At 36.3% G+C, this 60,948-nt stretch overlaps 1 protein-coding gene across 1 annotated transcript; it reads right to left on the bottom strand.

Annotated features, from left to right (window-relative positions):
* Positions 1-9,155: 9,155 nt before the first annotated feature.
* On the bottom strand, positions 9,156-16,985 carry LOC113200837 (uncharacterized protein C2orf78-like). The gene is made up of 3 exons (XM_077791745.1): positions 16,889-16,985; positions 11,974-12,735; positions 9,156-11,065 (listed from the first exon to the last, which is right to left on the bottom strand). The coding sequence occupies exons 1-3, from the start codon at positions 16,983-16,985 to the stop codon at positions 9,156-9,158; spliced, it is 2,769 nt and encodes a 922-aa protein (XP_077647871.1).
* Positions 16,986-60,948: the final 43,963 nt, after the last annotated feature.

Below are 60,948 nucleotides of genomic sequence, written 5' to 3'. Positions count from 1 at the left end.
TGGCACAGTACTTGGCACGTAGTTAATAATGAATACATTTGTTTGTTTTCAATACTTTCTGTGACCTTGAAGAAATGCCAGCCAACATGCATTTTTTTTTCTTTACAGGGGACCTGTTCACATAATTACTCAAATATATTAATTGTCTGAATTCTGCTTACTCATTTTGCAAAATCAAAACATAGAAAACGAGTTCAATAAAAAGAAAGGGCATTAGGAGAAGCAGTCAAAGTTTATCTAGCAGGAAGGACTACTCTCTTATATATCAAAAATTGTGGGAAAAATCATCGCCTTGCTCTAATTACAGCTCCTTTTGAAAGTTAGGGAGGTCATAGGCTGTTCTATGAAAGGTGCATATCTGAATTTGGAAGTCAGTCCACAAAGTTTCTATCTAGAAAGCAGAAAAGATCACACTTCCCTCACTCTAGAGAGACACTTCCTCCCTGCTGTGAAATTCTTTGTTTTCTATCACATCATGCTGGCTGGGAAGATAATACTTGTGATTGCTCCTGTATTTATTTCCCCTGCAAATTGCTGCCAGGACACTCTGGTTCTGTGCAGTGAATCATTATTTTGTCACATCACAAATATCTGTAGCACCTAGCTGATTTCACTTAAAATAAAAAGAATGAGAAGAAAAAAGAAAGAAAGAAAGAAAAAAAGCCTAAACCTTAAACCAAGCATTAAATGTCCCTGGAATTCCTGCAGTAGGCAAGATATTCTTTTTACGAAGGGAAACAGAGCCATAGTCTGCAGTGCAGCATTGGCTGATTTCCTGATTTGCTTAGGATAATTTTAAAGGAATTTCTGCTCTTGCTGTGCATTTAAGTGTGAATGACAAAGAATGGGAGAGCAGCTGTGCTGATTACCACCTTCCTTGGGCCTGAGCGCTTTGGGAAGTTGGGCACTAAACTAACATCAATGTTCTAGTTACAAAAGATGCTAAATACATTAAATTTCCCTCTGCTAAATCCCATGATGATAATTAGTATGGGATATGCTGATATTTTAAAGTTCCTTATCTTTATAAAACTCTTCCACCTATAATATGCTATCTGATTTTCATGTCCTTCTCGCTTTATATCAGGTGAAAATACTGTGACTCAGAGAAGTGAAGCAACTTGCCCATATTCACAAAGCCAGGAAAGAAAGAGGAACAGCTCAGAACCCCAAATCCTGTTTCTGAAGTTGGAACTTTTGTCACGAAAGCTGTCCTATCTTCAGCAAGAGCTCTGCAAACAAATAGGCTTATGTATACAGGCTTCTGCCAAATTATGATATAGTCTTGTGACTACAGTAGGCACTCTTCTTTCTTCCTCGAATCCAGGATCTTCAAGGTACCACACAGACTTGTCCATGCTGACTTACTGTGTCCAACACCTGCTCTTTTGTGCTTTATCTTCTGGAATGATGAACAGGTTCTTGTTTAGCTCTGCATTTATCTATGAAGAGGGGCTAGATTAAAGATGGTTAGTGGCTTAGTACATTTCCCATCCCAGTGTGTGCATTTCTTTTATAATAGGACCTAACTCTTTTTAAAAAAATAATTTTAATTAGTTATAAATGACAATAGAATGCATCTATGCACTTTGATATACATAGAAGGGATATAACTTCTCATTTTTCTGAGTGTACATGTTGCAGAATCATATTGGTCATGTAGTTACATATATACATACACTAATAATGTCTGTTTCATTCTACTATCTTGCCTATCCTCACATCGCCTCCTCTTCCTTCCCATCACTTCCCTCTACCTAATCTAAGGTAATGCTATTCTTTCCTAGTGCCCCCCCCACCTTTTTGTGTATTAGCATCTGCGAATTAGAGAAAACATTTGGCCTTTGGTTTTGTGGGATTGGCTCATTTCACTTAGCATGATATTCTCCAACTCCAACCATTTACTGGTAAATGTCATAATTTACTCTTCTTTAAATCTGAGTAATATTCCATTGAATATATATACCACATTTCTTTATCCACTCATCTATAGGGACATCTAGGTTGGTTCCACAGTCTAGCGATTGTGATTTGAGCTGTTATAAAAATTGATGTGATTGCATCACTATAGTATGCTGATTTTAAGTCCTTTGGGTATAAATCAAGGAGTGGCATAGCTGGGTCAAATGGTGGTTCCATTCTCAATTTTCTGAGGAATCTCCATACTGCTTTACAGAGTGGTTGCAACAATTTGCTGTCCCACCAGCAATGTATGAGTATAACATTTTCACCAACATTTATTGTTGCCTGTTTAAGTGTGTATGCTTTAACCTAGTATGATGGGTGTTGGTAGAGCACATGATCTATTTAAGTTCTTGGCTGGTCATGTTGGCTCATGTAATAAGTTAATTCTTGGTGAGCATGATTTATTATTTTCTTTCTCCATCCCTCTTCTGCTCTTCCCATCACATCAACCGAATGCAAAGCATTGTAGAATGGTTCACAGGAAACTGATCAAGGAGTATTGATCCTGATTCAACCATTTGTTAGCCTTGTGAATGTGTTGGAATTCGTTTCTCCCTAGATTTTGGTTTCTTCACTGATAAAAATAGAAGATTTAGCTAAGGAAGTCAGAGCTTCCCCCCCTCCGTCCCGTTGACAGTAAACCCCTAATTTTAAGGTAATATAACGTAGGTCCTTTGTACATGAAATAGATAAACAAGATGCTCTGATAATGTGAAAGAGAGACAACGAGAGAACCCATGTAATGTATGGAGATTCCTGGGAAAGCTGGGAATGGAACCACCATTCGACCCAGCTGTTGCCCTTCTCTGACTATTCCCTGAAGACCTTAAAAGAGCGTACTACAGAGATACTGCCACATCGATGTTCATAGCAGCACAATTCACAATTGCTAGACTGTGGAACCAACCCAGATGCCCTTCAATAGATGAATGGATAAAAAAAATGTGGCATTTATACACCATGGAATATTACGCAGCACTAAAAAATGACAAAATCATGGAATTTGCAGGGAAATGGATGGCACTAGAGCAGATTATGCTTAGTGAAGCTAGCCAATCCCTAAAAAACAAATACCAAATGTCTTCTTTGATATAATGAGAACAACTAATCTCCTTTTCAATAATTCCAAAAATTTACTATTCTGGGAGGATTCAAAATGATGGAATAGAGGAAAGCTGCACTTCCAAGTTCCATGTTCCAAGGTTCGGGATTCAAGCAGCAGGAGTACTACTTCTCAATGAGGTAAGTAAAAGGAATTTACTGAAATTCAACATCAGATAGAGTCTCTTAGAGACTCATGAATTTAGGTGTCTTGAACAAAGAGCAAAGAGTATATTAAGCCAGCACCACTACCACTGCTTCACTGTGGAAGGAAGGGATAACAGAGAGAGAGAAACAACAGAAAAATTTGTCATAGGAAAACTTGCAGATCTGAAAAGTAGCATAAACTTAGCCTATTCAGAAGTTGCACAGAAAACTGACATTTGAAAGATGGTCTGTATTTCTCTATTGGCAAGTGGAGAGCTGAGGTGGAAGCCATCTTGAGGGGGTTACTCTGCAATTGCTGCAGCAGAAACATGGGAGATCATAGCCCACATTGCCTTAGTGTCCTGGCAAGTGCTTACTATGAGTTCTAGGACGTACCTGGAAAAATATAAGTTAAACAGGCAGAAAGAAGATTGAATCCAGGGGGATTCAAGTCAGAAAAATGGAGGGAAGTGAAATTCACTTTCCCTTTGAGTCCTGCAGGTTATGTGACCAGTTGAAGCACATTAGGAAACTGAAAAGGAAAGTGTGAATAAGCTCAGGGACTAATCTTTGAAAGACCTTATTCATGGGCAGCAGGAAGACATCCTGCTGATGGAGGATTGGCTTCCCTGTAGAATTCTTGGGAGGCTGCTGAGATCCAGACTCCCAGAGGAGATCAGCAAATTTCTGGCTCTAGGAGTACGTTGATCTAAACTCTACAGAGCAGATATCAACAAAGCCCCCAAGTTCTGAAGACTTAAGATTCCGCCATCAAAACTGCCTTTATAGAATTTTGCAGCAGCCACAACCTGGGAGTGCATCTATCCAGTTGTTCAAATAAACTCCAATTGATAGTACTTTCCATTCTATCCTATCTTATACTGCTGAGAAGGGAAACTGAGAGCTATTTCAACCAGTTTCAAATTTAGGTCACTCCAGCTAGCAACTCAGTGAGCAATACAGAAAGAGGAAGGGGTTAACAACTCCAGCTCTTTCTCTGTTTTTCTTAATACATAGCTCAAGAAGAAATAGAAAGGAGGACAGTCAGGCATAGGCAGTGATCATCCATTCTTGCTGACTATATTGAGCACTTCAGTGGAGACAATTCTTTAATTTTTCCATCAAGAATTTTTTTTTGTTGTTCTTTCTGTGCTGATTGTGTGTGTGTGTGTGTGTGTGTGTGTATACATACATACATCTCGAGGAGGTCACGTATGTATCTGTACACATAGATATCTATACACATATATACACACACATATAATATATATGATTAATATACATATTTCTTTTTCTCTCATTTTTATCATTTTTAATGATAGTTATTTTTCCTTGTCTTTTGAAGGTTAAGGGTTTTTTTTGTTGTTGTTGTTTAGTTTGGTTTTATACCTCTCTCCCCCTCCCCCTTTCTCTCTTCTCTCTTTCTTTACTTTTTTATTTTTTTAATTTTTTTTTCCTGTTCTTCAATTGCCCCCTGCACTGGTCCTCTGAGGCTTTGCTATAGACCCATCTGAACTTTCAAAATGGGAAAGGATTTGTATATAAAATAGGTGAGTCTTTTACTGGAGTTATATGCTAATAACTATGCTTTTCTTCATCTTAGTTACCTATTTCTGATATTGCAAGGCTTTGAGTATGTACCCTTACTCTGTCTTTTGTGTCTTTTTCTCTCCTTCCCTTCTCCCATTATCTTTCCTTTTTAAAAACACTCATATATTGATGGGGAGGGAGGTGGCTATAAAGGAGAGAACAGTAGACTGGGTGTTGGCGCATGCCTATAATCCTAGTGGCTCGAGAGGCTGAGGCAGAAGGATGGCGAGTTCAAAGCCAGCCTCAGCAAAAGCAAGGTGCTAAGCAACTCACTGAGACCCTGTCTCTAAATAAAATACAAGATAAGGCTGGGGATGTGACTCAGTGGTAGAGTGCCCCTGAGTTCCATCCCTGTACCCCTTTGCCAAAAAAGGAGAGAGCAGAAGATGCATGTTTTCACCCACATTCTTATTCATCCATTTAGCAGACATTTATTATGTTTGTTTGAGATGTTGTGGTCAAGCACTAAAGACATTGTAAGATCCTGCTCATGCTCTTTGTGTTTGTAGGATGCAGGAGATATGAATTAATCAACTCAAAACAAGGTAAAATTGACAAGAGATCTATGTGTGCCTCAGAAAAAGTGCTGAGATAGTCCAACAGTGAAAAATGAAAGAAATGGCTAAAGGATAGAGGCAAAATGAGAGATTCCCCCATAAATTAGTGGTAGCGAAGATTTGTGCAAACCCTAAATAATTGAAGGCATCAATTCCATGTTCATGATAATCTCTGAATTATGAGTCATATCTTAAAATATATTAATAGAAAGGGCAATGTGTGTTTAGTTCCAATGAGACTGCTTATCTGAAAATCTAACCATCACATCTTTAATGTTTCTCCTTGTTCTTTGGAGTATTCTCACATGGCCTTTTCTCTCATATTATCTAAATTGGTCATCTCAATTGATCAGGTTTATCAAATAGTAGCTAATCTCTCACACAGAGACCTCCTTCATTTCATTATAGCCTGATAAATTTTCCTCTTCATGGATCTAGACCTATAAGTGAAATTTTATAGCACAAAGGTCTGATATCATTTTAATTAACTCAGCTAAGCCTTCCTATTACACCCAGGAGCAGGAGTTTGCAGGTTAATGTAGTATTCTTAATTACAATGATGAGGCCTGATAAAAATTCTGATATAGTAAGAAGTTAGTAGCCCACATTCTTAATTAAGAATTAAGGTTTCTGCTTACTGAACTCAAGATCCATTAAGAACACTGCTAGACACAATGTTTATCACCAGATAGAGAATAAGTCTCTCTATTTCCAGATAGGGGTAAACTTTAACTCTTGAAACTGGAATGGTTTCAGTTCCAGAGGAAGACTCTAGACCTGTGCTGAAGCCACCATGGGAAGGAAAGCAAATTGGAGATTACATTTCTTACACATTTAGAAAGTAGATAAAAAGAGAAGAAAAAGATACATTTGGGTAGGAGGCCATGTCCAGATTCCCCAGCTGTTCAGCAGACTATTCCATCTTCTTGTGTCCAAATGTCCCTCCCCCATGAACCCTGAGGCTGTTGTTTTGACTTCTCATTCAAAATATCAAATGAGCAAGCACAGACACTGAGTGCCATGTTAGTTGGAGGGGACTCACCATTTGCCTCAGAGTCTTAACTAGTTTGAGGGAAATGGCACTCTGTTTCAGGAAACTGAAAATTGCAAGGTCCTAAATTTAAAATAATTGTTAAAATTATGTTCAAAACTAGCTAAAAGACATTAGAACAAAACAGTGCAAAATATGACAGAACATGAGAGGAGAAAGGAAAATTACTATTTCATGGATATAGAGTTTCTGTATGGAATGGTGAAAAGTTTTGGAGATGGATAGTGGATAATGCTTGAACAACATTGTGAATCCACTTAATGCTATGGAATTATCCACTTAAAAATGGTTGAAATGGTGAGTTTTATGTTATATAAGTTGTTCCACAATGAAAAAGAACAACATAAATGGAAATTAGATGAGATGGTAGAACTCAAATACTAAAAGGGCACAGAGTGTGAATGAATATAATAGATAATACCTAAAAAAAGTAAACAAGAATTTTTAAAATAAAAATGAAGATGGTAAAAAAAAAAAAGATTCCAGAGAAATAGTAAATATAAAAGGCAAGAAAGCCAGGCAAATTATACAAAGAATAATGCAAATACACAGGAATTTAGTGTGCCCTAAATGTGAAATTTCAAATCAGTGGGGCAGATTATTCAATATATTGTGGCACATACTACATTTTGGGGTTAAGTAAATAATTTATCTGGAAGGATCCAAAAAGTGGCAAAAGCAGATGTCTTCTAAGGAATTTGAAAATGTAAAGTACTACTCTTTCCATGGTGATAATCCGCTGCCTCCATCATCATCTTGCCCCACTTCATTCCTTTCCTAGTCTCCCTCACCCTCTGCCAGGGCAGCTGCATCCCAAGACGCTGGTCTAGTCAAGAGCCTGTGTATCGCACCCCATATTGGGCTGCTGGGTCCTGCAGCTGCGCACTCTTTGCTCACATTGGCGGGGGGATGGAAGCCAAGAACTAATTTTTCTCGTGAGCTTCAGTTGAAGACAATGGTCCATGAAGGTGGCACGCGCAGGAATCTATGGGGACCTGACAGGCCTCTCAGTTTAGTATTTACACCCCTTTTGAAATGTGATCTGTGTACTGGGCTGCCTGAGGACTTGAGGCCATAGACCTCAGGTTGAGGCCTTGCTTCTCTGCATATATTTTTTTTTTCAAAATATTTTTTAGTTTTAGGTGGACACAATATATTTTATTTTTATGTGGTGCTGAGAATCGAACCCAGTGCCTCACACATGCTAGGTGAGCGTGCTACCATTTGAGCCACATCCTCAGCCCTCTCTGCATACATTTTGATCCTGGACACTATATCATTAGTAATGTGGCACAGTGATAACTGGCCTTATGTGCTTGAAAGTTAATTCAAGTAGTGCATCTATACTGCCGGTGCATGGGTGTTGAGTGAATGATGCTTTATTCCAGGCCATGTCTGGGTGGGCCTCATGCTGCTGCAGTTCACTGGGCTAGGTCCCAGATCATCAGCTGCCCTCAGGATAACTGTGAACCCTTGCCACGCCCTTGGTAAATTTCCCCATGTTTTGTGTTCACCTTTCCCAGCTATAATCTTAGGTGACCCAAACATGTCGGAGATGTGGCCTAAATCATTTTCTAAAATGCCTTTCAGGTAGGTCATAGACCTAGGCCATTCTCCATGAGAGTTTATTGATTTTTGCATTTCTTCTTATCAACCCACCCATCTTCTGCCATTTTCAACATATTTCAGGTTTTATGCTTTTAACCCTAACCTCAACCATTGTGTCTTCATACAATACTTCAGCCATTTCACCTATTCCTGATTCTTCCAGTAAGTTCATAAATCTCTCTTCTTTTTGCCTTCCTAGTGCTAGATCATATTCCTTCTTCTTCCCCCAATTCCTCTCCTTTATACCCTTGTTATTCTGTCCAACTTTCAGTTCCTTCTCATTCAGGCTTTGATCCTCACCTCTACACCAAAGAAGACCACAATTAACAGCAATTCAAAATTCAAAGTCCTCTTTATTACTTATTTTTAATCAATTTTATTACATTTTTAATTCAATGCTATTACATTTTTAATTCAATGCTATTACATTTTTAAAAATATATTAAAATGAATAAATTTTTATCTATGTGGAAAAACATTTGATACCCAAGAGATAGTAGGAGACCTCCTTATAATCTATGAACCAATTTCTAATGTATTTCTTTATTCAATCTTATTGTTTTGAAAATATGTCCGAATGAATAAATTTGTACTTACCTATATCTACATATATGTGGAAAACTATGTGGTGCTCCAGTGGTACCAGAAGGCCTCTTTATTACTTATCTGTTAAACAATTCTTTTACATTTCTTCGTTCAACTTTACTAAGTGTCAAAAATTCACTGATAAGTGAATAAATTTGTATCCATCTATATATATGTGTGGAAAACTATTTGGTGTTCAAATGGTATCTGAAATCCTGTTTATTACTTACCCATTAATCAATTCTATTTATTTATTCAACTTTGTTACATTCTGAAATTATGTCAGAATGAATGAATGCATATCTATGTATGTATGTATATATGTAGAACACTATTTGGTACCTATGTGGTACCAGAAGGCCTCTTTATTATCCATGAATTCTCAGTGGTACCAGAAGGCTTATTACTTATATATTAGTAAACTTTATTATATTTCTTTATTTAATTTTATTAAAATTTGAAAACATATGAGAATAAATAATCTGTCTATCTATCTATATGTGTAAAACTTTGGTACCTAAATGGCACCATCAATCTAATGAGCCCTTATATTATATATAACCATAGTAGCGAGAAATCTCCATCTCTCTTTCCCTCTCAATGAAATACTGAACTTTCCCCACAGCAGTGTACTTGGCAGCATTCTCACGCTCTTGTTGAGCCTTCTTCTTCATGGCTTCCCGCTCTGGCCTCTGCTCTTCCGTGATGGGCGTTGACATTACTGGCTCAGGAACATTGGGTTTCCTCCATGGAATTGGTTGTAAGGCGAAGTCTTGGAGTAGATACTGGTTTTGAGGCTTGAATGGTAGTGGTTGGGGCTTGGTCACTACAGTGGAAGCAGGGTCCCGCTGGAGAGAAGTACAAGATGATGTTTTGTAGGGTGCAGGCCTAGAAGCAGCAGATGGAGGGACACTAGGCTGGGTAGAAGTGGTAAAACTTGACTGAATTGCACTGTTTAAAACTGGCTGAGCTGGCTTGGCTGGACGCATCCAAGATGGGTTGGCAGTAGCTGGTTGGGATTGGTTGACTGCCTTGGGTTGAGCCAAGCTAGTAGAACTAGGCTGAGCAGGGTTTGCCACATTGGGTTTTCGTGAGGCCAGAGACTGTGGCCTCCGATAGACAGGTCGAGGTTGAGGTTTCTCTGGGGTAAGAAAAGGCAGAGGTACCAATTTAACCTTCCCAGGTGGTGGAAGCTCATACTGGGAAGAAGATGGACACCCTTTTTCAGCACCGACATCTGGTTTCTGGGATTTAACTTGTGTTTTCTCAGGATCTTTAACCTCCAGCCATGGTTTCATAGCTGGGCATGGACGGGGGTCTTTGGTACTGCCTGAGTTGCCCAGGGCCCGGGAGGAAGAGATCCCAGTTTTCTTATCATTCTTCTTCCCCAGTGCGTGGAAAACCTGCACCGACTCCAGCATGTGCATGCCGAGACAGCTCCGAGGCTTTTTAAAGTTTTCTTGGCAAAGCTCAGGTTGGTTCCTCTTCCGCTTTGTCTTAGGAGCAGTAGGCTTCTCTTCTGCCTTGAGCGTCTTGCCTGCCTGCTTCCTCTCTTCGGCTTTCTTGGAGCTGTTTTCTCTGCTCCTTTTGTTTTTTTCCTGCCGGTGGCCCTTAGCTCTGCTGTTCCTATTGGATGCGGCTTTCTGAAGTTTGCCATTGGAGTGCTGGGTGGTGTGCACAGGAGACCTATTATTGTCTGCATCACTGCAAGTAACTTCTTCTCCCTCTAATGGGCACTCTGGGTTCCTTGACTGGATTTTGGCCTGAGGAGTTCCATCAGGAGGCTCCGAGGCTTTATGTTTTTTCTTCCTCACTGGATCTCCAGGACCCTCTTTGATGTTTGAGTTTTCTTGCCCCTGATTCATCATAATGGCTCCGATATCATTAGATTGTATTATTGTGGGACTTTCAGGTGGATCAAGATCTTTCAAGCAACTGAAGAGCTCAGGAAGGTGAATATCGTCCACCAGTGCAGCGAGGTCTGGAAAATCACTGCTGAAGTCAATCTCATTTTCAAGTGTCCCCTGGTCCTGAAGACTCAGGCTGTGGTTTTCCAGATTGATATTTTCACAATGTGGCATCTCCTCTTGGTCCAGAGGACCAATGGAGGCCAGAAGCTGGTGGATATCAGGAATTTCTAATGGAAGTAGTGGAGGATCCTGGTTTTCTATTGCAAGCTGGTAGGCATCCAGAGGCTTTGAAAGCATGGTGTTAATTTCGTCCAAATTCTTACTCTCCATTTGCTCTTCTCTTGGAGTGGGAGGCAGTGTCAAGAAATCAGAAGAACTCTGGAGTGGAGTTATTGATATGTCCCCAAGTTCAGTTGGTGGATTACTCTCAAGTATTTGGATATTTCTGCTGCTGCAGGAGTTGGGGATTTCTGGAGGTGGAGGCAGACAAAATGTCTGACTTGGAGGTTGCAATCCCAAGGAAGCCTCCATCCCTAGGGAAGTTTCCATTACTACAAAGGAATCAAGGAAGATGGTAAGTAGGATGCTCCCCCTACAGGGCAACACGTTAATCAGGGAACCGCCAATTGTGGAGAAGGCATTTCTAGTAGCTCTTCCTAAGCACCATGGACAGGTCTCCATTGGGAGGTAGGTGGTGACTCTTAGTTACTGGTGACCACTTGGGGCTGGCAGCATTGTCATGCCAGCATGGCTCAGTGGTATAGCACTTGCCTACTCCATTGGAAACCCATAAAAATGTTTTATGAAGTCTACAATTCTCCTATAAGGTCCTCTCAACTCTCTATATTCTCCCCAAGAGTTTAAGACACCTGAACTATATGAAATATATGTGGAAGAACAGATTTTTAAGACATCTGCTTTGGAAGGATTTCTGAATACAAAGTTTAAATCTTGGAGTAAATTAAGGAAAAATTAAACTGTTCTGAAGTATCTTCCTAAGACACTCAGCAAGATCAGGGAAATAAATTTATATTGTGTTGTTGTAGACGGACTGATCTGTCAAGGCAGTGAGAAGTAGCCTCCTTCAGTGTGCTCCTGGCAGTCTCCTAAATGCATGGTGGATGGCCATTACAGTGTCCTGAATTCTCATCCCTTTCTTAAAATATATTTGTTAAATGTTGATGGACCTTTATTTTATTCATTCATTTATATGCAGTGCTGAGACTTGAACCCAGTGCCTCATGCATGCTAAGCAAGTGCTCTACCACTGAGCCACAACCCCAGCCCCTGCACTCTCATCTTACAGAGTCTGAAAATACAGAGTGCTGAACAAGGAGAGTGGTTAAAGTCTCAGGATTTACATTCTATGAATCTGTGGACCCACAGCTACCAGCTGAAAACTGGACCCTCCTTTTGAATGCTGTTCTTATTCATTCCCCTTTTTGCTGTTTATACTCACCTTGACTATTTGTTTCTGTGATAGGCTGAGCAGACACAGAGTAATAGATCCCCGGGGTAGAGACTGATGGTAGGACATTTGTGGGCTGAACCTCCTTCAGCACCATCACCATTTCTGGTTGAGGGGCAGTGGCACTACCTCCTGCATATGGCACAGAGCCATAGGATTGCAGGCTGGGGCCAAGTTCTCCAGAGAACAGAGTCCCCAGAGTGTTTTGATCATAGTAATAGACCTGGCTTCCTTCTTGGTAGGGAAGTGACAGGCTCTGTCCCTGATTTGGAATCTGAAATGGTGTTGTCTGGACAAGCCTGGCAGACAGTGATGGATACACGGGGACCATGGCATTGGCATCTGAAGTTTTATCATATTGGGCTGTCATAGACATGGAGGAACCTGCTGTGTTCTGATCAATGACAGTCAGAGTAAAGTCCCCAAGTGAAGATGACTTCTTTTCAGTACCTCCTGTGACATTCCACTCAAAAATGCTTGGATAGGAGGCAGGTGCTATGGGGATCTGGTTATGACCAGTAACCCCAGACACCATGGCTGTGCTAGAATGCTGATAAAGGTAGGCACTGCCCATGAGTGGCTGGAAGGAGGTGCCAGAGGTTGAGGGCAGTAGCCATGCTGAAGTGGCAGCTGGAGCAGAGACTCTGGAGAAGTCGCAGACATTTCCTGTCAGAGAAGCTGAATTGCTCACCACAGGAAGAGAGAGCTGCAGAGAATTTGCAGTTCCAAGTAAAGAAGAATTTTGGAAATTTCCTGTAGGAAGCAAGAGGTTGATAAAAAAAAAATGATGAGACAGATTCTTACAATATTTGAGGAACAATATTATCTTAAGATTGTGGCCGTCAGGAAGGCTCTAATCATTGAAATACCACAAATCAAACCATTTTGGATGGTTACAAGTCTTGCAAGTTTGGTACTCTTCTAATCAACTGTCTTTTCTCTCAAATTGGGCACAGAAGACCCACGTGGTCTTCTTCAAACATTGTTTCCTAAAAGCATCCTTCTTCCTGCCCTGTCTTTCCTTTGAGTCTGTACTAGTATGAACTCATGAATATGCCCTAGAACTGAAGCATTTTAGAACTAAAAGAACATCTAACATTATCAGCTTTCAAGTGAGTAAACTGTGGGTCAGAGAGGTAAAATTGACTTGTTCAATATCAGTAACAAGTTATAGAAAATTATTCCCCTTCCAGGACTCTGTGCTCTAGACAAAGACCATAAATCAGGAGAAATAGAATTTGATTTTTCCCCATTCAGAGAAAACAGTACTGGTATCATCACTGTTATCTTCAATGTCTCATTTGCTTGTGCCGATCACATGACATTTCCTAGAGTTTAGTTGTAACATCCAGATGGTAACTTAAAGGGTCATTCTTTACCCTATGGATGCCTGGCTTCGGATCCTACATCAAAATGACTACCTGAGAGTAAGTTCTCAAGAAATGCTTCTTGGAAGAAAAAAGTTATTTAAACTTTCTCACTTTAGGTTAGTCATTTGTAAAGGTGGTTATAATACTAACAGTGATAATTCATCCATGAATAAAAGTGATATATTACATAAGACTTATATGGAGGAAGTTCTGAAAAGATAGAAAGAAAATATGAGAAACAGCACAGAACTAAAAATAATACATAGACACTAATAAAAATCTGGATATGTAACAAATATCAAAGCATAGCAAATTTACTAATAAATGAAGTTTTGTTATCATACATACCATGTGATGAAAGTGAATGTTTCTACTTTATTTTAATGAATACTGTTAGCCAAAACACTGCCCACAATTGAAGGTGATTTTGAATTAATTTCTAACCAGTGCATATAGACAAAGAAACTACTTCAACAAAAAGTGTGTAATAAGCAACAAAATTAAGTAAATGTGAATATATAAGTAGCCACAATTTATGTAGGTAAATATTTCAATAAAAAGTATGATGGAGCCAGGGGCAGTGGCACAGACTGTAATCTCAGCTACTCAGGAGGCTGAAGCAGGAGAATAGCAAGTTAGAGGATGGCCTTGGCAATTAACAAAACTCTTCATCAAAATAAATGTTAAAAGAGCTGGGGGCATGACTCAGTGGTAAAGTGTCCCTAGGATGTGTCCCTGATACTGCATAAAACCAACACCAAAACCAATCCTGCTACATGCAAGAGCAAAAACGAAAGCAAAAACCCACTATGAAGCTAGGCATGGTGGGGTGGGTCTGTGGTCCCAGCACTCAGGAGGCTAAGGGAGTGGTATTGCTGGAGCCCAGGAATTCAAAGCCACCCTGGGCAATTTAGCAAGATCCTGCCTCAGAAACTAAACAAAATGTGCTGGGGATATAGCTTGTGGTAGCATGCTTGCATAGTATGTGTGAGACCCTGTGTTCAATCCCCAGAAATGGAAAGAAAGACGAAAGAAAGAAAGAAAGAAAGAAAGAAAGAAAGAAAGAAAGAAAGAAAGAAAGAAAGAAAGAAAGAAAGAAAGTTTGTAAAATATAGAGAACAAAGCAAGATGTGTAAAGTAATTTTATCACTGTACTTCTTCATCTTCTTCTAAATGTTACCCACACCAAATAAAAGATATTAATCTCACTAGGCATATATTTCAATTACTATAAAAACATTTTCTGATAAACATTTAAGTTATAAAAAAGCAGGGGAAAAAACCTTTGAAACATCATGAAAGTTATATTTTTCCTCAAAACCTAGTTTATAATCTTTTTTATCAGGAAAGTGTTCTCCCTAAAGTCTGACACAACCATCACTACTAAAATATAATCATACAATTAAAACCATTTTGGGGGGGGGCTGGGGTTGTGGCTCAGGGGTAGAGCGCTTGCCTAGCATGTGTGAGGCACTGGGTTCGATCCTCAGCACCACATAAAAATAAATAAATGAAAAAACAAAGACATTGTGTCCATGTACAACTAACAAAATTTAAAAAAAACAAAATTTTTTTTTGATGTTTACTGTTATGTGGGATTGAATCTAGGGCTTTGCACTTGCTAAGCATGCACTCTGCCACTGACCTACACCCACAGCCCAAAATAATTCTTTGAAATGTAGAAAAACTGAGAAGACTGCACAAAATTATTTTAGGTAAATTTAGAATTAGAAATGTGGAGATTGACTTTTTAAAAAGTTTGTTTTAATTAGTTATACATGACAGTAGAATAAATATTTATGCACTTTGATGTATCATACATGGATAGAATATAATTTCTCCTTTTTCTGAGTGTACATGTTACAGAATCATACTGGTCACATGATCAGATATATACATAAAGTAATAATATCTGTTTCATTCTACTAATTTCCTATCCCCACATCTCCTCCCCTCCCTTCCCATCACTTTCCTCTACCTAATCTAAGGTAATGCTATTCTTCCCTAGTGCCCCTCCCCGCCACCTTATTGTGGATTAGATTCCACATTTAAAGAAAACATTTGGCCTTTGGTTTTGTGGGGTTGGATTATTTCGCTTAGCATGATAATTCTCCAACTCCAACCATTTACTGGCAAATGCCATAATTTTTCTCTTATTTAAAGTTGAGTAATATTCCATTGAATACATATACCACATTTTCTTTATCCATTCATCTATTGAGGGACAACTAGGTTGGTTCCATAGTTTAGCTATTGTGAATTGAGCTGGTATAAACATTGACATGATTGCAATACTGTAGTATGTGATTTCAAGTATCACATAGGCCTTTCTTTTTGGTCTTAGGTTTAAAAACCATTAATGACTATTTGTATTTACTCTCTTTTACAAAGAAAGCTATTGTGAAGATGAAAAACAGTTTCCACTTGAAAACTACCTATCCACACAAAGGACTGTGTCTTTCTGATGCAGGGTAGGGCCACATAATTTAAAAATAAATCCATGTAGTTTAAAAATAGAACATGGCAAATGCCCTTTCCACAGCCCTGTCTATAACCACTTTCATTAGCATGTTTGTAGGAAGAATCATTTCTAAAACATACTTCAAAAATGTTCATATTCAAACTGTTAATCTCATCTGTTTTCAAAGAGGCCACAGAAAAACCCTAAACAACTAAATATGATTTTCTGATAAACTGATTTTTTCTAGATACCCTAATTCTAGTCTTAGTTTCTTTGCTAGTCCATTAATCTAAATACTCTCTAAACCAGCCTCATTTTGTCTAATGCTGGGAAGATTTCAGTCTTTGCTATCTTTGTTGTTTTAAAATCTTTGGTTCTCTTCCACATTCCATTCCAACCGACCTCTTTTTTTCTTGAGAACATCTCCATGCTCTTCATCTCTTTTATTTTCACATTTCTTCTCCCTCATTTTCATATTTTCTTCCCTGCTACACACACCAAGTTCCTGTTTTCCTGTGTGTAATAGTCTCAAACTTACTTCCCCTAAAATATCTGCCTCCTTACAGCCCTGTCCTCCCAATTCCCCTCTCCCTATTTTTCTTTTCACCTAGTTTAAACAGCAAAATCCAAAATATGTGAATGTCCCTTTTTCAACAGCACTGAAATTTAAAATACTGAAGTGGAAATATCGGTGGAAGGAGAGTGTTACAGAGGAAACCTCTTGGTACGTAGTGCTAGTTTTCTATATTGCCTAGGATTTCTTTCTAGAAACGAACACACTCCTGAAATATGATTTCATTCTCCATACATATGCCCCTCAAGACTCAATATGAGAAAAGAAATGGACCAGAGAGAGCATGGGCAGTCTGTTATCCTCAGATAGCAGAGGAGGAAACAGATTTTGTGAGAGAGTAAATGATGGTCCAGTCCTATAACTAGTACATGTCAAAGTCAAAGCTGAAATTAGTTCTCCAGATTTCTAGTTTCATCCCTTCCCCTATTATTCTAAGCGAATTTGACTCCATTTAGACAGTGAACGTTCTAAGGAAAAACTTTTAAAGTTTCTTTCTTTTACCTGACATGGTCAGAGAAGAGGTCACATCAATTGCAGATACAAAGGATGAGGAGACCACCCCAGAGGATGTCTGGGTAACTGAGCCTCGAGAATGCATGTTTCCCCCGTATGGAGGTCACTGGTCAATGTTCGCTATTCACTGGCAACTGGTCACTTGTGAATTTGTTTACAACTCCATGGAAACCCTAAGATTCTATCAGGTGGCAGTAGGTTTGGTGGGAGAATGATGTCACAAAAGAGGCAGTTTAAAGGGATAAGGTAGTCAATAGGGAGGTCAGATTCCCAACCACAAGGTGGGATTGGGTGGAGAAAAATAACAACAGAGTTGATTTTTATAAGTTGATTTTTTAAAGTACGATTTTTAATAGTACCTATATGGCCCAGCTCTGGGGAGGGAAAATCCTGCAAGAGGGACATGATAGGCCCAACTTCCCCAGGCTCTTGTGTTAGAGAGATCATCCCAGTGTTCCTTGTTGATGTTCATTAAAAAATGTTTATATGCTATATATTTCACATTATAATAAGTAATAGTATGCACATAGTTATATATTACACGTACAGTTGCTATCCCTGGGGATGAAAGAAAGACATCTAAGTTGACCAACTATAGGTGTTCTGGAGCCATGGAAGTTGAAGTTGATGTGATTAGTGAACTTACTGAAGCTTTCAAGGATGAAAGAAAGGGCTTAAAAACCTTTTTTTTTTTTTTTTTTGGTTGTAGATGAATATAATACATTTATTTTTTATTTTTTATGTGGTGATGAGGATTGAACCCCGTGCCTCACACATGCTAGTTGTTCTGTTAGACTTCTGTTTGAATCTTGGGCTTTCCACATTCTTTGTCTGCCAAGCTTGGGTGGAAGCCAGGAGAATAGTTAGAAGACAACATTAGGAGAATTTAGGGAAAGTGAAGGTTAAAAAAAAAAATAAGAGGTTAGCATGGATTGGATTTTTTTTTTTTTATTTTTAGTTTTTGTCAGAAACAAGTCAACACATTTTGGTCTCATTTTGTGTTAATAAAACAGGCAACTCAATTTTGAGCAGGAGATGTGGCGGGGGTCCTGGGAATTTAAACCAGGGACCCCTTACCATTGAGTCCCATCCCCAGTCCTTTGTATTTTTTAATTTTATTTTGAGACAGGGTATCTCCCTAAGTTGCTGAGGGCCTTTCTAAATTGCTGATGCTGGTCTTGAACTTGTGATCCTCCAGCCTCAGCCACTTGAGTCGCTGGGATTACAGGCATGTGCCAATGCACCCGATCAATACATACACATTTTTAAAATGTATCTAGCTAGAAAAAGTCCAGAAACTGTCATGAATTCCATATAATGAATTTAAAAATCTTAAATATAGTTTTCTTATTTTATGTCCTATTATTTCATTTTTGCCACTCATTAGTGTGTTTGTAGTCTATGGATGGCTCTTCAAGGCTCTGGATTTTCGCTCACTTTTTCTTTGTCATATTTTAAAGGAATCCAACATTGTAAGAAATATTTCATGTTTTTCTATTGATGATTGTTTATGTTGAAGTATCATGAATTAACCTGATGGATTTGTGAAGAAAATTAAAGAAAGGCATGTGGAAAAAGCATTGTTGTATGTTGTCCACTCAAGGAACAGGTGTGTTCAGCCCAACCTGATCTAGATTGTTTTCACTTTTGATTCCCTGGAGAGTGTTTATTTCACTAACTTCTCTTATAGTGTGATAAAGAACTGACTTGTAATATATATATGGACTGAGTTGGAATGGGGGGAGTAAATCTATTGTCTTATTAATTTTACTTGTTGGTAAACTTTTTTAAAAAAAATTTATTAGTTTTCAATGAACCTTTATTTTATTTATTCATTTTGATACAGTGCTGAGAATTGAACTCAATGCCTCACACATGCTAAGCAAGTGCTTTACCACTGAGCTATAACCCCAGCTCACTGGTAAGCTTTTAAGGATGTCTGGATAAATCTATCTGGGATCTTTTGTAGAGACAGTGAATAGATAGTGTATCATACAAAATTTCAAGAGCCCATAGAAGGACAAGCTCATATATAGGAAAAATAGCTTGTATAGAAAGCTCATATATAAAGATAAATATTGCATTTATATTTATCTTTATTTATATTTTTATATATAAATTTATTCATTTATATCTTTATTTATATTAATATTTTTAAATTTTTCCCATCTCTTTCAGTGCTTATTACGAAATAGGATATTTTGGTGGTTTTGTGGGAAAATGCTTTGCTGAAAAGGAATTGTGGAAAGTATGGCAATGTATAGATATGGCTTGGACTATGTAAACTTTTTCAAGTTCTTTTTTCCTTGTTAGCTTAGTTTCATATCTCAGATAGCTTACTTCTATTATACCAGTATGTAATATGAGACTAACAACATATACTAAGTGTCAGCAAACCAGATCATTCCCTATGTTCTCATGAGAATCAAGGGAATCTATAGCTACTACAGGTTAAGGATGTAAGCACAAAATGACAAAGATGAATGTAGAACTCATGAATTCAGCAAAGCCTTTATTCAACAGTGGAGTGGAGTCAAGTATCAGGTGGGCACACTTTCTGGTTAGAATATGGCCACTGATTACAAGAGGGGTGTGGGTTTCCATAGGTTACAGACTGGGAGGTGACTTAGCCATTGAAGACTTAAGAAGACATGAGCATTCAGCAAAAAGATTGCAAAAATTAGAAATTTGTTTCTACTGGGCAGTGTTTTTGCAGGGCAAGAATGGAGGGTGCATTGTACTGTCACTGATAAAGGATATATTGGGAAAGGATCAATGCTTGCCCTTTTCCAGGGATTGTCTTGTCATTGGGTGATGTTTGCTTCCTTCCCAGGGATTGTCTTGTCACTGGGAAAGGATGTATTGAGAAAAAATCAGGGTTATCAATGTTTTTCCTTCTTTCCCCCTCCCTCTTGCCAGGCCACAGTTTTGGGGGTTTTCATTTCCATATCTGACATTCCAGATTGAAAGGGGATGATGAATTGGGGTGCTAATTTAAGATCTGGTTGCTTTCTCCTGAGAAAGGATGAAGTAAGGGGACCCCTCCTTTCAGAGTTCTGGAAGAGAACATGACGACCTTTTTGGCTGAGGCCTAAGATGGCTAGGTTTGGGAAGAGCCATGGGGCTCTTCTAACAAGTTATAGAAAATTATTCCCTTTCCAGGACTCTGTGCTCTAGACAAAGACCATAAATCAGGAGAAATAGAATTTGATTTTTCCCCATTCAGAGAAAACAGTACTGGTATCATCACTGTTATCTTCAGTGTCTCATTTGCTTGTGCCGATCACATGACATTTCCTAGAGTTTAGTTGTAACATCCAGATGGTAACTTAAGGGGTCATTCTTTACCCTATGGATGCCTGGCTTCGGATCCTACATCAAAATGACTACCTGAGAGTAAGTTCTCAAGAAATGCTTCTTGGAAGAAAAAGTTATTTAAACGTTCTCACTTTAGGTTAGTCATTTGTAAAGGTGGTTATAATACTAACAGTGATAATTCATCCATGAATAAAAGTGATATATTACATAAGACTTATATGGAGGAAGTTCTGAAAAGATAGAAAGAAAATATGAGAAACAGCACAGAACTAAAAATAATACATAGACACTAATAAAAATCTGGATATGTAACAAATATCAAAGCATAGCAAATTTACTAATAAATGAAGTTTTGTTATCATACATACCATGTGATGAAAGTGAATGTTTCTACTTTATTTTAATGAATACTGTTAGCCAAAACACTGCCCACAATTGAAGGTGATTTTGAATTAATTTCTAACCAGTGCATATAGACAAAGAAACTACTTCAACAAAAAGTGTGTAATAAGCAACAAAATTAAGTAAATGTGAATATATAAGTAGCCACAATTTATGTAGGTAAATATTTCAATAAAAAGTATGATGGAGCCAGGGGCAGTGGCACAGACTGTAATCTCAGCTACTCAGGAGGCTGAAGCAGGAGAATAGCAAGATAGAGGATGGCCTTGGCAATTAACAAAACTCTTCATCAAAATAAATTTTAAAAGGGCTGGGGGCATGACTCAGTGGTAAAGTGTCCCTAGGATGAGTCCCTGATACTGCATAAAACCAACACCAAAACCAATCCTGCTACATGCAAGAGCAAAAACGAAAGCAAAAACCCACTGTGAAGCTAGGCATGGTGGGGTGGGTCTGTGGTCCCAGCACTCAGGAGGCTAAGGGAGTGGTATTGCTGGAGCCCAGGAATTCAAAGCCACCCTGGGCAATTTAGCAAGATCCTGCCTCAGAAACTAAACAAAATGTGCTGGGGATATAGCTTGTGGTAGCATGCTTGCATAGTATGTGTGAGACCCTGTGTTCAATCCCCAGAAATGGAAAGAAAGACGAAAGAAAGAAAGAAAGAAAGAAAGAAAGAAAGAAAGAAAGAAAGAAAGACAGACAGACAGAAAGAAAGAAAGAAAGAAAGAAAGAAAGAAAGGAAGGAAGGAAGGAAGGAAGGAAGGAAGGAAGGAAGGAAGGAAGGAAGGAAGGAAGGAAGGAGGGAAGTTTGTAAAATATAGAGAACAAAACGAGATGTGTAAAGTAATTTTATCACTGTACTTCTTCATCTTCTTCTAAATGTTACCCACACCAAATAAAAGATATTAATCTCACTAGGCATATATTTCAATTACTATAAAAACATTTTCTGATAAACATTTAAGTTATAAAAAAGCAGGGAAAAAAACCTTTAAAACATCATGAAAGTTATATTTTTCCTCAAAACTTGGTTTATAATCTTTTTTATCAGGAAAGTGTTCTCCCTAAAGTCTGACACAACCATCACTACTACAATATAATCATACAATTAAAACAATTTTGGGGGGGGGCTGGGGTTGTGGCTCAGGGGTAGAGCGCTTGCCTAGCATGTGTGAGGCACTGGGTTCCATCCTCAGCACCACATAAAAATAAATAAATGAAAAAACAAAGACATTGTGTACATGTACAACTAACAAAATTAAAAAAAACAAAAATTTTTTTTTGATGTTTACTGTTATGTGGGATTGAATCTAGGGCTTTGCACTTGCTAAGCATGCACTCTGCCACTGACCTACACCCACAGCCCAAAATAATTCTTTGAAATGTAGAAAAACTGAGAAGACTGCACAAAATTATTTTAGGTAAATTTAGAATTAGAAATGTGGAGATTGACTTTTTAAAAAGTTTGTTTTAATTAGTTATACATGACAGTAGAATAAATATTTATGCACTTTGATGTATCATACATGGATAGAATATAATTTCTCCTTTTTCTGAGTGTACATGTTACAGAATCATACTGGTCACATGATCAGATATATACATAAAGTAATAATATCTGTTTCATTCTACTAATTTCCTATCCCCACATCTCCTCCTCTCCCTTCCCATCACTTTCCTCTACCTAATCTAAGGTAATGCTATTCTTCCCTAGTGCCCCTCCCCGCCACCTTATTGTGGATTAGATTCCACATTTAAAGAAAACATTTGGCCTTTGGTTTTGTGGGGTTGGATTATTTCGCTTAGCATGATAATTCTCCAACTCCAACCATTTACTGGCAAATGCCATAATTTTTCTCTTATTTAAAGTTGAGTAATATTCCATTGAATACATATACCACATTTTCTTTATCCATTCATCTATTGAGGGACAACTAGGTTGGTTCCATAGTTTAGCTATTGTGAATTGAGCTGGTATAAACATTGACATGATTGCAATACTGTAGTATGTGATTTCAAGTATCACATAGGCCTTTCTTTTTGGTCTTAGGTTTAAAAACCATTAATGACTATTTGTATTTACTCTTTTTTAGAAAGAAAACTATTGTGAAGATGAAAAACAGTTTCCACTTGAAAACTACCTATCCACACAAAGGACTGTGTCTTTCTGATGCAGGGTAGGGCCACATAATTTAAAAATAAATCCATGTAGTTTAAAAATAGAACATGGCAAATGCCCTTTCCACAGCCCTGTGTATAACCACTTTCATTAGCATGTTTGTAGGAAGAATCATTTCTAAAACATACTTCAAAAATGTTCATGTTCAAACTGTTAATCTCATCTGTTTTCAAAGAGGTCACAGAAAAACCCTAAACAACTAAATATGATTTTCTGATAAACTGGTTTTTTCTAGATACCCTAATTCTAGTCTTAGTTTCTTTGCTAGTCCATTAATCTAAATATTCTCTAAACCAGCCTCATTTTGTCTAACACTGGGAAGATTTCAGTCTTTGCTATCTTTGTTGTTTTAAAATCTTTGGTTCTCTTCCACATTCCATTCCAACCGACCTCTTTTTTTCTTGAGAACATCTCCATGCTCTTCATCTCTTTTATTTTCACATTTCTTCTCCCTCATTTTCATATTTTCTTCCCTGCTACACACACCAAGTTCCTGTTTTCCTGTGTGTAATAGTCTCAAACTTACTTCCCCTAAAATATCTGCCTCCTTACAGCCCTGTCCTCCCAATTCCCCTCTCCCTATTTTTCTTTTCACCTAGTTTAAACAGCAAAATCCAAAATATGTGAATGTCCCTTTTTCAACAGCACTGAAATTTAAAATACTGAAGTGGAAATATCGGTGGAAGGAGAGTGTTACAGAGGAAACCTCTTGGTACGTAGTGCTAGTTTTCTATATTGCCTAGGATTTCTTTCTAGAAACGAACACACTCCTGAAATATGATTTCATTCTCCATACATATGCCCCTCAAGACTCAATATGAGAAAAGAAATGGACCAGAGAGAGCATGGGCAGTCTGTTATCCTCAGATAGCAGAGGAGGAAACAGATTTTGTGAGAGAGTAAATGATGGTCCAGTCCTATAACTAGTACATGTCAAAGTCAAAGCTGAAATTAGTTCTCCAGATTTCTAGTTTCATCCCTTCCCCTATTATTCTAAGCGAATTTGACTCCATTTAGACAGTGAACGTTCTAAGGAAAAACTTTTAAAGTTTCTTTCTTTTACCTGACATGGTCAGAGAAGAGGTCACATCAATTGCAGATACAAAGGATGAGGAGACCACCCCAGAGGATGTCTGGGTAACTGAGCCTCGAGAATGCATGTTTCCCCCGTATGGAGGTCACTGGTCAATGTTCGCTATTCACTGGCAACTGGTCACTTGTGAATTTGTTTACAACTCCATGGAAACCCTAAGATTCTATCAGGTGGCAGTAGGTTTGGTGGGAGAATGATGTCACAAAAGAGGCAGTTTAAAGGGATAAGGTAGTCAATAGGGAGGTCAGATTCCCAACCACAAGGTGGGATTGGGTGGAGAAAAATAACAACAGAGTTGATTTTTATAAGTTGATTTTTTAAAGTACGATTTTTAATAGTACCTATATGGCCCAGCTCTGGGGAGGGAAAATCCTGCAAGAGGGACATGATAGGCCCAACTTCCCCAGGCTCTTGTGTTAGAGAGATCATCCCAGTGTTCCTTGTTGATGTTCATTAAAAAATGTTTATATGCTATATATTTCACATTATAATAAGTAATAGTATGCACATAGTTATATATTACACGTACAGTTGCTATCCCTGGGGATGAAAGAAAGACATCTAAGTTGACCAACTATAGGTGTTCTGGAGCCATGGAAGTTGAAGTTGATGTGATTAGTGAACTTACTGAAGCTTTCAAGGATGAAAGAAAGGGCTTAAAAACCTTTTTTTTTTTTTTTTTGGTTGTAGATGAATATAATACATTTATTTTTTATTTTTTATGTGGTGATGAGGATTGAACCCCGTGCCTCACACATGCTAGTTGTTCTGTTAGACTTCTGTTTGAATCTTGGGCTTTCCACATTCTTTGTCTGCCAAGCTTGGGTGGAAGCCAGGAGAATAGTTAGAAGACAACATTAGGAGAATTTAGGGAAAGTGAAGGTTAAAAAAAAAAATAAGAGGTTAGCATGGATTGGATTTTTTTTTTTTTATTTTTAGTTTTTGTCAGAAACAAGTCAACACATTTTGGTCTCATTTTGTGTTAATAAAACAGGCAACTCAATTTTGAGCAGGAGATGTGGCGGGGGTCCTGGGAATTTAAACCAGGGACCCCTTACCATTGAGTCCCATCCCCAGTCCTTTGTATTTTTTAATTTTATTTTGAGACAGGGTATCTCCCTAAGTTGCTGAGGGCCTTTCTAAATTGCTGATGCTGGTCTTGAACTTGTGATCCTCCAGCCTCAGCCACTTGAGTCGCTGGGATTACAGGCATGTGCCAATACACCCGGATCAATACATACATATTTTTAAAATGTATCTAGCTAGAAAAAGTCCAGAAACTGTCATGAATTCCATATAATGAATTTAAAAATCTTAAATATAGTTTTCTTATTTTATGTCCTATTATTTCATTTTTGCCACTCATTAGTGTGTTTGTAGTCTATGGATGGCTCTTTAAGGCTCTGGATTTTCAATATTTTTTCAATATTTTTCCTTCTTTCCCCCTCCCTCTTCCCAGGCCACAGTTTTGGGGGTTTTCATTTCCATATCTGACATTCCAGACTGAAAGGGGATGATGAATTGGGGTGCTAATTTAAGATGTTTGCTTTCTGCTGAGAAAGGATGAAGTAGAGGGACCCTCTCCTTTCAGAGTTTTGGAAGAGAACATGAGGACCTTTGTGGCTGAGGCTTAAGACGGCTATGTTTGGGAAGAGCCATTGGGCTTAGGCAAAGTCCTTCTTTTGTGGTTTCAGAAAGTTAGACTGTGTTCTGGAGGTGGCTTGAGCCAGGCAGGTCACTTCATTAAGAAATTGTTTCTGTAAAAAATTAAGAAGAAAGATGATTATAAGAAAGGTGAAGATAAACTGATTTTCTAGGAAAACAATTTTTAGCAGGTAATATAGTTGGGAACCCTGTTTTCCTTAATCAAGAGCCTCATATCCCATTCAAACTCAGAGTAGGCACACTTTTCATGATTTCAGGAGTTTGTGTCCTTTGGAGAATTGTAAGCATGAATAACTTTATAACCATATTTTCCTGATGGTTTAATAATTTCCATCCTGCTTGACAGACTGTGCAGAACAAGAACAGAGATCAAATTAATAATTTAAGTGTAGCTGGTAGCCCAGCTATATGTGTAGAAAAGTATTTAAGAGGGTTAAGGGAAGAAATCCCTTCAGCTAAACTGCCCCGAATTTTTTCATTATGAAAAGTAGGTGTTTTTTTGCATCAGCCATGTCCAGAACCTGAGACTAATTTTAACACATCCAAAAAAGCATCATGCAAAGGATCAGGTCCCATTAGGTGATTATGTACATTTTGCCATTTCATATCAGTGTCATTATAAGGAACTATAGGAACAAAAAATTGTATAATAATGACACTGAAGTCTCTGAGCCCATGGTAAATCTTGTACTTGTTCTCATACCCAAATAATAGAATTTTTTAGTTGTTGAATTTCACTCAAAATGTCCCGGTCAATATGTGCTTGCATTTGTCAGGTCTCAGTAAAATTCTTATGGAATTTTTGAAGGTAATGAATATTTGGACCTGCTGATGCAATGCCACTGCTGTAGTGGAGGCAGAGGTGATGATGCCAGCCAAAACAATGGTACCAGCTCTCAGCCACCAGATCAATTGTTCAGCATGGTGTTTCAGGTGCTGTGGTAGTAGTTCCTGCATGAATGCTATTGAAGGGTCTCCTGCCATGGTTCTTTTAATTTCATAGGGAGCCAGGTGGCTACTGGACTTTTGAGATTCATAACAGTTTGTAACACATCAGAACTTTGCCTTATAGTTAACTGACACATTGTTGTAGCATACAGTTTTCACATTTAACATAATATATAATATATATTATATTGTATTTGAATGGGTCCAGACAATAAAACATAGGGATTAAATACATGTGGTATGGGGTGGAATTCCTTATTAAAGGACGTGTTAACATTTTTCAACTTATTACATTGAGAATCACCATTCCAAATTGGAAAAGTCTCCTCTGAGTCAGACCTGTTTTCCATATAGTGTTCTAAATTCACCCAAATCCATTCTCATGGCAGGAGGTGATAATTCTCCCTTAGACCAGTACCTACTGGAGTTGGAATGTAAAACAGATTTATTAACAAAATATAAATTGTCCCTATAAAGTAATTTTTATCCCAAAGCTCTAGATTCAGCATCAATCAGTTTCTCAGGAGAACCCCAATCTATAACAAGTTTTCCTGCAACAGAACGATTCTGAGGATGAGGTGTTACACATTCAGACCATTGTAACAATTTTTTTTAAGGATCCTAGTATCTTTGGTAAGAACATATGGATCTCCTTAATGAGGAATTAGCATTAACTTCCTGCCATGCAGGTGAGCCTCTGCCCAAGAGGAAAATAAGCCTGGCCTCTTGATCCTGCTTTTTAGGGACATATGTAAGCCAAGTTCAAGGCCCAATATGGTAATAATATGAGTTATTGAGAGAAATGAAAAGTGGGGTTCAGGAGGATAATCCCAAATAATTGAATAAAAGTTGTTGGAAAGACCTGGTAGTCAACAAAGGACCAGGCAAAGAGTCTGTGAAATTAAGGTAGATTGAAGGGGGAAGATCAATCCATGTTACTGGGCAAGCAATGGCAGGCTGTGGAATAAGGGCCCAATAAGTCTCTGTGCCTCTACCCAGGCTTGCAGTTGTGCATATTATGAAATACAGCAAGAAGAACCTGTTGAGAGGAATAATGAATTGACCCTTTTTCTCAATTTCCCCCCAGTTATCTCTGTTGTTTTCTTGACCTGCCCCAGGGCATGGAGTGTGCCTTCCAGGCTCAAGGCATTAACATTTTTGCCTACAGAGATGGGATTCTCACTGAATACATCAGCCACTTTTTGTCTCAGCAGTTTCCAGTCCAGCATGGCTGTTTGTGAAGTTAAAAAAGATATGTGGAAAATACAAACAGAAGAAAGAAGTTTAGGTGGGGGTCAGGTCAATGAATGCCCCTTGAAGCCATAGATCCTAAATGAGATCTAATGTTTGAAGAGAGGCCATAGAGAAGCCATAGATCCCAAATGAGGTCTAATGTTTGAAAGATGAATGAGGAGTAAATATGATTAATTTGTCTCCGAGTGATGTTAAGAAAAGGTAGAAGAATGTCTGAGAAAGTGGCATTAAGAATTCTGGGCTGGGAGGTGGGTAATTCGTAGTTGGGTAAGGCCTGTGAGAAGAGAATGATAAAAGGCAATTAGCAGGAACAAATTTTAAATTGCTTAAATGGATCCGGGTGGGGTGTCCTTCTAGTTTGGCTGTGGTGGGGGTGGTCAGAATCACCTTAAAAGGGCCCTTCCATTTTTCTTGTAAAGGAACTACTGGTTGGAAAGGGCAGAAGTAAACTAAGTCTCCCATGGGAATTGGAGGCAGGGGTCCCTGAAGATTGGGGCTGAGGAAGATGAATGTTGGCATTCAGAGGGCAGCCACCAAGTGAGCTAGGAGCCGTTTTCGGACATCAGGAGAAATGATAGGTGATTGAGGTTGAACAGTATGGGGACCAAGGGGTCTCCCATAAAGAAGTTCAAATGGGCTGATCATAAGAGAATTTGGGGGCAGTGCTCAGATCCTGAGAAGGACCAAAGGGAGGAGCTTAACCAATCCAAGTGAGTGTCTGTAGATATTGATTAAAGTTGCCACTAAGGTCCTATTTGTTCTTTCAACCTTTACTGAGGACTGTAGATGATAGAGAATGTGGAAGTTCCATTTTATTTTATTTTTTATGGATTTTCTTTAAAAAAAATAACTGAGATCAGAATGCATTGCAATTCTTATTACATGTATACAGCATAATTTTTCATATCTCTGGTTGTATATAAAGTATGTTGACACCAATTCGTGTCTTCATATATGCACTTTGGATAATGATGTCTGTCACATTTCACCATCCTTGCTAATCCCCTGCCCCCTCCCTTTCCCTCCCACCCCTCTGCCCTATCTAGAATTCATCTATTCCTTCCATGCTCCCTCTCCCTACTCCACTATGAAACAGCCTCCTTATATCAGAGAAAACATTTGGCATTTGTTTTTTAGGATTGGCTAACTTAGCATTATTTTCTCCAACACCATCCATTTACCTGCAAATGCCATGATTTAGTTCTCTTTTATTGCTGAGTAAAATTCTATTGTTATACATGTCACATTTTTGTATCCATTTACCCACTGAAGTGCATCTAGGTTGGCTCCACAGTTTAGCTATTGTGAATTGTGCTGCTATAAACATTAATGTGGCTGTGTCCCTGTAGTATGTTCTTTTCAGTATAGTCGGAGGAGAGGGATAGCTGGGTCAAATGGTGGTTCCGTTCCCAGATTTCTAAGGACTCTCCATACTGCTTTCCATATTGGCTGCACCAATTTGCAGTCCCACCAGCAATATATGAGTGCACCTTTTCCCCTACATCCTTGCCAACACTTAATGTTGTTATGTCTTCATAATAGCTGCCATTCTCACTGGAGTGAGATGATATCTTAGGGTAGTTTTGATTTGTATTTCTCTAATTGCTAGAGATGATGAACATTTTTTCATATATTTGTTGATTGATTGTATATTCTCTTTTGAGAAGTGTCTGTTCAGGTCTTTGGCCCATTTGTTGATTGAGTTATTTGTTATTTTGGTGCTTAGCTTTTTGAGTTCTTTATATACTCTAGAGATTAGTCTAGGCCCAAATTTTCATCATGTGGAATTAGGCCCCAACTTCCTTAATAAAACTCCTATAGTGCAAAAATTAAAACCAAGAATCAATAAATGGGATGGAATCAAACTAAAGAGTTTCTTCTCAGCAAAAGAAACAATTTGTGAAGTGAACAGAGAGCTTACATCCTGAAACCAAATTTTTACCCCTCACACATCAGAAGTTCCATTTTATATTTAAAAGCTAGTCAGTTCTTGGGGAATAGAGTAAGTAAACTTGGGGTCAATATTGGACTGGAAGAAAGGCAGGTAAACCAAAGCATGAAATTATTTCTCAGGAAAATACGGTTGCAATGGTAGAAGCCCTCTTATTGTTAGTTGGAAAGGCTTCAACCCAGTCAGTAAAGGTGTCTACTAAGTGTTAGCACAAAAAGAACTGGGCTGGATGCAAACTCCACAGATCAGCATTGCCTTTATTCAGAAATGGAATTCCACCTCCAATGGACCCACTCTGCTGGTGGAAAATGAGCCACTAAACAATGAAGGGGACTGGGCTTATATGGGTTCTACTGAGAGGTGACTTATTTAATGAGCATGTTAGCTTGGATACTCAGGAATTTGGGGTCTGTTTTACTGGGTGAAATGGGAGGGAGTCTGGGATCAGTGGTAAGTCTCTGGGATTTATCTTACTATGCCAGGTGGAGGGCCTAGGGTCATTGGTTTGTAACTGGAAAAGGATTTGTTTATGGAAGCATAAATGCTTTGTCCTCTTCACAGGGGCTACTTTTCTAGGTTTGATAGATACCTTCTCCCCAGGGTTTTTTTTTATCACTGAGGAAGAATGAATTGAGAAAGGATCAGTGCCCTCAATGTTTGCCTCTCTCTCTTACTCCTCTTTTTCCAGGACTATTTTTGGGGTTTGTCATTTTTCCATATCTAATAACCTCTTCTGTATTTGAGAGATGGGATAGAGGAGTGCAATTTCTCACTCTTGGTGCCGCTTTTGGGTCAGACAATTATTGGCTTTGCAAAGCTGTCCTGTGCATTGTAGAATGTTTCTGAGAACCTATTGTCTTCTCATTAGATGCATGCAATACTCTCACCCACTATCACAATAAAAAAAAAATATCTCCAGACATTACCAAATGTTCCCCAGGGGACAAAAGTGCTCCTTACTGAGAACTACTAATATGAGGTGCAAGTGTAAGCACAAAGGAGCTTTAAGTGTGTTCCTGGTTAGGGAACTGAAAATGTAAGTAGAAAGAACAGAGGCAGGAAGTCCTGAGATCAACAGGCACTTCTTTATTCAGCAGAGCAGTCAATCAAACACCAGAGAGGCTCATCTTCAGGGCAGAAAACGACCTTGGTAAATGTGAGTCTGAGTTTTAAGAACTTCCTTTACAGTGTGACAGGAAGGTAGTTCCTGGGGTTTATTAGGGTCAGTTTATTCATTAGGGTGGGACAGAAGGGGAAGTAGGGAAGTTCCTGGGTTTATTTTATTGGGGTCAGCTGATCCATTAGGGTGGGGAGTCAGGTGCCAGTCAAGTGCAAGTTTTTTGTGTTCTCCCATTTTCCCTTCCTGCTTTCCCTAGGGCTGAGGTCTGGGCCTTTAAATAGAAAAGTTCCAATGTACCACCAACAAGGTAGGTGGGGGAGCAGCTCTAGATAGGGGAAATGTCCTGGGGCATATTTTCCACATCCTTCAATGAGTGTGTGATTCTGGGATTAGACTTCTTAGTCTAAGCTCAGGTTGCTCACCCTAGAGCATGTGACTTTAGGCACTTTATTTGCACTCTTGGTTTCCACATATGTAGGATCACATCATTGCACCTGCCACATAGCATTGTGAGAGTCCAATGATGCCTGATGCTCAGTAAACAGTCAATAAATATTAACTGCTATTGCTATTAGTGGTTTTATCCACATGATCTAAAGCCAGAAATACATTTTTAAGAGAACAGAAAAATGCATGACCATTAAAGGATTTTTAAAAAGACAATAAGTAGGTTTACTAAGGTATCCCTAGACTTTGATGGTGGAGGTAAGTCCTGGTATGATGCATCCCTTTTCCTAATTCTCTGGCAAGATATCTGGATGGGTTTGACCCTACATAATAGTTATGTCCTCGAAGAGAAATAGTACGACTTTCATTTTTCTAAAAGATTTCTGGAAATCTCCTGCTTCTTTCCCTCAGAATGCATTTTAACACATTGATTGCTTTATCGGATCAAAAATAAGAAATCCCAGTCATTTTTAAGTATTCATGTTATGGAGTAATGAGTACCAGGGACTTTGGTGAGAGGTGAAGAAGGGGGCCAAGGATATAATAAGATAAGTGGAGAATGAAGGACAGCTTGAGGCTAGGCCTGGGCAGTGCATCTGACCCTGTCATTTGTGCTTTAAGGAAAAAAAAAATGAGTCAAGACTTAAATCCCAAGGGATTTAAGGAATCTAGGAGAGACTTGGTAAAGAAAGAAAAAAAATGCTGATATGGATCCATGTATGACCCTCGTGGACCTATCACAGAGTGGTCATAATTAGCTACTGCTATGTTGATAGAATCCATGGCCAGGTCCTTACCTGGCATCTTTCCAGACGTGAGAGAAAATTGTTTCAGTGAGAGTGATAGATAGTTCTTCCTTCAAGTATTATGATAGCATTTTTATTAGTTTCTTTAAAAGGTAGCCTGAGCCGTCAATTTTCACATACTGCCATCTCTTAAGAAATGTGGGACTAAAGTCCCTTTAAAGCATAAAGATATCTAAGTTGCACTATTCAGTCTCACAATCAGAATTCTTTCCCCCACTTGGCCAGGTGATAGAATCAACCTTCAGATATCTTATGCCCCTCCCATGCCATTTTGGATTAGGGATTGAGTATTCCTGGCATTCTCCTACACTTTTTTTTTCTGGGTAACTATTGCGCTTTTTTTTTTTTTTATAACTAATCCTTTTTATCTTAGCATTGGTGATACTATGTGACTCTTCAGAGATTCCTGGTGGGTGCTTTTTCAAGTTGGCTGTCTGTTTGCACAGCTAGACTTCTATTCCTTTCTCCTCTGCTCCTGGTACCACTATACATGCATAATGGTTAAGGAGAGAGGCTTGTATCTTGTGCATATAATTCAATTAGATTTCATGCTAAAGCTATGTTCTTAACTTCTTGCAGGAGAAAAGTAGAACCAAAAGAATAAACATACTAATGAGAATTATCTTATATTACAAAGGCAGTATTATCTCCTGCATTGATTCCAGGTAAAGTTAGTGGTGTTCAACAATTACAGATTTTAAAAGCATGATAATTTTCCTATTGATATGGAACAACAGCAGTCAACCTAGGTCCTGATCCTTGTTTTTCATGTGAAAATGGAGAAAGAAAGAAAATTACAGAGAGCAAACAATCCTAAATCATGTTCTTAACAATGTAAAGATTTCATGAATGTCTTCCCATAGGACTAAATTTGAATTTCTTGATTCAAATGCCTGCTAAAAATGAAGTGAGCATTATGAAAAAGTAAAGCAATAACTATGCTTGTGAATACATGTGTGTATATATATTTTTCTATTTTTATTTTTTAAAAGGGATTTGATTTATTTAGTAGTTTCCAAAAAGATTCCTAATATTGCCAGAGGTGACCTGGTGTGGAGAATTGGAGGAGGAGGAAAATGTGCCGACTCTTTATGCCCTACCAGTTCCACAGAACTACTCTACTTTTGTTTCCTTCAAATATAGGATGATTTAAATAAACTTATATATTAATATGGATGTATATAGCAGATTTATGACTTTATTTATAACTAGGATAATTGTGGATATTTCTATGAAAGATTCCGTATTAGCTATAACCCTGAGGAGTGGGGTGAGTATATTTTAGTGTCCAATATACTGGTTGAGTCAAGAAGGCTCAAAATGAGATGCCAGCACAGAAGGAGATGGACACAGGCAGTGAGGGAGGATGGGGACTCCCAGCCAGCTGAACAAGTGAGCCAAATGCTTCCCAGGGATCTGTGGGAAGGATACAGATCTCTTCCTGCTCCATGGGATGGCCAGCACCAGTTAGAATTTAAAATGCTTAGTTTCCTGATACTTCATCCTAAGATTTACCCCAACAGGATATATTTCTAAAAGCTCTTAACTGAGTGCAAAATGTATTTTCTAAAATGTCCATGTTTTTCCTGGTACAAAGATCTATGCCCTAGCTAGAATAAGTGACATGCCCAGGGTAGGTCACGAAGCTAGAGATAAGATGAAGATTCCCTAATTTCTTATTGATGATTATTTTTTTTCTACTTCAGTGATTCAAAACATCTTGGGAAGCTGGTGAGTTCTGATTTCCGATGCACTGTCACAAGGTGGCCTGAGCACAAACCATCAAGTAGCAGAGCTGTTTCAGATGAGGCTGGGCTGGGGAGGGGACTCTTACCCCAACCTACATGATTCCTCCTTTACTTTCTCTTATCTCCACCTGGAGGTTCCCCATCAATCATAACTGAAAAATGACTGTTGTTGGCATAGTACTGACGATTTGGAGTTCTAAGTTTTCCCGATAGTCCTTTTTTTCCATCTTAAGTAGGTAATAATGGAAGGACTAAATATACTACACTTACTACCCTGAGACCAGGAAGGGAAAAAAATTGAAAATATTTCAGCTTTTATCTTGCCTTATTAGGTGAAATTAAAATGGTATGATATGTACTTATAGGTTAATGCCCTATTAGGTGAATAATTTATTGCTTACATAATTGGAAATTGATTATTTACTCAATTGATTGAGTAAATAATCAATTCCCAATTATGTAAGCAATAAATATACTGCCTTTGTAATATAAGATAAATTCTCATTAATATGTTATTAGTAGTGGTTATCTTCTTTTATGACATGACCATGCTTTCCTAAACATTCCTCTATAAAGCAAACATAAAATCCATTTATATATTATGGGAACTCAAAATATCTAATCTAATTTGTTGAAAGATCATATATAACATCACTTTGATTTTTTACAGAACTGATTAAATCACAATTATGCTATCACGTTAACAAAAAGATATTCATTCTTCCAATAGCCTCCTCTCCTCCCTCCTTACCTCAAAGTAACACCCTTCTGTTGCATTATTGCACAAACATGGTTTTAATGAACTTTTACTTACACCATATTATCTAATTTAATGTAGGATAATAGTAGGCAAAATATGTATTATTATTCTTTTTTAGCAAATTAGAAAAATTGAGGTTAACAGAAGTCAAGACTTGCCAAAAGATCAGAAAAGTCAAAACTAGAGTAATGGTGACAATGTCCTATTTTTTCATTCCCCTGTTCCACCATGGGCACCATTCATATCACAAACAAGAAAATCAACCTCCATTATAGGGGAAGGGGACACCTCCAAAAGACTCTCTCTCCATTCAGGAGGTTGCCTGAGTCTATTCAAAAACAACATTGAACCTTTAAAACCTGTGTTCCCTAACACAATTCTGACACTCAAAAAGGGTGAAAAGTTTCCAGTTCAGCAAGTGCTAAGAGCTATTTGCCATCAGTATAGATCAGTTAGCCTAGCAAACACTCACTTTAACAAGTGCTACTGAGAAACTGCAGTGTGTGCAGAACAGGGCTTAAAAAGGAATCAGGAAAAAAAATGTAAAAGTGACTATTTTTCTTTTCTGAAAATAGAACCCATGCAGACAATCAACATTTTGTTTTACACCAACTATACCCAAAGAAAGCCCAAATATAATAAAATGATGAATATTACCATTGAAACTACATTAATTGAGCTATACCCCCAACTTCCCCCATCCCTACAAAATCCAGCAAAACAAGGGACTCAGAATGATAGAAAATGGAGAGAGTGGGAAAGGAATTTAATAATTGCTTAGGGTATGAGTTTCAGTATTTATTTATTTATTTTAAAAAAAACATGCTTTTTGTGTAAAGAAGATGATTCCTTTTTTCAATGTGATTAAAAATCTGTCCAGGACATTGGTAGAGCACCCCTGTCTCACAGAGACTTCAGTCAGCATGATCAGTGTCTCAGCAGACTGGCAACAACTGTAGGAATTTAGTGATTTAAGAAATGGGGAGGAGTGGGAAATGCTGGTGTTCTTTGGAGAAACCTTGCTGTGTTCTGAATTCTTAATTTTAGGTCTGGTATCTTTGTCTTTGGATAACAGCTCTTATTGAGATAGCATTCTGGGGGATTCTCCAACATTGGCATTTTTAAAAATTAAAAATTTAGTAACTTATACATAAAAACATAAAAATTATACACAGTTATGATGTAGCATATGTTATTTTGGTATATGTATACATTGCAAATTGTTTAAATCAGGTTAAACGTATCTGTTTCCTCAAATACACAGCATTTGTTCATAGCAGAATCTTTCAATATTCTTTTTCCTAGGTATTTGAAATGTACAGTGTATTGGGTTTTAAGGTAAGCCAGACTTTGTTTTTCTCACTTCAGGCTTATCATCATCTACAGCAAAATCATTTTCATGTTTGTGATGTGAATTATTCATTAGTATAACTACATCGCATGCTGATATTAGAAAAAAGGATTGAAATAACCCCAGATAAGATGAGAAATGGTGAGAGACGGTGGGGAGAAGAAAGATTTACTTGCACTGCCTTTAAGGACATTTTCAGAAAATGTAGACAATTTATTGCTTTGCTGATTCTATGCAGGAAAAAGATAGACACATCTATTACTCTTTGTTTTCACACTCATAATTTCCATATCTGTAACTAGGCCATAAATGAGAAGAAATAAAATAAATCAAATTATCATTGATAAGTTTATCAACTTAAGGCAGTGTGACTTCCTAGAGTTAAAAATTGTTCATTTATATTTTTAAAATGTACTATTATTGTTACACTTTGCAGTGATGGGGACTGAAGCCAGGGCCTTGGTCATACTAGGAAAGTACTCTATCCTGAGTTGTATCCCTAGACAGGAAAAATATGTTTTCTTTTAAGCAGAAAATATTTGTTTTATCAGTCTTTGAAAAAATGTGTAGTTCCAGAGGCTCATTAGAATTATCACAGTTTGTTGTTTTAAGTTTAATTTTCCAAAGTAGGCTGATTTGTTTTAATTCATCCAATGATTGAAATATTCTCTCTGGATATTCTTCCTTTATGTTTACATCAGTGTATAGCACTGTGTTGGAAAAACAAGCTTTGCTGGTATTGATAGTGTGGCTCAAGATAAGTCAGGAATAATTATTATACTCCAAGCAAAAGAACATTCTCTCTAGTCCATATATTTTTCTAACTGAAAATTTACTAAGTATTCTAAAATTCTCTCAACTGGTTTAGAAAACACACTGAAAATTCTCAAATGTAGAATAGGTAGATGCAGCTGTGAATGAACTCAAGAGGTTATAGTGCAACAACTGGGCAGAAACAGTGGACCTAGTTTCAGTAATCAAGTCCATACTTTCACGGGGCATGTCTGGCCTTGCCTTGGGCCACATCCTACGCCTTGTGCTGGGTCATGTTGATACTGCTAAGGTTATGCTTACGGTCTGCCAGGTCTGCTAAGGTTTGTGGTGAAGACGTTTTTAATAGCCTCATTCTGTGTCTTAAGACTGTGAATGGAAAAACACAAAGTTGGAATTTTGGACAGAGAAAATCATTGGGAAAGCTAGAATTAAAATAATCAACATGGGAGTCCAGAGTGAACAAAGAGCTGGTAGAGGTAAGTGGTTTGAGGAAGGTAGTATAGATTAAACAGCTTTTTAAGCAGATAATTATTAAATACCTACTGCTGTCAAGAAATAGATTATTTATTCTGATGTGGTCTCAAGGTTATATAAGTGGAGGTAATAGCAAGAACAGTTATTAAGGCATTTAACAAGAAGGGAAGACACAGAGCTCAAATTGCAGACTGTTGAGGGCCATATGTGTTCTTTTAATCTGTTAAAATCTTCTCCTTATATCTTTGACTCAATATTTTAAGTCAAATCAGACAATTCTCAACCAGTGATGTTCAACTTCTCTCAAAGATGCAAGCAAATCATGCTTTCACAAGAGTCTTATGGATTTCATTTTAGCATTCTTAGTCTTGTTCATTTTCCTCATAATTAGATTAAAGATAGAATCATATTTTTCACATGAAATATCAAAAAAATGGCTATAATGTGCAGGATGTTTTGCTAAAGGGAATTCTCTATTATTCTGAAACTCAGGAGTGTGTATGTATGTATATATACATGGAGAATCTAAGCAAGCACCCTATTTCTATTCATGTAGAATCTAAGCAAGCACCCTTCACTCTCTCAATTCTTCGGCTGAGACCATTTTATTCCCCTGGTCAATTCCTTGCCTTGAGACATGAAGTTTGTTTTGTATCCTCATTATTAATTTATGGAGCAGTAAATGCCACCACCCCCATCTAGCAGGAGGCAGTATCACTGAAGGATGAGACTTGGAATCAAATTGGTTTTTGGAAAATCATAGTCAATGCATAATTAGTATACACAGCTCAGGTGTGGATTCTATCACATCTGAAGTTCTAAAACATGAAGTGCTCTGTTCTTTACAGAACTAGGGAGAAGGAGTAGAGGCATGCCAAAGGGCATCATCTTAATTTTTAAATGTGTTTGGTTGAAAAACTTTCCTTCTGCCTGGGGCTTTGCTAGGAACAGCTAAGACTCTCTGAGGATATGAACAAAAGCCCTACCAAACAGAGAGAGTGAAAATGAGAGCAGGGAGGGACCCTGGGGCTGAACTTGTTGAAACCTTAGGATAACTCACAGGATCAAGAGGTCTAAAAAAGAAGGCAGAGAAAAAAAAATACAAAAGATAAAGGTTTTGGGCAAATTACAGAAACCTATTTTTTTGGCTATTTTGTTGGCTGATGAAGGCCCTATATTAATCATTGTTGTTGTTACATTTGATAAAGTACTATCTTTAGCCTGCTGATAAGTATCATTAATGTAGTTCATGCCTAGTGGGAATGAAACCCATCATTTTCTTAAAATGCTGAAAGACAGGCAGTTTTGGTAAAAGAGGAAATTCTGTATTGTCTATTAGCAATGCTACCAATTCAAATTGGGCATGAAATAACTGAGACTCACTGGTATAAGTGGATAATTTAGTGGTAATAATTTGAATTCAAAGTGCCTAGATTTGAATCCTGGCATTCCTAGATGTGAGAATTTGGGCAAGTTAATTATCTCTCTAATATTTTGTTTCCCCATTTTTAAAATGAAAATAATGACAGCACCTGAGTCATAGTGTTGTTTTTTTTTTAAATAGAAATGCTATATGCATGTGCAAATATGGCATAATGAATCCAAATATTATGTATAATTATAATACACCAATAAAAATAATTCTAAAAGTAGAATGATATGATATTTAAAAATATTTTTTTAAAAAAATGGAATGGAACTCAGTTAAAACACTTATTACATTACCTGATACATAGTAAATGAGTTACAAGTGTTACTTATTATTATTAATTAATTTCTCAATCAATTCAATAGTGAATTCTAGTAAACATTTTAATCAGATAGGAATGGAAGTGAACAACTACCAAGGCTGTGTACCTGTTAAGGCACAATCTGTGAGCAAAATGCATCTATGTAGGTCTAGGTAAAATGCACAAGCCTGGTCTCCTTCATAGATTGGGAACTCTACCCTACATCCTACTTGATTAGAATTCTGAATAGAACCTGACACTGTTCCCAGGGATTCAAGTTCTCTCTAACTTAGCTTCTTTGCATCCACTGAAACAGTGCTGTGAATAGACCTCTCTACAAGACTACACTGGTGATTGGTGATATGAATCCTACAGGCCAGAGTTTTAGATTTTGAATATCATTCAGAATACATATGAACATCTCCCAAGCATTAGTCCACAAAACACTAGTTCTGGGAAATGCTGATGGATATCCTTTTGTCATTATGTCTGGAAGGACTTCCTTTTACTTCCTCTTGGAGAAATACATTTTTGCATTAGCATATTAAAAGCTATGAGATGATTTCCTTTTAAAAACGTTCTTGCTTAATTATGTTAATATCTGAATTTTAGATTTATTTAACTCTATAACATTTTTAAGATTGGAACTCTTAGGTTAGGTCTGTGAAATGGTGTTGTAAGGAATACGGTTTAGAAAAATGCTAGCCTAATCCTGAGTCATTGGAAATTCAAACACCTCCTGGGGTGACCCTTTGACCTTCAGGTGAACCATTTGGTGTCACCTTCTTTTCTACCATTTTCTGTGACCTAGTTTTCTAAAATTCTTTTCACCATCCGCTAATCTCATGCCATAGATCATGATCTAATGGCTTTGGCTTATTAGGGTTTTATATTTCCTAGTCTAATGACTCCTCTCCTAGGTATTCTTTTGGCAGGAATATAATTTTTTTTAAATTTCTTTAGGTATATATTTCTGTTATTCAGGTTTCTAGGGCAATTTATACTTGGTACAAGACATGTATTCATTTTCTGGCTTTAGAAAATATTTCTAGTATGGCAATTAAAGGCACTTCATGTAAATTTGAACATAACTATCATCTCTTAATATTAGATGGAAAGTATGAAGCAGGCCCTTGAGCTATATACTGCTGATATTTTATGACATGTCAACAAGATAACTTGTTTGTGTTCCTATCCATAATGGATTGTTTCATCTTAAAACTCTGATTAAATTAGTTGTGCTCATTTGTATTCAACTACATCTTTCAACTTGGCAACTCTCAGTAGCAGTGGCATTTACCCCTACATGCACTAAAGTCAAGTATCTTTCTAAACTTCTGGTTTTGCAAGGTTATGGTATAGTACCTCTACAGAATTTTAGAGCAAAAAGGTCACTCACAACTGCCTAGCTTCCCTATGCCTTGGATATTTTTCTAGTTTATTGCTAGGTATGTTCTCTTTATGACATTATTTCTTCCACTGTCTCTCTAAGCATTTCCTTGATTTTATCAAAATTTCTTCTGTCTCAATTAACAAAATCCCCTATGACTGTGCTTCCATATTCTGAGATACTACATTGGGACACAGCTAAAGTTTGTGCCTTATCAGATATCCCTCTCAGTTGTGTATTCACCAGGTAGTCAATGGTCAACATATGTTAGTTGACTGAGAGAATGGATTATTGTTGGGCCCAATTGCCTGGAAAACCCTTGGTCCCCAAATTGGGAACCCTCCACTTCCATCTGTGCAACATTCCTTACTTCCTCTTCATTGTCTTTATCAAACAGATACCTTATCCCCATCAAAAAGGGTTGAGAAGGAAGTGGTTTATAGTAGATACTGAATAATAGGTCAATTCGAATGAAGAAAAGGAGGAAGTATTTCCCAGTGATGATCCTGGCTAGCCTAGAGAGTACAAAGGCTGATGAGCATGGGATGTGGTCAAGGAAATGCAGAATCTGAAAGGGAAAAGGGATAATTAAATAAAAATCCATGGCTAGACACATAGATCATTAGAGAGACCCATCCTTGCATTTTATTTTTATCTGTCATAGCTGGAATAAGGCGAATCATAACTACATTGTTATAAATGGGAGAGAGATCTTAGGAAATAGATGAGGAACAGAGGCAAAGAGTTAGTGAGGTGTAAGGAAAAATTGAGACGAGGAAGATAAGAGAAAGTTGACCCCTTTGTTGCCTCCTGTAAGGAGTTGAACAGTAGGGAAAGAAAACAAGAAGAGATGAGAATACTCAGAGAACATCAGTGAATTGGAAAGATAGCATTGAGAAGAATAAAAGTGTTGACTTTAGATCATTCAGAGGCAGGTCTGATCAAAGAGATGTCATTTACTGGTGTGTGACCCAGAGGAAGTTACTAGACTTGTTCAAATTCGCTTTTTCATTAATAAGACAGGGTAACAGCAGTGACTGCTGGAAGTGGAGGGATGAAAGGTAATAAACTGTTGTTGTAAGGCTGCATTAGAGCTAACATGTGGGCCCTTGTTCTGTGCAAGATCAAGCACTTTACCTGTAGACCTTCATTTAATCCTTGCCCCCACCATAAGGAAAAGGTCCTATAATTATCCTCATTTATAGAAGAATAAACTAAAGTTTGGACAGGTTAAATAAGCTGCCTGGAAAACACAGATGTTAAGTAATAAAGCTGGAATTTAAATCCAGTCTGTTCAACTCAATTGCAAATGTTCTCAACCGCTAAACCATATTGCATTGTTTATTTGTGGAAGAATCTACAAGAATAGGTTAAGAACAAGGAAATTGACCTTAAAAAAATCTCAGAGAAGTAAAACCTGATCACAGAAGGATTTGAGTAACATCCAGAGATCATTCAGTACCTTGAAAGATAAAGGAGGAGAAAGCATGTGTCCTTACAGAGAAGGAAGAACATAGTCCAAAGTCATCCTCCAAAAAAAATAACATTAATTTGGAATCTCAAATTAAACATAAGAATAAAAAAATAGGCTTTTTACTTTGTATCTAGTTAGTAGAGACACATAGATAGAGATAATCCCTGGCATGAAGATAAACCTAAAGAATAAGAGCAGGGTTGCCCAGAACAGTACATGGACATATAATTATGCATTAAAAGTGATTTCTTTGGACAATATGGGTAAATTCATAAATGATGATGATGATACTTTCATGTGTGTATGCTTATCTCCAAACAAACCAAGTTATATATAATTCCTACATCTTTTTTATATTTCATACCCCAATAATGTGGTTAAAATAAATAAATGTATGGGAAGAAAACTTATTTCTATGACCATGGAACTACAGAATTACATTCTAGAATGATAGGATGATACAAGTCTCTTTTGGTGGGTACACACCTGAAAAGAAATTTTAAAATAATTCAAATATACTTCTTTTAAAAATGATGTTGTTTATGGAGTTCTTGAGTGGATAGAATGAGACAATGTCTGCAAAGTGATTATTTGACACTTTGTGTCCATTCTTCTGTAATCATCAGCTGCTTGTCTCCACACCTGCCCATTAAAGGGAAGGGAGGTCTACTTTGAAGGGAATGAGATCAACGATAGAAATTACAGTTTTGAGGTTTAGAACCAATGGATTCATTTGGGATGAAACCAAAAGATATTTGATGTATTTAAAAGATCTTAGATTAAAATCTCAAAGCTCAGGCCAGAATTGGATTTATTTTTGGAAATATGCCAAACACAAAGGAGCAAGAAGCTTAGGAGAACTTTGTGATGATTTTCTAATAAGTTTTGGTTAATTTATCAAAACCAAAAATGAAGCAAACAAACTGTGTACATAATTAATTTTGGTACTAATATAAGGAAAATGTTTTCTGAGAAGTTAAATCAGTTCCATCATTTGATCTGGTCGCCGCTGGGAGAATTTTGTACAAAAGCACCCATGAGCTTTATAAAAATGGCTTATTATGTTCACAGCTTCTGACTAGGTTAAACCAGTTCTGGCTTACCCAAAGTTCTCAGTAGTTTAGAGTAATTCAGGCCATTAAATGGCCATTCAGGCCTATTTAAATCAATCAAAACTACTTAAACCAAGTGAATACATTTTTTTGTTGTTGTTGTTTCAAACTATTTGTGAAACCACAGAATGAACTTAAAACTTTTCTGCCAGTTTTAAATTTCTATTCAGATTATATTACTTCCATTTGAGTAAAAACTAGTTATAACTTGGTCCCATCCTGTTCAAACTGGAGTCGATCCATTTGAAAGGACTTTTCCTGGTTTATATCAGAATTCTTAGAAGAACTACTAACTGGAAAGGCAGTCTAAGGATTTGTTAAAATAAATGGTCTTCTGTACCAGTACCAATTGCAGTATTAAAAAAAAAACAATCAAGTCAACGGGGCTTTCAGAAGTAGGTGAGGAAAATGAAGAATATGGACTCAAATGGCCACAGGAATAAACAGAAAACAAACCAAGTGGTCCAAAGGAAAACACTTGAGAGATGCAGCTTCTGATAAATGAATGTGGCATGGCAGGAGAGCTTCAAAGGAAAGAGCCACATCAGAGACAAGCTAAGAAACCAGGGGAGGCCAAGCCATGCAGTAATGAAGGGGGCAGAAGTTAACAAATGAAACTGTCATTATGTTGTATCACATTTTAGATTTTATATTATGTTGTATCGTAAATCTTCCATGAATACTCACAAAACACAGAAATACAAGTAACCAAAGCAGGATAGAAAAGAGCAGAAGGAGTAAAGAAGTGAAGCTAAAAGAAAGACACTATTGTAAGATTCAGGATCTACATTAATTCATAAATGTGGTTAAATCACAGAATATTGGGATTTATAACACAATGTCATTTAAATACTAGGGACTACAGATATATCCTAAAGCACTTTCAGATATAAAAGAATGTATATAATATCCAGGTACAAAATAGCAATCATTATATGTCTCATTTGTAAAAATTAAGTAAGTTTTCACTGGGAAAATGTCAGAAGATTGGATTTTGTTTCTGTGAGTAAATGTGGGTATTTGAAATAACTAAGTAAAATAGTTAATTATGGAAAGCTAAAACTTCAACAGAGTAATTTCTTTGAATCATGGTTTAACATTTAAACAGATAATAAATTTACCATGATTTTAACATTATACAACATATACATGTATCAAAACATAATATGGTACCCCATAAGGATATACAATTTTTATGTGCCAATTTTATAAAGACAAAAATGGGGTGAGTAAACAAAGTATTTAAATTATAATTATAGATAAGTTGTAGGAATGGTGGAAAAAGCTCCGTAAACTCAACAAGCCAAAACAGACTTTTACCTGTCTGAGATTTTATTAGCAGGACCATAGTGACAAGTCACAGAAGAGAAGGGTAGGGGAGAGAGAGAGAGAGAGAGAGAGAGAGGAGAGAGAAGAGAGAGGGAAGAGGGAAGAGGGGAGAGGGGAGAGGGGAGAGGGGAGAGGGGAGAGGGGAGAGAGAGAGCTTTCTAACAGGGTGTTGATATTTATGGGCTCAACACGGGATGAGGAGGAGCAGGGCGAGTGGGCTGTTACTTCTTTATTGGCCAGGAGTTCCAGCCACTTCAGGGATTGGAAGTGCACCATTCAAAGTTCAAGCTATTCACAGGGATTGGAGGTAGGTGATGGTTTGCACACCTTTCAGTCATGGACCTTCGCTCCTGCAAGAGAAGTGCTCCTGGTGCCATCTTTACCAACACAACTATCTTGGAAATTTTAGCTAAAGAAAACTCAAGGCTCAAAATCAAGAAGGCTCAAAAATGGAGAGAAGTGAGACTGGCTAGAAACTTTAGGACCCAAGTAATTACATGGCAACAAGGTACTAGTTTTTCTTTTTCGGTTGTTTTTAACTGCACCCACTTTTCCAAAATATTTTCACTTTTCCATGGACTCTTTGCTTTAGTGGTGTTTGGTTATATGGTATTTTCAGTGTAAGAGGAATGACCTTACATTTCACCCTATTTTTCTGACTTCATGTAAAGACTATTATTCCTCCATTCCTAGAGTCTGCCCCAAAGTCAATACATTATTCCAGCATTTGGGAAACTTTTTTTATAAAAGGACAGAGAGCAAATATTTTAGGCTTGGATAGCTGTGTAGGGTCTCTATCCCTTTTTATTCATCTTCATCTTTGTCTTTAAAATTTTTTTTAAATGATCCTTAGGTATAAGCCTTAAAAAAACAGTTTGTGGTTGAATTTGGATTTGTCATGTGAACTGCAAGTGGTCACCCCAATCTAGAATAATTCAGGAAGCAAATCAGTATTTTTTTCTTTGTGAGTTAAGTAATACATAAATAGGTTTAATTAGCTAGCTGGACCTTTTGTCCCCTTTTAAAACAATAACAAAAAAGCATATTTATGATAGTAAAATTCGTCTCCATCTTAATGGGTAATCTCATTTATATCAATACAACTTGTTTTGAGTAGTTGGTGGTATTTTTTTATTTAATTTTATTGGTTATTTTAGCTTTACATGACAGTAGAATTCATTTTGACATAGTTGTACAAGTATGGACTATATCTTATTCTAATTAGGGCCCTATTCTTATGGCATTTGCAAGTAAATGGATGGTTCTGGAGCCTATCAAGCTGACTGAAACAAGCCCATCTCAAAAAGCCAAAGGTAAATGTTTTTGCTGGTATGTGGAAGCTAAACATTAGAAGCAGGGAGGGGAAAATACTTATTGAGTAGATTAGACAAAGGGGAACAAAGGGAGGGGAGGGTGATAGGAAAAGGAAAGAATGTGTAATAAATCTGAAAAAAATTTTTCTATGTAAATATAAGACCACACCTTAGTGAATCCCACCATTGTGCATATCCATATGAATGAGGTTCTAATTAAAATAAGGTACTAGTTTGTTTGTTTTTTCATTTCACTTTAACCCAGACATAGAGCTAAAGAAGCCAACAACTCAGTAATACTAACCAACACCCCCTGCTCCCACAAAAGCAACAAACAAAACCCCAACAAAAGCAGGTTGCCTAGCCAATGACTAGGAAAGAGGCAGTGTAGCAAGACAGAAATTTGGGGACGATAACTATTCTACTTCAACCAAATAAAACAGAAAAAGTGTGATCCCACCCCAACTCATACTAGGTGGAATGGGGAGCCTAGATTTCATCTCTAATGATTCTTCAATGAGGCGATCAAACATTGCCACCAGAATGAAGACAGAATAGGTCAAGCAGGAAACTAGAACTTCATCCCTACAAATGCTACTATGGACCCCCCAACCTACAAGATCAATGGAGACCAGCTGGGGAGTCTGAACTATCCCTCCTGGCTTGAAGGCATTATGGGAGGATTGTCAGAATCATCAAGTAGTTAAGAAGGTCACTTACCACCTGGAACTCAATTTGAGTTGCTTCTGTCTAAATAAATGCATTGAAGTTTATAATAGAATTATGCCTGAAAGACACCAGATACTCCATACATGCTCATTTCCTTCCCATATTTGTGATTAAATTCACATTTTTTATGGTGCTGGGGATTGAACCCAGGGTCTTTCTTGTACAAGGCAAGCACTCTACCAACTGAGCTATATCTCTAGCCCAAATTCATGTTTTAAGTCTCAATATATTGTTTGTTTCTTTTCACTATTTGAGTAAAGTTGTATAAGGTTGGTAAATGGCATAGATTGAGTTAAATTCATGCTTGTTTAGATTTCTTCTTGTGTGTATGAGGTTGTATTAAAATTGTCTGTGGCATATACTAGGCATTTAATATAGTCCTATATTCCTGCATACATGAATAATGCAGATCTAGTACCTAATGTAGACACTGAGTACCAGCTTATTTTACCCCTGTAAGTGATTAATGTTATGTTATAAGAATGTCTGATACAGTGGGTGATCTAGGAATGCTTTTTTATTTCTTTATCTCAAAGTAATGTTACATTAGAATAGGGCCTGGCCTAAACACATTGCTCAAATCTTCCTTCACCTATGGATGAGTAATGTTGTTTTAGACCAGGACTTGATATATACCAAGTGTATAACTTATACTTATTTTTTTCTGTCTGTATGAGTACTGTTATACTATAATAGTACTCAGAATAAATAACATACTCAATAAATGCTCAATTTTTGTCAGTAGTGTTACGGTGGAAATAGTACTACACATAAAGAAGTTCAATATATTCTTATTTCCTTCCAACTTTCTGAGAGTAAATTTGTATTACAATATTATATTTTAGGTATTATGTGTCCAAAACCAAATCTCAGTCCTTTGCTGAGACATAAGTAAAAATAAACTTAGAACTGTCTGGGGTATACTAAACCCTTGTTACATGTTTATTTATTTTCCCTATATGTGAGCAAAATTATCCTATCATAGAGTTTTACCTATATAAAGTGCTCCATGCAGGGTTCTTTTTCTTCCTCTTTATGTGGATGTGCTATAATTGAATAGTTTCAGTTATATTTTAGGTGCTAATGCAAGGATGTTTCTTCCCATCATGTGTGAGTGATGTTAGAGATGTGTGCCCGGCACATACTTGGAGCTCAATGCATCCCTGTTTCCTTACCTCATGTGTTAGTGAAGTTGAAGTAGATCAGTGTCTGAAATGTATAAGGTGCTTTACAATTCTTTATGTGTGTGTGGATGAATCTGTACTAGAATAGAACTTGGCATACAATAAATTCTCCAAACATGCTTTTCTCCATCCACATAGTGATAGTGTACTAAAATATTGTCTGGCATGTTTCTGCTCCACACATGCTAATTTTTTTGTCTTAAAAATTAGGACAAAAATTATGGTGTACTAAAATCATACCTTGCATATGCTAGGTTTCTATTGAATGTTTGCATCTTTCCCCTAGGTTTTACAATAGACTAACACCTGAAGTATACCAAACAATCATGCTCATATCCTCTCCTATGTGAGAATAATATTACACTAAAGTACTATCTGCAATATATTAGTTAAGTATGTATTGTGGTTTAGATAGGAGCTGTCCCCCAAAAGCTCATGTGTGAGATAATGCAAGAATTTTCAGAGGTGAAATGATTATGAGGACTGTAACTGGGCAGTAAACATAAGCATAACCATTAACTGGAAGAGGTAAGTCACTGGGGTGTGTCTTTGGGGTTTATATTGTGTCCCTGAAGAGCAGAGTTTGCTCTCTGCTTCCTGATACCATTTCCTGAGCTGCTTTCTCAGCCGTGCCCTTCTGCCATGATATTCTGCCTCACCTTGGGCCCAGAGCTATGGAGTTCACTGACTATAGTCTGAACCTCTGAAACAGTAAATAAGTTATTCTTGTTAGGTCTTTTGGTCCTAAGACAGAAAAGTTGACTAAAACAGTACAATTCTTTCTTTTCCAGTATGTGTGAGTAATGTTGTATTCTGAGGGTCTGGCAATCTTGTGAACTCGGAGCATGCTTGTTTTCTTTATTTACATGTAAGTAAGAATGCTCAAGAACATGTCCAGCCATATTATGTACTACATACATGCTCTTTCCATTCCACATGAGTGAGATTGCTCAAAATTATTATTTTGCATAGGAAGTATTCTTAATGGGCACTTGCTTCCTATTTATGTGTAAGTAAAATTGTACCTCTCATGTTGTGTTTGTTAGTTTAAGTATGACTTGCCCCCCCAAAAAAATGTGTGGGATGATGCAGGGATGTTCAAATGTGAAATATTAAGTTACAAAATCTATATCCCAACCAGTGGATTAACCCATTTGATGCATTAACAATTTGAAAGGACTGTAGTAGGTGGTAACCATAGGCAGGTAGCATGTGGGCTGGAGATAGTAGGTCACTAAGGGTATTCCTTGAGGTTGTTATTTTGTCCCTGTTACCTCATTTATTGTATATGATTCTTGGCTCTCATGAGCTGAGCAGCTTTCCTCCTCTATGCCCTTCTTCCATATCTATGTTATCTCAGGCCCAGAACAATGGAGCTGACCAACCTTGGATTGAAAACTCTGAAACTATGAGTCAAAATAAAGCTTTCCTCCTTTAAGTTGTTCTTGTCAGGTATGTTGGACAACAGTGATGAAAAGCTGACTAACATTGTGATCAGTGTAATATTCTTCCCTTCCTCTTACATTAGTAATACTCTGCTAGAATATAACCTGACAAGTACCAGGTGGATATGGCTTACCTTAGGTCCTAATGCAAGCATATATTCTTCTTTCTATGTAAGAATAAGTTTGTACTAGGAAACTGCCTGGCATACACTAGCACTTAAAAATCATTATTTTCTTTCTAATAATTATGAGTTATATTGCATTATAATATAGTGCTTGACAATACCAGATGCTCCAAGTATGCTTATTTTTTTCTCCTACGAGTGAATAAAAACTAGAATAAGAAGATAAACATTAGGGACCTAATGTGTACTGATATCATTTCATTGACTTATGTTTGATGTTACAATATAAAAGGGGTACTTTGCAATTAATACCTATTGATTTTCTTTTCCAATCTGAGAGTAAACATTAACTAGACTAGTATCTTACATATAGAGAGTCACTTACTGCCAATGCATTCTTTCCCTGTGTGTGAATAAAGTTATTGAATAAGCTTTTGAATATACTGGCTGTTCACTGCATGACAGCTTCCTTTCTACTATGTGTGAGAAATATTGCAAAGATAATATGTGGTCTATACCAAGCACTGGATGCACACTTGCTTGTTCCCTTTTTATGTGAGAAATGTGCTATGAGAAAGTATGGCTAATACTAGTTGCTCCATACTGGTAATTATATTCCCATCTAAGTAAGATTGTGAGGTATATACCAAGTTATCAATGGTCTGCACTATGCATGAGTAAAGATACTAGACTACAATGTACCAGGTAGCACTGGTTCATTTCATACTTGCTTAATTTCCCCATATGTGTGTCTATTTGTGCTAAAAGAGTGTATGGCATTCCCTAGGCAATCAATGTATTTGTGCTTCCTTCTTCCTACAAATGAATAAACTAGTATTGTAACAGTACCTTATGAATGCTCAAGGTATGCTGGTACTCTTTTAGTGAGTCACATAGTACTAGAATTGTGCTTGGAAAACACCTGGTGCTCAATTCAATTATTTCCTGCTACTTGGGGTGAGTAACTTTGTTCTAGAATGGGATCTGGTATACACTAAATACTAAATACAAGCTTGTCTCTTTACCTATGTTTGAGTACAATTGTATTCCAATAGTACTTGAGACATAATAGAGTACATACTCTATGTACACTGAATTCCTCCTTATTAATATGAATGATGATACAGTAGGATAGTAGCAGGTATTTATTAGAGGTTCAGTGCTTATTTAAATTTTTCCAATTATAGGAAAGTAAATATGTATTACAAAAGTACTTGCTATGTTCCAGGCACTTAAAACAAATCTGTAATCTTTGCTGATATGTAGGTATTGGTGAATAAAATATTTTCTGATATATATGAAGTGATTAATGCATGCTTGCTTAACTATCCTTTGTATGCATAATATTATTCTAGCATATAGTTTAGATGTATTGAGCATGTGTTTGTTTCTTCATATGTGTGAGGATGTTGTACTGAATAATATCAAGAATATATAAGACACTGTGTAAGTAAGAATTTTTTTCTACAGAAATAAACAGAATGAATCTAAAACACACACACACATACACTATATATGTATATATGTATATACATGTATATATGTATACATATGTATATATGTGTGTATATATATGTATATATATAAAGCTTTCTTTCCATGTATGTGTGAGTAATGATGCAGTATTTTCATGATTGAATAATAGTATCTGTCAGAGACCTGATACTTCATGCAGACCTATTTTTTCCCCATAAATGTGAACAAAGTTGAGAGAGAATTGTAGGTCTCACAACTTGTTTTCCTCCGAGATTTTTTCTATGTTTGAATAAGATTGTAGTAGAATAGTGTTCGGCATGCACTAAAAACTCATGCTCATTTTCTTTCTTTGTACGGTGATACTTAAGCAGTAGTTGGGAAAGTAGCAACTTAACGGATGATTCCTTCTTTATCTTCTTTGGTGGTATTGCAGTAGAAGAGTGCTTAATATTTACTCCAATAATATCTGGCATATACTAAGTACTCGGTGGCTATTTTTCATGTGAGAAGTGCTGTATTGGAAATGTGACTAGTATGTACTAGCTGCTCATATATACCTGTTTTATTTCCACCTATGTGTTAGTGGTTTTGTAGAATTCTGCTATCATGTGTTATTTGTTCTCTATATCCTTCTTTTCTTTGCATATGGAATGTTTTATGTAAGATCTGACATTTACTAGATGCCTACTGTATCATGTCATTCTGCTATGTATCAGTAAGTGTGTAACTAATAGAATCATTTTATATATTCTAGGACTCAACCCATTATGACTTAATTCCACTATGTGCAAGCAATTCCACTATGCGTAAGCAATATTATTCTTGAATAACACTTGGATTAAACTAGATAAACCATATAAGCTCATCATCTTCTTCTGTGTGAGTAATATTGTACTAGAATAGTCCATGGATGATATTATGTGTGTCTTTGTCCTTTCACACACGTGTGAATAATGTTATAATGCAATAGAACCTGTCATCTGTTAGGAGAACAGTGGATGCATTTTTTTTCCCCAATGTGTGATTCATGTTGTGCTAGAGTTTCCTGGCTTATACAAGATTGTATTTCTCCTACTATGTATGTCTAATGTGGGTAATAGAATACATTTCAGATATGATCATCATAAAACTTTATTTTCAAATCAGAAAGGAGGTAAACATTTGTGTGAGTAATGTTGTACCCAGTGTGATCTTGTTTCCTTTCTATATGAGCTAGTGATGGTTCACTATAATCATATTTGACATATGGGAGGCACCAGATACATGCTTGCTTCCTACCCACTATGTGTGAGTTATGTTAGATATAATAAGTGATTAACATATACTAGATGCTCAAGTGTTTCTTTCCTTTTATTTATATGCATGAGTAAATTTGTACTAGAGCAGTCCCTGACCTGCCTGGTTATATCTGTTGTTCCAGGTATGCTAGTTTTTTTTCTCTGTGTTAGAATATTATTTGACTAGATTAGTGCCTGGTATATATTAGATAGTTAATGTATGCTTACTTTTCCCCCTAATGTGTTGAGCAATGAAGTATTATAACAGTGTCAAACACATATAACAGGCTCCATTCATACTTGCTCCTTTCTCCTATATGTGAGTAAATTTGTATTAAAATACTCCCTGTCTCATAAAAAAACACATAGGAAAGATTGCTTCTTTTATTCTGCTGTTTACCTTTTTACCCAGTACTGCTCCTGACATTTTTTAGACAATCTATAGAAATTATTTTCTTCCCTGTGTGTGTAAGTAGTTGTGCTAGAATAGCGCTTGGCATATTTTAGGCACTTCAGTAGTCTTATTCCCTTTATCCTAGGATAAAGCAAATTGTACTAGAAATGCTGGCTGTCGTAAACAGGTAGCTGACACATGCTTGTGACTTTTCTTCCAATTAGAGGAAGTATTGTATGTTAATGGTAATACCAGATATTCCAGGCATGCCCATTTGCTCCTCCTGGAGGAAATAAGATGGCACAAGAATATTAACCTGAGTATACTGGTGGTTTGTTTCCATTCCCTGTGTGAGAGTGATGTGCTGTAATATCACCAGGCATATACTAAATGATTAAAGCATTCTCATTTCTCCTACCTGAGTGTGAGTAACATCATTCTGGACCAGTGCTTGGCATATTAATGAAGCTTAATGCAATCTTGTTTTCCTTCTCTTATGTATGAGTAATTTTTACTAGAACAGGACTTGGCACATAATGGATATTCAATACATGGTAATTTCCTTCTCCCTACATGTAAGTTATGTTTTATTAGAATACTTTCTGGCATATATTAGGTCCTTCATGCATCCATATTTCCTTCCCCCCATCTGTTGATAAGTTTACCCTAAAAACAAGGCCTTGCATATTCTAAGTTTTCAGTGTATTGTTTTTTATCTTATATGTAATTTATAAATTATCTTATATGTAATGATAAATTATAGCTGAGTCCAACATAAACTGCTTACTCGATGCATGCTTTGTTCTTTCCCTTATTTTCCTGGAAGAATATCTAAAATCTACTATGTATTTTTATGTATGCATGTTTTCTTCCCATATATGTAAATATTAAAATAGTATCTGCCATGAATTGGATGGTTAATACTTATTTCTTTCCCTCCATGTGTGAATAATGCTAAAGTTGAATCATGCCTGGCATATTCTAGATGTTCATAATAATCTTGTTTCTTCCTCCTGATTATGAGTAATAATATGCTAGAAAAATGTTTCATCTAAACTAAGCTTTAAATGTATGCTCAATTCCCTTCTAAATGAATAACAGTTTACAGAAGTACAGTGGCATATATCAGGTTATGAGTACATGCTTTACATGCTTATTTTCTTTCTCTATATGTAAGTTTGTAGTAGTAACTGGTACATTGTAAGTAAATAATGTAACATATCTTTTTCATATATGTAAATAATAGTATGTTAAAATAATGCCCCCTCTTTTATGTGAGTGATATGTTAGAATAGTTCATGGATATCATAAGCTCTCAGTATGTTCATATTTCTTTCTATGCATGTACTAGGTGTTCAAATATGCTAGTTTTTTTTGAATGCTACTTTTTTTATGTTTGATTAATACTAGATTTCACTTGATATATTCTAGGATACTTGCATCCCCTATTGTGAGTAATGTTAAAATAGTGCCTAGAGTATGTTAGATTTATCCATCCATTTTTGCTGTTCTTATCTATTTAAGATCTTAAGCAATAATTGTGTTGCCATATACTTGGTGCTTAATGCATGCTTATTACTTCCATTTATGTGTAAACAGTTTTTACTAGAATTGTAGTTGGCATATATCATATGCAGCATAATTACTTATTTCTTAAAGCTGTTCCTTGGAATACATAAGGTATTCAATGCAAGCTTCCTTCCTTCCTAAGTACTATTATGCTACAGTAGTAGTACCTTGACATATACTGGATGTTCAGTGAATGCTCTTTTCCTCCATGCAGAAGTGTTTAATAAAAGGGAATCTGGCATACTCAGTTCATGCTTAATTCCTTCCACCTGTGTGAGTAATGTTGCACTAAAATAGTAGCTGGCATATCCTAGGTATTCATTTCTTGCTTGCTTCCTTCTACCATATGTAAGTAATTTTGTAGTAGATGATTGCCTGGCATTTAAAAAGCACCCAATGCATGCTGATTAATTTTCTCCTGCACTTGAGTTATGTTATACTAAATAACATGCCTGACATTTACTAGTAGCGTCATGCAGGTTTGTTTCCCACTATTTGTAATGTCATATTAGAAGTGTGCTTCATAAATGCCCTGTGCTCCATGCATTCTCATTTCTTTTCTGTATGTGTTAGCAAGTTTGTAATAGAGTATTGGCACTCAAAAGATGCTGAATAATTGCTCATTTCTTTCCCTTCTGTGATCATAATATCATAGAATAGTATATGATAGAATAGGGCCTGGCATAACTTGTTGGAAGGCATGCTAATATCCTTTCTATGTGAAGATATAATTGAGCTAGAATAGACCTGGAATGTACTAGATGATGCTCTTTTCTTTTCCTTCTGTAAGTTTGTACTAGAATAGTACCTGGCATATATTAGGTACTCTATGCTTGTATATTTTCTTTCACTTGTATCCAAGTGATGTTTGAGAATTGTGTCTCCCATGTATTAATCTTTATGTGTGTTTGCTTTCTGCCTACTTATGTGAGTAATGTTTTACTAGAATACTACCTGATGTGTATGAGACAACCAATAAATGGTAACTTTAATGTGAGTAATATTTGACCAGAAATTGAGCTTTAGATAAATGATAAATTCCACGCATGCTTATGCTCTTTCCTGTGTGTCAGTATTTTTGTTTGTAAATTCTGCTTGGCAGTATTGGATGTTCCATGAAATCTTTCTTTCTAAATATGTGTGATTAATGTACTAGAATAGCACCAGAAAATAGTGGACTATTTATATTTGAGCATTTTTCAGTCTTATTGAAGCTTAATTAATAAATAAAAATCATATGTGTATTTATGGTAAATTATTTGTTGTTTTTCTATATCCATAGATTATAAAATGATCACTAATATCAAGCTAATCACAATGTCTATCATCTCACATTGTGATTATCATTTTCTTTTCTTAATGTTGTTATTGTTGATATGTTCTTTGGAGAAATTAAGAAACTTTAAGATCTATCCTCTAAGCACATTCCAAATGTACAATTTGGTAATGTTAATTCTAGTTACATTGTTGTATGTTAGATGTCCACAGGTATCGATCTTACACAACAGAAATCTTTACATTGTTCAAAATCTCCCCATTTCCCCCTGGAAATAGTACATCCCCTAACCCATTGTGACCAATGCATTACTCTGCTTCTGTGAGTGAGCTTTTTTATTTTAAATTCTGGGTATATATGAGGTATTGCAATAATTTACTAAGTCTGTCTTTATTTAGCATGAGACTTTCAGTTTTATTCATGTTATTGCAACTGCAGGATTATTGATATGGTGTGTGTGTGTGTGTGTGTGACATTTTCTCATCTGTCCATGCAATAATAGGGTAGATTGCAATATACTGATTCCATATTCTTTGGATATATGCCCAGTAGTGGGGTTGATGGCTCATATGATAGATATACTTTTAATATTTTGAGGAAGTGCCTTATTATTTTCCACAATGGCTGTAACAGTTTACATTCCTCCCATCACAGAATGAGGGTTCCCTTTTTTTTATACCCTCCATCACACTTGTGTTTTGGGTTTTTGATGTAGTCTTTCTAACCAGTGTGATTTTGATGTGCATTTCCCTGATGATTAATGATGTTGAACATTTTTTCATATATCTGTTGACCATTCATATGTCTTCTTTTGAGAAATGTTTACATAGTTCCTTTGCCCATATTTAATTGGGCTATTTATCATTTTGCTATTGTGCTACCTGAGTTCCTTACATGTTTTGAATACTGACTAACAGATATGAGTTGCAAATGTTTTATTTCATTTTGCAGGTTGCCGTTAACTCTATTGATATCGTTCTTTTCTGTGCAGTTATTTTTTGATATGTTCAAATCTGCCTATTTTTTTTGCCTCTGCTTTTGATATCATATCCAACAACTATCATTCAAGACAATGACAAGAAGCTTGGCCCCTACATTATTAGTTAGTAATTTTACACTTTCAGGGCTTAGGTTTGGTCTTTAGTCCTGAGTTAATTCTTGCATGTGGTATAAAATAAGGGTAAATATCTTTCTTCATTTGGGAGTCCAGTTTTCTCAATACCATTTGTTGAAAAAATGATCCTTTCCCCACTGTGTGTTCTTGACAGCTTGTTGAAAATCAATTGATCATAAATGTACACATTTATTTCTGGGCTCTCTCTTCTGTTCTATAGGTCTATATTTTTTATTTCCATTTCATATTGTTTTGATTATCAGAGTTTTGTAATACAGCGATACAGCGTGAATTGTGATGCCTCTAGATCTTTTTTTTTTTTTTTTTTTTTTTAGTAGTTGCTTAAGATTGCTTTTGCTCTTTTGGATCTTTTGTGATTTTACATGAATTGTAAGATTTTTTTTTAATCCATAAAGAATGACATTAGGGTTGTAATAGGGATTACATTAAGTTTGTAGATCACTTTGTGTTTTATAGGTATTTTTTAAATATTACTTCTTCCAAACCAAAGACACAGCATGTCTTTCCATTTATCTATTTCTTCTTTATTTTTTTTCAATAATACTTTATAATCAATAGCGTACAAATTTTTAACTTGTTAAATTTATTCTTAGGTTATTTCAGTCCTTTTATTGATATTGTTAAGGGGATTGTTTTCAGAACTTCATTTTCAGATGGCTCATTGTGTATAGAAACATCTCTAATTTTTGTATTTTAATTTTGTATTCTTAAAATTTAGGGAATTTCTTTATTAAATTTGGGAGGGAATATATCCAGGGTTTTCTACATATATGATATTTATATCTTCAATCAGATAATCTTATTTCTTCCTTTCAGATTTTTATTTATTTTTCTTGTCTAATTGCTCTGGCCAAAACTTTTAGTGCTGTGTTTAATAGAAGTGGTGAGAGTAGGCATATCTTACCTGTTCCTGATTGTTGAGGAAGAGTTTTCCCATCAATTATGAGGTTATCTGTTATGATTTTATTTGTTGAAGTAAGTTACTTTTATGTATGTTTTGTTGGAGTTTTGTGGGTAGATATTGAATTTTGTCAAGTATTTCTGCATATATTGAAATAATCATGTATGTGGTTCTTCAGATTCATTTTGTTAATGTGGCATATCACATTGATTGTCGTGTATAGGTTAAATTATGGTGATGATGATGGTGTATAATCCTTTTAACATGGTGCTCTCAAATCCAGCTTTCTAGTGTTTTATTAAGGAATTCTCAAAGTGTTCTTTTATGACTCTAGTTTCAGGGTCATGCTATAGAAGTTATATAGAAATTTGTTAGCGTTCCCTTGTCTAATTTTTGGAAAAGTTTAAAAGCCATGGTATTAATTTTTTAAATGTTTAATAGAATTCATCCATGAAGGCATCAGGTCCTGGCTTTTCTTTGCTGGAAATCTTTTGATTACCACATTAGTGTCCTTTATTTCTTACTGTTCTGTTCAGAATGTTTCTTTTTATTTGATTCAATTTTGGTAGGTTGTAGGGTTTTAGAAATTTATGCATTTTTTCAGATTATCCAATTTGTTGGCATATTAACTATTCATGAGAATTTTTTTTATAATAGGCCTTTAATTCTGACACATATGTTGTAGTGTCTTCTTTCTCATTTGAGTTTTAAAAAATTCAATTTTTCTCTTTTTCCTTAGTCTAGGTAGGTTTTACCATTTTTTTTTCTAAAAAAATACAACTTAGTTTTTCTAATTATCTATTTGATTTATTTCTGCTATAATATTATTTCCTTTTTTACTGCTAAGTGTATTCTTAGTTTGTTCTTCTTTTCATTGAAGTAAAAAACTAGTTTGAGATCTTTCTTCTACTATAATGTAGCTTATTTATAACTTTTTCTATTAGAACAGCTTTGCTCTATCCCATTATTTTAGAATGTTGTGTTTTTTTTAATATATTTAAAATTTCCTCTTTAGAGAATCTGTAGTTAGATTTATGCATTAGTGGATCCCCCATATTTTAAAACTCTATTGATTTCTAATTTCATCCCATTGTGGCTGAGGACAAATACTTGGAATGATTTTGATTTTTCAAAATCTTTCTAAATCCATTCAGTTTGGTTTTGTATTTAATGTATAATCCATCCTAAAAGTGTTCTCTGTGCAGTTAAGAGCAATATGCACTTTTTTTGCTGTTGAGTGGAAAGATCTGATGTCTTTAGGCCCATTTGATGTATAATATTGTTCAAGTGAGCTGTTTTTAAATTTGTTTTCAGTCAGCAGGCATTACTATCTATTACTGAGAGTAGGGTATAAAGTCTCCTGCTTTTATTGTATTCCATTCAATTAATCCCTTTACATCAGTCAATATCTATTTTATTTATTTAGGTGTTCTTGTTTGGATGCACATAAATGTATGATTATTGTAACTTCATGTTGAGTAGAATCTATTATAATTACATAACGATCTTCTTTTTCTCTAGATACATTTGTTTATTTTATTGGTTCTTTTTAGAAATACATGACAGTATAGTATATCTTGACATATTGATACAAACATGGAGTATATCTTATTCTAATTAGAATCCCAGTCTTGTGGTTGTACATCATGTGAAGATTCATTGTGGTGTATTCATATATGTACATAGGAAAGTTAATTTTACTTCTTGTGTTTTAGGAGTCTTGTTGAGAAATTTGGTTTCTAAGCCAAAATGATGGAGTGCTGGACCTACATTTCTTCTAAGAAGTGCAGGATTTTTGGTCAATTACCTAGGTCTTTGATCCACTTTAAGTTGAGTTTTGTGCAGGTTGAGAGATAGGGGTTTAATTTCATTCTGCTGCATATGGATTTCCCGTTTTCCCAGAATCATTCATTGAAGAGGCTTTTTTCCAATGTATGTTAATGGTGCCTTTGTTTAGTATGAGATAACTGTATTAATGTGGGTTTGTCTCTGTGTCTTTTATTCTGTATCATTGGTCTTCATGTCTGTTTTGGTGCCAATACCTTGGTGTTTTTGTTACTATAGCTCTGTAGTATAATTTAAGGTCTGGTATTGTGAAGCCTCCTGCTTTGCTTCTCTGAGTATTGGTTTGGCTATTCTGGCTCTCTTATTTTTCCAAATGAATTGTATGAGTGATTTTTCTATTTCTATAAAGAATTTCATTGGGGGCTGGGAATATACTCAGTTGGTAGAGAGCTTGCCTTGCATGCATAAGGCCCTGGGTTTGATCCACAGCAACACACACACACACACACACACACACACACCAAAAACAAAAATAAAAACAAACAATGTCATTGGAATTTTAATAGGAATTGTATTAAATCTGTATAGCACATTTGGTAGTATGGCTATTTTGACAATATTAATCCTACTTTTACAAAAATATAGGGGATCTTTCCATTTTCTGAGGTCTTCTTCAATTTCTTTCTTTGGTTTACTTTAGTGTTCACTATAGAGGTCTTTCAACTCTTTTGTTAGATTGATTCCCTGATATTTTCTTTTCTTTTAGGCAATTGTTAATGAGATAGTTTTCCTAATTTCTCTTTCAGTTGATTCATCCTTATATTGATGTATAGGAATGCAAATAGTTTATGAATGTTACTTTTATATCCTGCTACTTTGCTAAATTCCTTAATGAGATCTGGAAGGTTTCTGGTGGAGTTTTTTGGGTCTTCTAAATATAGAATTATGTCATCAGCAAATAAGGATAGTTTGTGTTCTTCTTTTCCAATTCATACCCCTTTAATTTCTTTCCTCTCTCTAATTGCTCTGGCTAGTTTCAAGGACTAGGTTGAATAAAAGTGGTGAAAGAGGACATCCCTGTTTTGCTCCAGTTTTTAGAGGGAATGCTTTCAGTTTTTCTCCGTTCAGAATGATATTGGCCTTGGGTTTAAGACATATAGTTTTGACAATGTTGAAGTATATTTCTAGTATCCCTTGTTTTTTTTTAGTGCTTTGAACATAAATGGATGCTGAATTCTGTCAAATACTTTTCTGTAGCTAATGAGTGATTCTTGTCTTTAAGTCTATTGGTGTGGTGAATTTTTGTTTATCGTTTGAATAAAACCTACTTGATCATGTTGAACTATATTCTAAATTTATTTTTTCTATGATTGCCGATATTTTATTATGAATATTTACAACTATATTTATCAAGGATGCTGGTCTGAAGTTTTCTTCCTTGGTATGTTTTTGTCTGGTTTTGTATCAGAGTGATACTAGCCCCATAGAATGAGTTTGGAAGGTTCCCTTCTTTTCTATTTTATAGAATAACATGAGGAAGATTGGTGGTAGTTCTTTGAAGGTCTGGTAGAACTTGGCTGAGAATCTGTCTGGTCCTGGGCTTTACTTCATTGGTAGGCTTTTGATGGTGTCTTCAATTTAATTGCTTGAAATTGATCTGTTTAGATATTCTATGTCCTTCTGATTTAATTTGGGTAGGTCATATGTCTCTAGAAATTTGTAAATGTCTTCAATGTTTTTTTATTTTTTTGAGTGTTAATTTCAAAATAGTTTCTGATATCTTCTGTACTTCAGTAGTGTCCATCATGATAGTTCTTTTTTCATTATGAATTTTAGTAATTGGAAAATTTCCTCTCTTTCTCATGGTTAGCTTGGTTAAGGGTTTACAATTTTATTTATTTTATGAAAGAACCAACATATATATATATATATGTGTGTGTGTATATATATATATATATATATATGTGTGTATATATATATATATATATATATATATATATATTAGTTATCATTGGATATTTTATTTACTTTTATGTGGTGCTGAGGATGGAACCCAGGGGCTTACACATGCCAGGCAAGAACTCTACCACTGAATCACAACTCTAGCCCAAGAA

This window comes from Urocitellus parryii, chromosome 12 (assembly GCF_045843805.1).
Source record: "Urocitellus parryii isolate mUroPar1 chromosome 12, mUroPar1.hap1, whole genome shotgun sequence".
Taxonomy (NCBI): Eukaryota; Metazoa; Chordata; class Mammalia; order Rodentia; family Sciuridae; genus Urocitellus; species Urocitellus parryii.
This window is presented reverse-complemented; position numbering and strand designations above follow the sequence as displayed.

Bases quoted from the DNA above. Each gene is read 5' to 3' on its own strand.
- LOC113200837 (XM_077791745.1), bottom strand. From the start codon at position 16,985: ATGCATTCTCGAGGCTCAGTTACCCAGACATCCTCTGGGGTGGTCTCC. The intron at 12,736-16,888 runs GTAAAAGAAAGA...TGCTTCCTACAG, and splicing joins CTCTTCTCTGACCATGTCAG to GAAATTTCCAAAATTCTTCT. The intron at 11,066-11,973 runs GTGAGTATAAAC...ATTCCTTTGTAG, and splicing joins CACAGAAACAAATAGTCAAG to TAATGGAAACTTCCCTAGGG.